Source organism: Wolffia australiana, chromosome 19 (genome assembly GCF_029677425.1).
Source record: "Wolffia australiana isolate 7733 chromosome 19, ASM2967742v1".
NCBI lineage: Eukaryota > Viridiplantae > Streptophyta > Magnoliopsida > Alismatales > Araceae > Wolffia > Wolffia australiana.
Window position 1 is genome coordinate 7,586,657 of NC_135853.1, and position 60,948 is coordinate 7,647,604.

Sequence of the window (60,948 nt, forward strand, 5' to 3'; positions counted from 1 at the left end):
GTACATTCTCATTCTATTAAGACAATCCATACTCTTTCCATTAATTCACATCATTAATAATACCCTTTCATCCCCATTTGTCTCTCTCTACTTCTTTTCTCTTATTAAAAACTAAATATGTCTTTTACCATCTGTCCACATCTCTATCCTTGTTATAATCATATAATATATATTTTATTCACGTATAACCCGTACCTATCACTTAAAAATAATATTAAAATATTTCATCAACTAATTGTTTGTCTTTATTATTATATTTCTCTCTTTTTGCTTCAAATGATTTTGTATCAATGAATAACCTTCGACCATCTCTTAAATATATAAACACATTACTATTATTATAATCATTATCATATCCTTATTACATGTATTATCACTATCTTTCTCAGTTCAGATTATTATATACCTATATGCCTATTATATTTTATATCATTATCTTGATATTTATTCTTCTTATTTTTTAACGTTAAACTATATTCACGTCTAAGCACCAGTCCCTGGAGAAAAAAATGGATTGACAAACACGGTATTAATTGTCCTCATAAATAATTGTACAAGTCCAGCTTGATATCACATTGAATTTTAAGGTTCAGTACCCCACTAGCTGCAACGTTGTATCTCTACCTCAACCACCATTTCACACCAGCTATATATAGTTGTTGAGTGACCCGCTTTGTTGCCTCACTTGCTTCTGAAAGCTCATGTCCCTCTCATTTGATGGAGTCCAATTGTTTTCACCCTATTGATGTTTGATGAGGTTCAGACACAATGTTGATAACAATCAATCACATCTGGGTAAGCGTGGGTGCCATTTCACTTTGGTCTTATCAAAATATTCTCCCTTTTTCATTTGTTTCCAACTTTAGATTACATATAAAAGGGGTGTTTTAATTTAAATATAAATGAAGTGTTTTCTTAATAAGGGTGTTTTTAATTTATTTCTTCTGCACCATCGACCTAGTGTATACTGCTTCTTGAAAGGACACCACTGGCCCTTTCATATTCCTCATCATCTACGCGCCTCTATTATCACTTTAATAATTAAAATCAATCCACCTTGTTCCCTGGTGTTATATCTTCTCCCTATGTTTGATTTTTTTATAACTATTACTTATGCCTTGAGTGTCTTGGATAAGCTGCTTGGCTTTGCATTCAAATGAATTAGCCTTCTGTTTTATCATGAAACTTGTGACCTAATGTAAGAAGGTTTTTTGTGATTTAGTAATGACAGGATGGCAGAAATAATGCAATATGTTAAATCCCAGGTAATACAAGATGGTTTTAAATTAAAAAATATAAATATTGATTGAAATTATGTATCTTTTAAAACAGCTGGAGGATTGCATTTATTCCTTTTTTTTCAAATATGGAAAACTCATTGCTGGATTATTTGGTATCAACATTAACTATAGTTTTATGTGATATCTACCCATGGATATGGCAACATAAATTAGATGAAATCCTTCATTTTGCTTGTCGTTTCCCAATTTTGGTTTTTTAAAAACACCCTTGGATGTGTTCTTGTTGTCTGGAATGAAAAATATGTTACTACCATAAGGCAGATTCTTTTAATGAAGCAGGTATTCATGGAATTAAATCCTTAGGGCTCAGTTTCACCCCTTGTTCAGGTGAAACTTCATTAATGTTTCATCCAAGTCTGATCTCCATTTGTATGTCCTCTTCCATACATATTTATGCTCACCTTAAGCCCTTGCCTTATAAGGTAAGTCTGATGTAAGAGTCATGGATGAAAGACTTACAAAGTTCAATCATCACATTTTATTTTCTGTATTTGTGATATAGTTTCACTTAATCAAACACAGTTTATAAATTTAATTACTCAAGTGTGTATCGTGTATCAAGAGTTGTTTCAGAGTAAGAGATATAGATAATAGTGCATAGTAAGCTTAATACATAATCATATGTATGAATATTAATACAATCATAGCCTGATATAATATAAATTATCGATATAATAATAATTTATTGAAGACTAGGGATTAATTATTCACAATAACAAGGTATACTATACTAATACAAGAGCAGGTCAGTATAACATTATATGATTATGAAATGTAAGATTTAGTACTAATGTGATATGATATGTATGTATAGTATAGTACAGTATAGTATAGTATAGTATAGTGTACTACAGTATAGTATAGTATAGTGTACTACAGTATAGTATAGTATAGTGTACTACAGTATAGTATAGTACAGTACAGTATAGTATAGTATAGTATAGTATAGTATAGTGTACTACAGTATAGTATAGTACAGTACAGTACAGTATAGTATAGTATAGTACAGTATAGGATAGTACAGTACAGTAAAGTACAGTACAGTATAGTACAGTACAGTATAGTATAGTATAGTACAGTACAGTATACTATAGTATAGTATAGTATAGTATAGTATAGTATAGTATAGTATAACATAGTGCATAGAAGTAGGTAGAAGAAAAAGATGCTAATATAATGCAATACGCAAGGCCAATGGAAAGGGATTTTGGAATATGATGCATTGATATCACAACTGCAAGAACAAGAATACGCAGGTAATAATATGAAAGATGGATTCTATTCTCACTTCCGGCGTCCTTATATGTCTGAAGGTTGTCATTTATTCAGAACAATGAAGTTCAGATGAATGACACATGTCAAACTTATTTTCCCTTCTCTGCTACTTTTACAGAAAAAACATTTTCTTTATTTGACACTCATTGTCTCATGATAGACCAAATATTTTCATTTGATCTGAAAAGTTGAATGTGAATTAAAAATTTACTACAGATAATCTCATGGGGTAATGAATCTTTCATATATTTATAAATTACTCTAATTTCTGGTATAAAATGAAGATTAACTATTTTGTGGTTTATGCATAAATTAAATTTCGAGAATAAAATGAAGACAATAGACTATTGATATGTGACAAATAAAATTTTAGTATTAGTTTAATGTCACAGAAAAAATGAATTCTCTAAATTATATAAAAATTTGTAGTTATCGATCTCACTTAAAAATATGGGAATGACCTCTAATGCTTGAGTTAGGATTAAAAAGAATAAAGGATAAATCATACAATGAGAGAAATAATTTATATGGTAGGATGAAAGGACTAAAGTAATATGAGGAGAAGATAGTGAATTACAATTAGAGTAAGGTGGAAATTAGGATTATATATTATAATAAGTATAAACTAGATTTGGAGATGGAATATATCTATAAGAAAGTATATTATTAATATTATTCTTATAATTATGAGTAATAGTTTTACAGATATCATAGGTAGTGAGTAAGTGGGATTGCGAAAAATATTTATAATATTATAATGAATGGAGAGTGAAAGATAAGAAGCGGAAGATATTTTTGTAAAGATTATTTATTTTAATAAATAGTTAGATTATATGTAAGATGGGAGATATAGATATGTGGATTGAAGAAGGATAAGATGTTGAGAGGTTATGGATAAGTGTATCTAATTTTAGTAAGATATTATTATATATAGGAAGAAGAGAGGAAAGGGGATTAAAATGATACTATGTAGAAAGATATTAATTTATTAGATCTATATTAATCAGGTGAGGTAGATTATTAATACAAGATATGAGTTTAAGATCTATAGAGATAGGGATATGATAGATACCAAGTCTTAGAAGAATTTAAGAAACTTGATAGAGAGAGGAAGTAGTAGAAGATAGTAGGTACAAGTAGAAGTAATTAAGAGATAATTATTTATATTAATATATAGTTAAGGGGAATATTATATTAGAAGAAGATGGTTTACATATATTAAATATTTAATACGTAAGTTTTAGAGTTTGATAACCTAAATTTGAAAGAAAATGGAATAAAATTAGATTAAATGTCAATTTTTGGTAAGTGTTCAATAAAATATTTCAAATAAGCCGATCAATGAAACACAAATCAAAATATGATTTATATAAATAGTTTTAATCAATAATATTTATAAATAGATATCAACCAGATTGAGTAACAAAAACATTAGATCATGAGCTGAAGATGCCCTCGTAACGTATATGTATGGCTGGCTCGGCTCATCTTCTTCCATTATAGCACATTTTTTGGGCATTCTGAACCTCCACCGGCACCTTTCAAAGCCATCCGAGCCATCCTGGAGCTGTCATAGGCTTCGATTCAGGTTACAAGCCTCAGATAAGTGTCTAGTTGCAGCTGTAAAATGCCATCAGAAGATGAAGAATTTTGGCAAGAATGGATCGCTTTAAGTGCCAAGGGCTTTGGTATCCTTCAAGACCTGTTGGATTGGCCAAGTGGCCGCCCCTTGCTGGAATATGAACTTTGAATGATGAAGAACAACGGCTAGTGATGAAGATGGAAGGCTCCTCCCTGCCCATCTGATCTCCAAAAGAGATGGACCAATGGCTGTAATTATATCACAACTTTGGTTCTCTCTTAAGTGGTCTTGCCATCCACCACATCAGCTGCCCCATCAGAAAATAGAGTTTTGATGTGCTGTCAGTGTGGCCCCAACCATTCTTGTCAGCATCTGTGACCAATCAAGAGCCAGAAAGAGGGAAACTATAATACAAATTTGAGATAAATCTGATCATTTGATCTTCTTTATGAAGATCATAAGGTTGAGATTGAAAGATCACTTATACTTTGGCCTGTTAAAATGCACCCTTTGCTGTACTGGGTCAAAACTGAGTCTTTTTTTCCCTTCTTTTATTAAAATTTTGGTCTTTTGAGTCGAGATGCTTCTCTTCTCTTTTTGGCCCAGCCTGACACAAAGCTGAAACAAACTTTTAGGTAGCTATCCATATTAAAAAACTTTGAAATTGTGGCTGTTGTATAAATGTTGAACCAACTAACATATTGAATTAAATTACCCATGTTTCCCACGTGCATGTTTTGGCTACCTTTGTATCTGGCCTCTTATGTCGGGATCATATGTGATCCTTGATGGGACTACATGATAGGCTCATTGCCTCGGGTATCATATTTCTGCTTGAGCTTCGACGCGTGCTAACCATTGCCTGGTGTGAGCTCTTTATGCTCACTAGCCTATGACTGGTGTGACCCATGATGTGCCCAGCAAGCTCGGCTACTGACGCACCATCCAAAACCATTAATTTCTTCTTCTCCTCTCTTTCTTAAATCTATCTAAATTTAAATATAGCCTTGAAAACTATGAAACAATGCACTTGAAAGAAGAATTCAGTCCAAAAATATGTTCCACTCCATTTAAACTCACAATTTTAAAACATATTTTTCTAGAGAAATTTATTGGAACTTTAGAAGATGCACAAATCTTAATAAAAAGTTTACTTTGAACGAAATGGCCCAACTAAAGTATGAAATATGAATTCTTATTAAAATGAGAATATTATCAATATAATTATGCCAAAAATGGCCTTAAATATGTATGATTTCATGCACAAAAAATAGATTTGTCAATATGATCTAATTGATGTAAAATTCAATTAGCAATGAGCATAATTTCATGCATCATATACAACTTATCAAGTACCCATATTAATTCATTTCTAGTCCATCAACAATGTGATGGGGAGTGGTTGGCATAATATCCAGGATAATGTGACAGAATGGTACATGTTAAATAATGGATATTTTGATTTTATTTTTAGAATATTTTTATTATAAATTCTTTCCAAACAAGAGTCACGGGGAAACATGTAAAATTCCCCTCACTTGATGTAGACAGCCGTGAATTTTGAATAGAGAATTTCTTTTCATTGTCCCTTGGGGAGTTGACTTTGGATCACTACTGCCGCTACCTATAGGCAGTGTCATCACTATGCCATGACATACACCTGGACACTGTGTGTTTATTTCCAGCTTGTATCTGTCATGTAGCCGCTGCTCACTTGTAGTCAGCACATCATCTCATTTCCCCTTGGACGCCTCCCGCATGTATCAAGTGTGATGTCCCACTTCCGCTCATTGCCACTAGCTCATAAAAATCATATCACCTGCCATCCACAATTGTGGCGTCATTATCCCATGGCCACTCTCATGGTTGCCTTTCCTACCCATTAACGCAACCACATTCTTTGCAGTCCACAATCATCGGAATCATCATCATTGTCATGACTATCATATCCATAATCACCATCAATGTCACCATCTTCATCTTCACTTTCCACATCGTACTGCCACCACCGTAACTATCACTGCATGCTTCCATCCCTCCAAGCCACAATGGTTAATTAATTTTTCTAATCACAATGAGGAGTACCGTTGGTCAATCCAATTGGTTAGCTTAATGATGATATTAGCGTTATTTTGACAATTTTTATTTTCTGCCACTTTGAAAATATGATAATATATGTTATTTTAGCTTGAGGCCTTTGCAGTGTTCTCCAAAACTTATCCAGCTTCTTCCTTATCTCTCATTTCTTAGTATAATAAGTTATCTTAAACCAAGTCCTGAAGCCAAGTCCGCCACCTTCTAGGCCACCCAATGTGTGTATGGGGTTAAATATGAACATAATTCATTCCTTTGACATGTTTCTCTCTGTTTATTTATTAAATTATATCATCGGGGTTACAACCTAAGGGCAACTTAATACTCCATCCTCTGGGCATTATCCTCCACTATCTCTTGATGATATTAACATTCTACGCTTTAATTTCATTATTTCCAATTTCATTTGTCATTTTTTTGCACATTTATAAGTGGCTTATGATGACCGTGAACATGGATAACTAAAGGCTAAGGCCTTAGATTATTTTACACCCTATTTCATATTTCGGTCAGCCATGACACTCCTATTTCCTCAAAAAAACCTAAAGCTTATTTCATGTTCCATAAGGATCAGATAGGAGAAATAATTCACCCATTTTTCTCTCAATGAGGTTCAATTTACTCATAAGGAGAGATTAACCCTTCAATTGACCGCCCAAAAAGGTTTACACTACATTAATTTTTACTATAAAAAATCCAACATATGCATTTAATAAAAAATTTAAATCAAGGCTAAATAATTATATCTTAGGAGATATATCTAGGTTCAATGAAATCATTTTCATCATTTTACACTACCTAAAGCCTGTGAACTTATATGTATTATTATGTTACTAATGGTATACTGATTTTTTGGATATTATTTCCTTAAACCTATCGTGGGATGTTAAATTAGTACTCTAGAGTGAAATATATTGAGAATAGTATAGGAATGATATCAAGGGGTAAAAAGGTAGACTCTGTCATGAATCTGGAAAATCTCGATATGAATTTTTCATGATACTACATTATTATATCTTTATAATCTGCAGAATTCTCTTATGATTTATTTGTGAGCTTTGAGTTCAGGATACTAAAGTAGATTTTGATGGTTCTTCCCTGCTTTCTTGCTTTGTCAGTATGGACGCCATGTTCAAGTTAAACAGTTAAATGTAAACATTTGCTGTAAATTAGCCAAAAATATGACATACCTCATAGGCTGGTGTTATATTACATTCCATATGCTCATATAGCACCAGCCAACTCTATGGACCAATTGGTTTTAAATTTTTTGCAAATCCTTCTTGACTTTGTGGTTACTATCCTTTAATTGTCCCCTGGCTTGTGGGTTATTTGACATTTTAAACATCTGATGAAATCCATACCTATTATCGTCTCAAATAAAAATTTTCATTTCATTCAATAATTTACTACTTTTCTGCATGTTCCAAATTTTTTGGGATGATTCCTATGGCTAAGTGCTACCTTCACTCTGAAGCCACACAAATCTTCAAATTCTATAGGCATATCAAAGAGATTAGTTTCCCACTTAGAATTAGTTATATTTAATGTAATCTAAAATAACAAACAAAATTTGGGAGTGGTGATGACATCTGATTCTGTAGTATAAGTAAGAGGACGAAGGGTTAAGGATTTACCCAGTGTGAGATATCACATTGTTCAAGGATCCCTAGATGTTGTCGGAGTAAAGGATCGTCAACAAGGGTGTCCTAGTCCATTGTAGATTCTTATCCAAGAAGTGTATCGTTTGATTATGCCATATAAATCGTAAGAATCATGTGAAGTGTATGGCTAAATCAACAATGAAAGTTTCGTAAGGGGACTAGGGCAGGCTACCATGAGGCAAAGGATCTTCTTTCTAAAGAGATTCAATTTGTTACTAATATATGTCTAAGGTCCAATATTGAAATCATTTTAAAGGTTTTCCTTTACTTTGTCCGTGTCAACAACTAACTCAAAATATCTTGACTTTTTCAGAACAGGTCCGAGTAAAAATAGAAATGATTCGAAGCACTTCTTTTTACATTACATGATTTCAGAACCCAAGGACTCGATTATATGGATATGTCAAATACAATATTTTCAATCCTAGCAGGAAAAGCAGGGATACTCAATTTAAAATGAGTAAACATAATTCCATACTCGATCTCGTGGATTCATACAGAATTCTGTTAAAAGCTATATTCGATGAAAGTCATACGTACGGCTTTGAGGGTGATCTTTCATATCTTCCAAGATCCACCCTAAAATATGGGGTCAAAATACCAAAATAAGTTATTCATTTTTAGCCCGATGGAGCGCGCCCAAGCGTCGTCATCGACATCAGCATCACCGCCGGTCCGTGTCCAGTCCAACCGACACCCCAAAGTGTTCGTGCAGAAGCCCGGGTTTAAATACCCCGGGTAGAGCACGCGCATTTCCGTATCTCTGCATTTTTCGTTATCTTTTTTTTGGTTTAATTTCTGTTCCGTGTTTGTCATGGCGAGTGCCCTACTCATCATGACACGTCCATATCGTTTTTAATTTCATATCGTTTTCTTTCTTAGTTTTCCTATTTATGTTATAAAATGGGGTCTTTATTGGGCCCCTTGTTGGACTCTTTGTAAAGGGGCCCATCATGGCCCAATATAAGGCCATGATGAGCCCCACACTCTATCTAGAACTGGATTTGTATTGGCAGTTAAACCACGCTGTTCAGATCTCATCAAGAAGAAGGAGAAAAGGAGAAGGGAAGAAGAGGAAGAAGAAGAGCACGAGAAGATCCTGGGAGAGAAGAAGATCGTCGCCTGAGATTACCGTCGTGTTATTCTCTAGCCCCAATCGTGTCCCTCCAGCGTTGACCTGCCAGACAGCCCGCCGCATCACCCCAAGACTGCCGTGCAGCCTCCGGTCATTGGAAACCCACACCTGTCTTGCGGTATTCACCGCCATCAGTGTCTATTTTCCTACGACAAGAGTCGTCTTGCCGAAACCGGGATGGTCAACCATCCCGGGTTGAGTCATGTAGTCAACTTGGGATGCCACCTTGCTTAGTGTGCCCCGGGCAGCCACGCTCGTTGTTTGTTTATTGATCTCTGCACAAAGCAGTGACATCTGCCCACAGAGAAGGAGCTACAATCGCCTTGTGCTATGCCACACTGCATTTGCGACCTTTCAACACAGACCTGCCCATCAAGCTTCGACTGATTGCCTATGTCCCTCTCCTCATCGACACATCTCTCTCCTCTACACATCTGCTTTGACTTCTGCTCCCCTGTCGTGACACCGACGCTGGTCGAGTCAAGCTGTGTTCTTCGACGGCTCGCTTTCGTCTACCCGCCCGTCGCGGGACCTGCATCGAAAAAGACTCTAACAACGAGCAATGCCACCAACGAGGTACGTCGTCCCCTTGCTTGTCCGTTATATTATCGTGTTCAGTATATCTTTCGACTGCGCTCCACCACGCTTGGGTTAGTTTAGGTGAGAGAAAATTATCGAGGAAAAAAAACTACGAAGTTGAGCATCTTCCTAGGTATGAGCCGAGCCCGTCCGTTATGTACGAGCCCCTACGGAAGTATTCCATTTGGCGTCGTAGGCACCGGCGTCGCTCCGACAAAGGTCAGACGGTCACCGTCATCGTCACCGGCTGTCGCCTCGGAGCTCGGAGCTCGGTGAATTCCCACTCGTCGGTCCTGCACATACACTCCAGTTAGGACATTCGCATCCACGTAGTTACATACACCTAGTGATTTTACCCATCGGACGACGCCATCGACAACGTCCAACATCATAGCCCTTATAAAAAAAATGATTCTTGAACCTCTTTCACGCTCATGTCACGTTGAGGTGCTGCAGAAAAAAAACTGCAAAATACGATCCAATTTATAGTTAACATGTTGGTTAACCGAATTCTGTAACACGGAAAAAAATCGTTGGCTTATCAAATTATCTATCGAGCCATGAAAAAAATATAACAAAAGACCAAAAAATGCACTATCTCTTTTACGTCAACCAGTACGTGGAGTAACTCTGGATATAGTAATAAAAGCAAGACATGTAGGCGGATCGACTCATCAAGTTCCTATTGAAATAGGATCTACACAAGAAAAGCACTTGCCATTAGTTGGCTATTAGCAGCATCTTGTATAAGTCCGGGTTGAAATATGGCTTCAAATTAAGTTATGAATTAGTAGATGCAGCAAAAGGGAGTGGTGATGACATACTGAAAAAGGAAGAGACTCATAAAATGGCAGAGGCAAATAGAGCTTTTGCACATTTTCGTTAATCCATGAACAGGGTGTATATAGACATATAGATCCATGGTCCATACATCTCAATCAAAAAACAATCAATAAAAAAAGAAAGAATTGGAGTCGATCGGTATCTTTCTCGAAACAAACAAAAATAAAAATGAAACATAAATCACAGATCAACTAATCCCTCTCGGGGGCTTCTTACGAATATTAAAGAGGAAGATTATGGATATATCATGGAATAAGATTTGATCCTATTAATGGGGATTCTGTAAGTAAAATATCCCATTCCAAAAAAATACAAATTTCGAAACAGTTGGGACTTTTTCGGTGATTGGATGTAGTTACTAATTCATGATCTGGCATGTACAGAATGAAGTTTCATTTATGAAATCGTTTCATTTGCTTCTCTTCAATGGAAGTTTCATTTTTCCAGAATGTATTCTCATTTTGGCCTAATTCTTCTGATGATGATCAAGTCAACCTCTGATAAAAAAGATAGACCTTTGTTCCAATTCATCTCTTCAACCAGTTAAGTAATGAGCATAATAGCCCTATCGTTCCGATGGAGAGAAGAACCTATGATTAGCTTTTCGGGAAATTTCCAAACGAACACTTTCAACAAAATCTTTCAATTTTTTATTTTGCTATCTTCAACTTTATGTATTCCTCTATCTGTAGTGTATATGGAATGTACAGAAATGGCTATAACAGAGTTTCTGTTATTTGTAATAACAGCAACTTTATGTATTCCTCTATCTGTAGGGATGTTTTTATGTGGTGCTAAAGATTCAATAACTATCTTTGTAGCTCTAGAATGTTTCAGTTTATTCTCCTACCTATTATCAGGATATGCCTAGAGATATGTACGGTCTAACAAGGCTACTACGATATATTTACTCATGGGCGGGATGAGCTCTTCTATTCTGGTTCATGGTTTTTCTTGGGAATATGGTTTACCTGGGGGGAGGGGGGGGGGGGAAATCGAGCTTCAACAGATAGTGAATGGTCTTATCAATACACAAATGTATAACTCCCCAGGAATTTCAATTGCACTTATATTCATCACAGGAGGAATTGGGTTCAAGCTTTCCCTAGCCCCTTTTCATCAATAGACTCCTGACGTATACGAAAGAGTGTGGTTCATGGTTTTTATGTGTCTTAGCTTACTAAAATGATATATTCTTATCTTTCTCTAAAGCACATTAAACCACCGGAAATGTGTGATTTTAAATTAAATGTATGACTGTTTTTAATTTATTTATTAATTTTCATATACAATTGATCATGCATTTAATCGTTCCCAACTTCCATTGTTGATGGCCTATTCACATTGAAATCTAATTTTACCTTGCAGTACAGATATAACAATCCCTAAAACTCTTGATTTTGGCCACATTCATGCACTGTCATCGTTTGATTTTGGCCAGTTTCAGCTTATTATAATATTATTTTCCTGGTATCTCATGATTGTGAAAGAAAATCACCATGATCTGAATAAAATTCATCATCTTGGTGTCTGACCTGAAATATCCCCTCTATCTCGGGGATTCTATACAATATAAATGAATATACTTTATGAAATTACACAGAAATACCATGAATTTGAAGTTCACCGAGTTTGTCACATCAGTGACTCAGCAAAACTCCCTATGAGTGGGCGATATGAATGGCTTATTTTATATGGAAGCATCGATGATAGTAGCAGATGTGAACAACTTTCGGTAGTTACTTGGGGAAAATTATAGTCAGAGAAAAACTGAATACTTTGGACAACCTGGCTGTGATACCATGTGTAGAGTAACATTATACAACTACTTTTCAAACTTGTCAAGTCCTTAAAAGTACATAATATGCCAATGGTGATAATCACTCCAATCCTACCGTCTCTCCTTTAGTATGTCTATCCAATTGCAAGAATGGACAGTTAGATCGATGGATCAGCAAGTATTATCGCCTGAGCTGAATAATTTTTCCCTCTGATGCTAGCTTCTCCCTTTCACAACCTTTTACCTCTTTTATCTTTCATAATATACCATCCGGATTGTTGTGACACAAAATTTGAACCTTTCTTCCAATTTATGGAAAAAATGTGAAGTAATTTGGGAGGAGATAGAGATAGTGATAGAGAGAGATAAAGGAAAGAGAAAAGGATCATGATAGATAAGAAGTGCTAAGAGCATAGTATTACATGAGATAAAATAGGAAACAGATTCTAAAAACATACCATCTTTAAGAAGATTTCAGCCCCCACACATAAATATTTTAAAGAGCACCATTATGATAAAATCCTTCACAAATGGAGACAGGGAGGGTTACCAACATATTCAAATAAGGAGAAGGGAAAACCAAAGAAATAATTTTATAGGTTCAAATACTTTGACGCCAGATCTTTAGCAATTGCAAGGGAATTGCCCACCGTGTTGACAGGATAAATTTCATCTCCAGCTTGCCACTTATTAGAATACGAGATCCATTCACTCCTCCATTTCTCCAGTGGAAACTCCACTTCTTCCTTCAAACTCTCTATCAGGTATTTGAAGTATGTGGAAGCTCGTGGTAGATAGTATTCTCTCAGCAAGCCACTCCAATACTTGTTTGCTATTTAAGATAGAAAATTATTGATGTAGCAATAAAAATTAAAAAAAATTGAGCCTATGGAGAAGTAAAGACAAGTACCATAGTCATGCAGTTTGCTCTGATTGGTCTCAGTGTTGTCAAACCACATTGTCACTTGGGTTCTCGCATTCCATTCATACTGTGGAGAAAAAAGGATAGGAGGCCCAGGTTATTGAGAGAGAAATTAGCGAGAAATTCTCAGAACATGGAAACATCACATAAATGGAAATATTATTAAAAGGAAAAAAATGAAAACTGCAATCTCCTGATTAATGATATCATTCATGTGGCTATTATTAATATTTGGATTTTACAAGTAAATAACATGGGGAAGGACTCAATAACAGGAAATAATGCAAAATTTTGGAAGTAAAAGAAGGTAATTGACTGACCTGTTTTCGTTCCTCTTGACTTGTGGCAAGAGATTTTGCATTTTCCAGCCAGGTTCCCAGAAGGAAATTATCATCCGAGGATAAAAGAGTGTCAAGATCTTCTATGAGTTCTATCAATCTTCCACTATGGCGAGAGAGTGAATCTGAATCACCCTGTTTATATGCCTTTATTGCATCTAAGTAGAGTTGATTCCCAATCTTTGATAAGACCTGTCTCGTAAGATCGACCAGGTCATACCTGAATAAGAAATTCGGAGCAAATCTTTCTGTAAGAGGCTGTCATGGTTGTAATTAACTTTCTATCTGAAAAAATAGATGCATCCTTTTCCTTCCTCTCTAAACTTTAACCCTAAAAACTTGAACTGTAACTCCTTAAACCTAGACCTCAAACTCTCTCAATTCAAAACCTGAAATCCTATAGCCTTAACTACCCTTAACCAGGATTGCCCACAATAATTCTCTAATCAAAATTCCAGGAGGGCTTTAATTTTGCATCAAGTTTTACCTGTAGGTATGGCTTTCCTCGATTTTCTCTCCAGCCAACAGAAACAGGCAAAGTGCATTGATCACCTCGTCAGTTGAGTACCACAAATGAGGTGAATGGCTGCTTGAAACAATTTCTCTGAAGGTGAGCCTATGATCCTCGTGTCCGTCAGAAATCTTTGTTCCACTTTCCTTGGAAATCACATATGGACTTCTGTCTGGAAATTCAAGTATAATGTCCCGATTATGATCCTGCACACGTGTGATTATTTGCTATAAATGTCATTGTCCCACGATAAATAAAGGGGTACTTAAATCTCATGCCTGCTAGCATATTTTCAAATGCACAGGAATAAGAAAAGGTGTCCACGGGAAATCATGTGTCAGTAAAAAGCCAAATTCTGAAAACAATTGCAGGGCTCAGTTAAAATGGAAATCAATAGCAGCATGAACACTTGACATGGAAACAGAAAAGTGAGTTGAATAAATTATTGGAACCTCCAAAAGAAGGTGTGATTTGAGGAGCAGAAGTTGCCAGTGAAGGCTCTCTAATTAGATCGCTAGCCCTCACCCCTACAGTTCAATGTTTCCATAGCATGTATAGTACCGCTCCTGCTGGTAAATTTACACTTAAATAACTTAAATTAAATTTGCATGGGATTCGTTCTCTTGCATTCCGGAAAGCACTACAAAAGCTCTGATCATCGGGCATAGATAAATTATTTCTAATTTATTTGAATTTTGTTTGACTTTGTAATGATTTACAACCTCAGAACCTAAGAATAAATGTCACCCATTCCCAGTTGTATCATCAGTATTTGATCAATAATCAATACGGATGTAAATTTCTTTGATATAAGAATCTTGATACTGGTTGGATCAGATCCAAAAAAACTGAATACTTGAATAAGATTACACGATCAGACATTAGTTTTGAGAGAGAGAGACAAACATTTAATAAAAATATCCATTGTATGGACCAATATTTTTAAAATATAATTACAAAGGGAACTGGAATAGAACAAACAGAAATAAATAGAATCACAAAAATTGAAAGATGAACATACTGCAATTCCATCCGTGCAATTGTAAATAGTCCGGTGAAGTATTTTCCATGCCATTTCAATCTCTGGAATAGATTTCCCATACCGCCTTTGGGAGTAGTTCTTCACCCATTTCTGGACTCATGTAAAACTACTAACGGATTAAAAAGTGATGACATAGATGCATGAGTACGAAAATAAACATCACTTACAACTCTCTGGTATCAATATCAAAAACAACAATGACAATGCAGATTAACTTCTGCGGTTTGACATTTTGTGGCCCCTGAATATTACTGGAGATGCAAACACTCTTGCCACTGGCCAACTCAGCGGTCAAAGATAAACCAAGTCGTATGCTTAATGTAGTTTCATTGACCAGAATCAGCCTATATCCCCCCTCTCTCTATCATATTCCCCTTATGTTTTGTTTATCCTAAGTTTGCAGATATTTTTCTCTCATTCAATTCAAAATTGTATGCAAGCAAAACAAAAAAACAAATCAAATTTCATACACCAAGAAATCTCACACAACTGCGCAAAAGATGCACACGAGAATGAATTTGTTTTCAAAAATAGAATTTAAAAGTAATAAATGAAAATAACTTGAAGATGTCAACTCATTCACAGTTTTCCTTCACCTACATTGGAGGCCATTTGAATATGAGGTGTAATGGGAAGAATGTTTAGACACAAAAATAAGTCTCTCTAAAATACTAAAATTTTCATAGTGACCCTCATGTCAAAGATTTCATATTCTAAGTGATGTTATAAACACGAGCGATAAAATAAATGAAGTCCAGAAAACTATATCAGCACTAAGTGGCAACATGGTTTCCAGTTGTCTGGTATTTCTCCAAGGATATGAAATAGGCGGATATACAAGAAATGGCAACCATGTAAAGGCCCACTAAAAGACAAACCCCTTAAAAGCCAAGGATGAGACTATAAAGAGGGGAATGTCTTAACTTTTTCAGGTATGAATTGAGCTATCACAGTATTCCTCTCACTCTCTTTTCTTCCTCTCTCACCCTCTGAACGCAGACTCCCTGCTGCAGACGTCCACCCATGCGCAAGGCAGATATCAAAGATCTCTGACAATAAAAATGCACTGATGCTCCTTTTCTCCTCCCCTCGATCCCTGTGACGTCCATTCAGCAGATCCTCCTCTCCTTTCCCATTTACCTCTCCCTTACTAAAAGAGACACTAAGATTCGCTCATTTGAAACTCACCTTAAGTGGTTCTAGCAAGAAATTTCTCCACATAAAGGTTACCTAAAGGGCCCAACCTATTGAATAAAGGAACCCATACTTAAATGGGTGTGACATATAATAAAAGAAAAGAGTCTTTTAGAAAGGGTACTGCCAATCTCCCCTGCTTTAGAGCACAAACCAGGGGCTGTCAGTGGAAGAAGAATACAATAGAGAATAAAATGGCAGTAATGTAGATCCCTCATTTTAATAGAAAAGGTCAATGTAAATAAACGTAAACTAAAAACAAAAATGTCACAAAGAAGAGACACTTAATTACACAAGAACCTGATCCAAGACCACATCCAGTAAATCTAACATCATCTGATCAATTGAGTTTACATGATGAAAGATAGTACCAAATATGATGCATCATTTAACTTCAACAGTGTGGAAATCTATATGATGAGTTTGCACCTCCAGCTGAACCTTTTCAGAGCGAAATGCCATTTCTGACATCAGGTCATAGACGACTGGATTTTGCTCAATACCTTCCATGCACATTCCAACACCAATCTGCATGATGGCGTGCCCCCAAATTAGCATATGGAACTCACCGACTTACTAGGAGCTTTATTCCTCATTTAATCATGTTTAAATAGATTAAAACATCTTAATAAAATTACCAATCATGCTTGAAATCATAGGTGCATGTTTCACAAAAAATACATTGGAATATGATGAAACACTTATTACAGTCCCAAATAAGATAATGGATGAGATAACCAAGTTGTGGATAGATTTTCATTTTTCTGAAAAGACCTCAGGTAGGTCTTGAACATGTTATGGCATTATATTCCTTTTGAAGCAAAAATAATCATGTGATATACCTTATAAGTTTTGTTAAATCATCTGGAGCTAAGAGTCATTGAGTCGTGATAAAGACCTAAACAAGGGGATAGCTCATTATTTGAGATTAGTTGGATGAATAGTCAACTCGAGGCATTTCAGGGGAGGAGCTTTGTTATTGTCTACCTTGGAGGGAAATCGATCGAACGACAAAGGAATAATAACGCGACTGATACGAGGTTTTCATAGAATACAAGAACATTCTAAACGTAGCAATTCTCCAAGAATGGCTAGAAACAGCAGGAGAGTTCAAATCCAACCGAATCTGTGGAGAATTGAGGAGAGAATCATGGAAGGGAGAGGGAGATGATAGGCCTTGGCAATCTCTGGTCTGAGGGGATCTCTCGACAACCAGCCTGAGCTCTGCACTTTCAACTTCAAGAAAAGAGTGTTCACTTCTATTTCAGGGTCCCCTTCTATTTATAGGTGGGCCACCGCCCATTCACTTTCTCACACTTGGCATGAGGAGTCCTGTGTGAGGACTTTCTTTTTTTCCTCCTCTCCATATATGTATAGAGAAATCCCATATCAAGTGTCCATGCCTATTCAACTTAGCATAGAACCCTCAATCTTATGTCAGACTAGAGTGGGTCTTTTGTTAAGCATGTAGTAGTTTTTATTACACTTGAGGCCTTTGAGTGGGACACAAAATGGCTGGGTGTGGAGAAGCACCTCTTTTTTGGTCCAGGTACATACAAGAAGATTGGAGATGAACAGATTGAGGAGTACATAACCAATCATACATCCATCCTAATATGGAAAATATAGGTCTCCTTAAAGGGGGGATTGTTGGATGGCTGTTCATTAGGCTGCCCCTTCTGACAAGATTCAACTGGAAGCAAATGTTTCTGGACACCTTCCCAGAGAGCACTACTTGCACAAGGGGCGAGGTAGATTGTTCTCAAATTTCCTTCGTTCATCTATTCTCACAAGCAATAATCTTGTAGAAACTCTAGGAATGGATATTGTTTCAGATGAGGCCCATCAGGGCTCTATTCAAGGAAGTGTGTCCACAAGAATGGAGTGGGTGTTATGGGCAACATGGCTACACTGCAATTAGGGTTTGACGGTCCCGGTCCGGTCCGTTTTTTAGCAAAGACCTAAAGCTTACCTAAACTTCGGTTCGCTGCGGTCTGTTCTTCTTCGGTCCCGGTCCAGTCCGGACCAGTTTGAATCTGGTTAGGTTGACTTGTCAATCTCAAAGTCAAAGTAGTAAATTTATGTTGATGGTTATATTGAATATCCACTTAATGAGCTTTATAACTGCACGTAATGAATTCCCTTTTTGCCTCCCTTCATTCTTTCCCCACTCTCTAGGTCTTTCTCCTTCCACACCTCCCTTTCTTCACAGAGAACTATTGGGGTGACGAGAGAAGGAAGAAACTTTCAATAGAAAAAAGAGGTTGTGATGGGTTCTTGCAGCCCACATTTGAAGAACTACTCTACATAAAGCGGGTGCACACAGATGCTCAAATATATGGTGGCTATGCTGCGTTCAAATGAAACCTATCCAGCGAGCTGGACTTAATATTTTTAGAATTTTTATAAATACTTTTAAAGAAATATTTAATAATACACTTCCAGTTCCGACCCGGTTTGATCCTTGGAGCAAAACCTGTTTGACAAACCGGTTCACCCTCAAATGGAGGTCCTAGAGTCCCGGTCCGGTCCCGTCGAACTGGTCCTCGATCCTGGATGTCCAACCCTAGTTGCAATGATGTGGAGAGTTTTGTTTCTACTGATTTAAGAGGGAGTGAGGGCGGTGGGAGAGCCAATCTGGTGATTTGTGTATTTTAAATTCAATTTATAGCATCGGGTTGGTCACCACCAATCTCGCATAATCATTCCTATTTTGTTCAAATTATTTTCACGAAGATCTCAATGTGATTTTTGACAGCTAACATTTAAAAAAAATTAAAAGGGCAATGGCAGCTGAGAGATTTTTGAAAACATATAATCAAGAAAGAAATTTTCAGCCATATTCGACCATAGGCCAAACTTTAAAATAGAAGCAGTGCCAAAAAAATAATCAAGATATACCATCGTTGAATTTTGGCTCTCACGAGAATCTATTGGATCTGAGGCTATGGTGTCTAGAATTCCATACATCTCAATATTTCCACCAAAGTTATGTAACATACACCTGGGCCATTAACTGGAAACAATTAGCTTAACAGATTTAATTGGACCATAAACTCGTAGAATGGTTTCGGACATCGTTTAGAAGAAACACAAACAAAGGCAGGAAAATCACCAGATATATGGAACCCCATAAAAGTGTGAAGATACTTTCCATATTGGCTTCACGTCTGCAAAAAGATCAAGGACAATCATTTTCCCCACTGGGACAGAATGCAGTAGTGCCTGAAATTTGTTGTGGGTGGAGAGACATTAGGAAAGGATGATAGCTTTCAAATTTTCTAATTATAAGTTAAAATGGGTCCACAAAATCCAGGCCTCCAAAACTGGTGGCAGGTTAATTAGAAAATAATTAAGGGCAAGGATTCAGCAGAGATTTCGAGGGTGCGATCAAAAGAGCCACTATGCTTTACAGAATAATCTACTACATATTCATACTTCTTCACTTGATTATGCACCAATCCTATAAATACAGGTAATCACAAAAAGGTGTTCTAAGATTATGAGTAAAAGTTATCATATGAGATTTCAACAAGTAGCTTGGAGAAAAGAGAAACAATAAAAAAATGCCAAACCTACAATGATCTTATAAATCCATCAACCTGATAATAACATTAAAACTGTTTGGTTTGCCTATGGCTGTTTGAAGAGCTCCAGCCCTAAATCAAAGAGATTCCTGAATATTTTACTATTTTACAAGATATATTCAAATACAAAAGTTAACGATCTTGTTTTTAATAAAACTAAAAATTTTGATCCCTGCCTCTTCACAATAAACAGAGGGAACTAAACTAATTTCAGTACAAATGAATCGCAGATTAACACCATGAGAAATAGTATTTTCTGTTTCATTTTGATTAGCCAGACAAAAGCGGGTGAAAGTATATAATTATTCAGAAAATGGCTGAGCCGCCAGGTAAGATCAGAGCACACTAACAGTAATCCACCAGATGAAAAATACCATAATCTGCATGCAAGTCTTTTTCCATCAAAATGTCAGTTGAAATCCTACAAGAAATTTGGAATAATGCATAATTCTTGCACCAATAAGTGATTACTGAATAGATGTCTCAAGTACCTTCATTTGTTGAGGCTTCCAAAACTCTGCATCTGATGAAAAGAGCCATCCCTATTCATAAAATTAAACTGATTAGATATTCTAGATGTTGATGAGATGGAGACATCACAGCTGGAGGATGCTGCCGCCCTGGGAGCAAAGAAATAGACACTTGAAAATAATAATAAAATACTAAAATTAAACATATTTTATTGCACTCTATCTGCCTTAAATATACTGCTACGGAGATAAGTTTATACACAAAAATGCCAATAAAAGTATGGAATGACAACTTAAACCTCCCATCAAACAGGTATTAACGAATGTAATATGACATTGACTTACAGGAGCAGAGGAATATGCTAATCAATGTCTTGAAGAAAAAATACCAACCATGGATGGACTGGGAGCCACACGCAGCTCCAGTCAAAGGGGCATATGCATTCTGGCAGGGGATAGAGAAAGGTAACTTTATGCATTTAAGAACTTTTTGCTGCCAAGCTGAATCATGGATCCACTTCCTGCTATTTGATAGACAACTAGTTAACTCAGGACCCCTTGCATGCAGAATTCTCAAGGCCATTAGACCTTGTGAGGATGCCTATCGGGACTGGAGGGATGGCATGTGGAATCATTTATTTGTCAGTAACTTGTGAGCACATAGAATCCTCTGTTTGCCACGTGGATTATGAGGGGATACAGCAGTCCTTAAAACATCTGTGACTTGCGACTACGGCACAAGATGGGTGGTTAATGTGAAACATACCCTTCGCATTAGGGGTGCATACATACGACCCAGACACAGAAAATTCGAGGAGGAACCATCAACCATCAATGCATGTCAAGTGGCATGGAAGTTACATATCCCCCTAAAAGCACAGTTGCTTGGGTTTCTGCTCCTCATACGAATATTGGTGCTGTGGGCCTTCAGGAAAAGATGGCTGTTAAAAGTCCCAGTAGAGTGCGCTATGTGCACGAGGGTGAAGAAGATTTCACCCATCTTTTCTTTGATTGCCCATTTGTTTAGGTATTGAGGGCCAGTCAGTCTACGACAAGGGTGGATGTCTCCTCAAAGAAGGCCTTCTGGGACTCTCTACAGGACAGGATATCCAGGAAGGGAGGAATAGATATGGTTGTTTTCTGTGGTTTGGGAAATGTGGCTGCACCGCAGCGAGGTCGTTCTCAAAGGTCGAGAGGCTTTCCCCACTCAATGTGAACCATTATGTCTATGTTTTGTTTTGAACGAGGTGAATTATAATTATATATTAATTAATCACAAAGGGGATAGCCAATCTTGGGTGACCTCCCCTCTTTTAAAAAAATCATTTTTGTGACATCCACTGTTCATCTTAATTTCACGGAAAAGGCTAAGTTATCAAATTATTCATCTTTATAGCGATCTGTGTGGCACTGATATGGTCCCACTTGGGACATATCAACTTCAATGTAAGTTCAATGATGAAAGAGGGTTCCCAGGTTGGCAAGGAGGACAGGAATGGTTGAGGAAGAGGCCGAATGGAGGGGAGATAGGGTCGACCAAGGACAAGTCACCTGAAGTCATGATGAAGAGGAGAATGATCATGAGGGAAGGGGATCGCAGGGGGAGAGACGAGGTTCAGATGTAGAAGAGAGAGGGGTGAATGCTTCCAATAACAAGATAGTTCTCTAGCTGCCCTCCTAAAGCTGCAAAAGGGAAAAGACACTATTACCCCTAAAAGTGGAAAAGGGATTGTATCAGCTACTTAAGTTTTGAACCTAAGGAATGATACATAAGGCTTTTGCTTCTTTTCAAGGACTGCTAGCACAGCGGGAGTTTATGGTATCATCTTCATAAGTAAAGCTTAAAGTGGGCTCCTATCCTACAAAGCATTTTTGACTCAGCCATAGTACATGAACAGTGTAAGAACTGTTCATGTACTACCTTCTACAACCCTACTTGAAGCAACTGAGTCGCAAATCCATAGAACTACCTTCTACAACCCTTCAGTCCACAAGAAGGTTATGTTTGAGTCAACAAGCACTGAAGTACTCTATAAAAAAGAGAACACTCAAGAGGGGAGAAACATGAGTTTGAACAAAACAATATACTTCAGTAATCCTGCATCAAGGGTACAAAGGGCCTTATATAGGTCACAAAAGGTGCAGGGTTTCCATACTGACAATACCATGAAAAGACAACTCTAAACATTGAGAGAAACAACTCTGACAAGATAAAACAGAAGATCAGCAGCTTGACAGCCCTGAGCAGAGATATTCAGCAGAATCTGTCAGAAGATATTGTGCGGCTCAGGAAGATATTGACAAAACAAAACGGAATATCTGCACATCTGACAAGTTATAGCAAAGATATGCTGCAGATTTTTGCAGAAGAAAAATCTGTCAAAAATCTGTCAGAGGATTTTGAGGGTCTCCAGGCACTTTTCTGCAGATCTTGTTAGTTTCCAGAAGGATCTCCTTTTGGGTCACCAGTTGCTACAAGGCCACAAGAAATGGGCTTCTAGGCTACAACAGTTTCCTTAGAGGAAGAGAGAACTAGAGGAGATAGAGGAAATATTGATCATAGATGGAGGGATTAATCTAGAGGAGAAGGCAACCGAAGATGCAATGAGGTGATCCATGGAGGCAAGGGATTGTTGAATGGCAAGAGATGGGGAGAACTGGGACAAGCAGAAGACAAGCACTGGTAACCCACGTAAGATAAGCTTCATTTCACTCTTTCATGGAAAAATAAAAAAAGTCTCCTTGGATGCTAAATTTACAGCAATATCCCTAACAAAGAATGGGGATCATATCACAGAGATTTATCACTGGTTCACTACACGCATTTGTGGTGGACTTAGTATTTGCATCTCCTCTCACCTTATTATCATCTTCACTTGTGCAACCATCTCATGAGGAAATCTTCACTTATGCTTTGGTCTTTGCCTTGGTCACATATCTGGCCTCGGAGAAATATGCAATAAAGCAGCTCCAACATTGCATCTAGAGTCATGGATGCTCTAGATCTCGTCACAACTTTGGGCTCTAGATCTATGAGACAAACCATGATTATTAAGGTGATACGTCTCTCGTGCACTCAAAAGAACCTTGAAGAACTTGTAACAATGTCTTGAAGTTGCAACAAGAAGGAGAGTGAAGAAAGAAGGAGATAGAGAAGGGAAGTAGAGAGGAGATGAGGAAGGCCCAGCGGGCTGGACGACACCGTCGAGTAGGTGGGATGGACAATGCCTGAACTCGGGGTGCTCCGAGCTCTGTCGCTGGTCTGGACGTCTGCAAAGGAGATCGGTTAGGAGAAGAAGGGATTAAGACAGGAAGTGTCCAAGCACTTACTAGGTCCAAAACCAGCTTCTCTATTCTGATAGCCGGCTTAAGTAAGCCCAGCTATTGGGCCTTCGTCTTGGGCTGGGGGTGACGCTCGTAGATGCGATGGTGGATCGCATCAGGTTAAGCAATTCAATCAGATGAGATTGAATCAGTCCTGATAAACAGATCCAAACAAAAATTGATTCAGAAAAAAATCATACTAAATTTTCTGATTCATCATTTAGGCCTGCTATATTGACCCCCATGGACCAACCAGATTCATTGGACTGTTCGTCGGTGCATAGACAATCGGACTGAACACGACGTTCCAATCAATCCGCTTGTGGATGAGTAGATGGTGTCTTTCATCCATCTTTAAGCTGCTACATGGCACACATAAAATACTGACTGACAGAAGAATGAGGTAAATATCCAATTGACTCCTCTTTATCAAATTTTCTACTATGAAGCTTTGTCTCGAGAGCCTTGCCACTGCCCCATCCTGTAGCTTCTATCCTGTCTTCCTTTGCTTGTGTGCCAGAGGATTTTGGTAAGTAGGAGATACCCAGATAAAAAGGTTGTGGCCAAAATGAGAGCTGCAGGAGGGGGAAAGAGCGACTTGGAATCAGAAGCACAAGGGGAAAGAGAGGAAGATAAGCTAGAAAAAAATAGGGGATCTTGATTATTCCTTGTCAGCCAGCGTTCCTTAGTTACTTTAGATGATGCGTTACATATTGGACCCTGGATATTGGGCTGGGCCAATATCGTTATTATTTTTTCTTCTGTTATGTCATTATCGGACATAAGTAAATAGATCCATGCTATTGGGTCCACAATAGCCTGGAACCCTTTTTCTTATGTTATGTCCTTATCAGACATAATTAAATGGATCCAGGCTATCGGGTCCACGATAGCCTGGACCCTCTCTTTTATGTAATCACCTAGATTAGTTAACCCTAGGGCCCCGCTGTATCAGAAAACATAAGACACCTTTTTATTCTTTCTCTCCTTGAGCTTCTTCTCCTGGAGTTTCTTCCTCCTAACCCTAGGATTAGGGTTCACAGGTGATTCACATTCCTCCCCTCTATGACTTTTTCTTCATTTTTTGGTATGGGCCATCAATCACTCAAGTTATGACATCACACGTGTACATGAGATGCAAAAATAAGGCTGGATACGCGGAGAAAACGCCTGCTCATTAGGCTAAGAGCCACTGGAGGGCACTACTTAAGTTGTAGGGACAGGAGAGGGACCGTTTTGATGTTGTGGCTCACTACTATTGGGATCACTTCTCTCTCCCCTTTCTCCCTATCTCACTCTTGCTAGAACCCTTCCAAAGTTATTGTGGTAGGCCAGTCTTCGCTTCGGGATTTATTATCCATCTGCTGTCATCTCTTTGGGGTTTGGGTTCATATCAACTGATTACTGATCGAATCAATTTTTGATTTACTAACTCGATCATTGTTATTGTACTGAGCTCGATTGAGATAGCCCATCAATCTAATGGGTATGGACGGTGGACCAGATCCATCATGGATCAGCAAGATCAAAGACTGGATTCGATCAATCATATGGGCCGTCTGCTGAATTTTCCTATCTCTAACAGTTCTTAAGAACTTAATAGACACTTGAAGCTCCCAAAAATGCTGAAAAGGTACAATTTCAATAAGATCAACCGATTACAACAGGGAAATCACATGGAGATGGTATTGATAGGTTGTCAAAACAATAGCCCTTCACTTTGACTGATACAAGTCCACTTGAGTTTCAATATGATCTCTATGGAGAAGAATATGCTAGCATCAAGAGCTGGCTACAAGAGAACACGGTCCCTTCATGAGTGATTATTTCCTACCATTCCAACTGTCAAGGTATGGGATAAGGCACACTGAGCAGATTCAAAGAGAAATAATGACAGACTACACTTACAATCTGTTGAAAATTGCTATGGACCTTCTGATAAGATCCTGATTGGGATCATTGCAAAATGGGTGTTGTGTAGAGAGGAGATACCCATGGTATGGATGTCATACCAGGGATGTAGGAGAACAGCTCATGACCTCAATATACTTCTTCCCAAAACGGCGTCATGGTTAAATCCTCTTGCCTGCTCCACATTTGGGGCACTAAATATATCTGTAAAGAAATAATGTACCGACAAAAGCCAAAAATACCCCTGAAGGTCTCAAGGATTATATCAGTCTTCTTGACAGACCACTCAAGGGTTGGACTTCAGGTCTTGAAGGAAAAGTACTGTAAAGACATCAGATGGAAATATACTTCATAGGGGTTGAAAAAAGAAACAAAAACTAACACATGCCTGCATTAACCATATAGCATTCTTGTTAGCAGCATACATTGCTCTATAGATAGAGGCTCCAAGGCTTGCGATGTAAGCTGGATCATCTGAGGGAGGAGAGTTTTCATTGAAAGTATCACTGAAAAATATGACGGATGACAATTAAATTGCAAACAATAAAATTACAGAAATTATCTTTATAACAGAAAATGAAGGAATAAAGGTTTTTTTTAAATATGATTGAATAAAATTGGTCAATGTTGAAATGGTAACCACCCAACATACAGGTGTCCACTCCTAACACTCTAACCGTACATGATCATTCCCTTGCCTTTACCTGTACAGCTCGAGAAAACAATGATGCCATGAGGCCCTCGGCCTCGTGGACGAGCCCGTCCATAAAAACCTTCCTTTCCCTAAGCTTCACCACAATTCAGTGGAGCCATATTGTCCAAAGTACTGCCATTGCTCGGCTCCCCTCTTCCCTCCTAGGGCTGCTGCTCCAGATGGACTGCTAGGAGGCCACCTCCGAAGACACATCCATCGTGAGCTGCACTTATGTGGCCCAGATTGAGCTGGTGAAGGGGCACTCATCGCCTCTTCTACAAAATGTGAATGTCCCCGATGTATTTTGGTACATCCTTGGTGAAAGACCCAAGTCCCAAGTTTCTTTAGCACTATAAGCCATCGGATAATATTTAACTTCAACGGAACCTTTAATCACCATAAGCCCAACATGATTAGATAAGCAATTGCTCCTCTTCAAGTCCCTCTCAGATCTTTGTGTGCCCCCTTTGGACTGAAAATGAAGCTCTGAGACATAGGCTGCTCTCATTTAAAGCTTGTTGCATGACCAAGAACTCCTCCAAGCTCTGGTCTTCCAGATCACAGCATTCCCAGCATGTGTTCTCCCAGCATTCCAGATCATCGGACGATGACAATTTTAAATATTGATCCATCTCCTAACCTGCTGGAAAAGAAATTTCTGACTCAGGGGGAAAATCTGTCTCAAACCCATGCCAATATGATGATGCCCCTCTGACTAGGGTCACTTTCTTATGCCACTTCAAACCCCGACTATACCTGTCATGCAATAATTGGATGATCCTTGTCATCTCAGGGGTTCATGATCCTTGTCACCCACTTTGTTGGTAGCACCACATTCATACTCTGTATACACAACTCCCAATCCTCCCAGTTTGGTGGGCTTACAAATGATAGCCCATGCCACCAGAGCCAGCCCGCGAATCTGATCAGATCCTAAGCCTTTCCACAAGAATTGTCCCATTAGGCATTCTAGTCTTTTTCCTATTCCTACTGGCATCTTGAACACTGAGAGGTAAAAGATTGGAATTGATGACAATACTGACTGCAATGGCGTCAACCAACTCAATAACTTCTCAACAACCAGCAGCCAATCAGCCTTAGTCAACCTCCCCTGGGGTCAATTTCAGACCCAAATATCGCATAGGTAGCCTTCCAGTAAGAGTACCCAATGCCTTTGTGAGTTGCATCTCCTCTTCTTGAGAAAGACCACTACTTACAAATGCTAACTTAGCTCGATTGATTTGAAGATCAGGTAACTCGGAATAAATCAAGTAAGGTGGACAAGTTCCGCACTTCCTCAACTAAGCAATTTATAAAAAAGGCGGTGTCCTCTGCGAACTGCAATAACAGAATGCCCTTAGGGAAGCTTTATGCCTGATAGCGCCTCAAAAGTCCGTGAGCTTTATGCATGGTCCACGTGGCGAGTGCATCCACCACAAGGATGAACAGTATTGGGGCAAGGGGAGATCCTTGCCTCAACCCCCTTTGCAGCTGTAATCGCCCACCTTCCAATCATCCATTAACCAACACTGAAAAGGAGTGTGAGGTTATGCATCTCTTTACCCACGTGATCTATTCCTTGGGGAAATCTCTCCATTTCATCAATGCACACAGGAAGTTTCAGTCTAATGTGTCATAAGCCTTGGTGACGTCGACATTCCGCATGGATCCCCTGGTTTCATGCCTTTTCCATATAGCTAATCTCTCCCGCCACAACTGTGCTATCGACCAAAAATCTTCCCAGTAAATATGCTGATTGGGAGAGTTCTAACTGTTCGCTTATACCCTTGCAATAATAATATTAATGGAATTGGACAACAAAACTGGTCTGAAATCCTCACTTCTGTTAGCTCCGTGATGCTTCAGTAGAAGAAACAGGTATGCCTCATTAATGCTCTCTGTACTGCCAATCCCTTGACAAAATTCTTCCAGCGTGGCTATTACATTTGGCCCCACCAGCTCTCAGAACTCTTTTTAGAAGAATATCAGCAGGCTGTCCGGTCTTGGCGCCCTTTTGGAGATTAGTCCTTCGATTGCCCCCTTAACCTCTTCCTGAAAAAGGTCTGATCAGCCATGCTACGTGATCCGGAGCCAAATTTTCTGCTCCTTTGCACACCACTTCCACCAGTTTCATTTTCCCTTCTTAAAAGAAGTCCAGAGTGCTCTGCAATAGCTCGATCCACCGATTGTGTTCCAGCATGTTCCTGGCCCCCTCCATCAATCTCCAAATATTTTTTGTCCATCTACTCCCATTTGCTGAAAGATAGAAGAATCTTGTGTTCACGACCCCAACCTGTAGCCACAACCACTTGGAACTTTGCCTTCTGTCCATCTCTACCTTTTTGTATTCCTATGCTATTACACCCCTCCATTTCCTCTGTTCTTTTGCTTCTTCTTCTTCCAAGCACCATGTAACATCCAGGTCATCATGTTGTTTGATCCTACTCAGGGCTTCGCATAGTGTATCTTCCTGTCCTCATGTATGTCCATCCAAAGCCCCGCCAGTTGGTGCCACAGCTTTTGGATTCAAGCAGCCAACGTCTTTGCCTTGAATGTGAGCTGGGTTTGTGATGACCACATTTTTTTCACCTCCTTGAAGCAGCCTCCCCTATATCCATGAACTGTCCACTTTGAAGTAGGTAGGCCTTCTGATATTGGGAGTGGAAGCAATCTCATGTCCGCTGATGGGAACTGCACCGCCAGCTCTATTGAGCATAAAAACCGATCCAATATCGACAACCTGTTATGTCCCATTGTGCCCCTCCATATATACACACAATCGATGAGTCTCATTTCATGGAGTGCTGCCTCTAATATGAATGCTCAAAATTCCTTCGAATCAGCATCTCCCTTTATTGTTGTTTGGCGAGTCCCTTGCTTCTAACTTCAGATTGAAATCTCCCCCTAGCAGCAAAGGGCACCATGGAACGTGCCCACCTGAGTATCTAACTCCCTCCATAGGCCGTTTCTCCGCATGCCATTCACTGAACCATATATCGGGGCTAGGACCATTTCAAAATTGTCATTCAAACGTTTCAGCTTGGGTGCTGCAGCTAACTGGCCCGTCCATCAAGCCATTTATGAGAACACTTATTTCTTCCAAGCTACTACCACTCCCCCAGACCACCCAACTGCATCAACCGCGAGGAAACCCTCAAGAAAACCTCTTCTCACTGCATTCCATTCCCTTGTCTCTGACCTTTCTAACATGCTTTCCAGTAGACACGCCATTGTTGCTCCCCATTCTCTCCAGTATCTTCCCACTTCTCTATGCCTATTTTTGTTACAGAGGCTGCAAATATTCCATGAGATGCATTTCATAGGTGACTATCAGCTCCTTCACTGCATTGTGCCAGCTTCAGTCCCACCTATGGCGCGATTTCTTTTGCTCAATGACTGAAAATGGGATCCTCTTCCATGACATTCCATTCACCAACTGGCTCAACTTCTGGCTCATGACATTCTGTGACATTCTGTTCATCAATTAGCTTGGCTACTACTTGGTTGTGAAGAATCTTCATGCACTTTCCTCAAAAGTCAGCAGGTCCTTTCTGCCAATGATCTACAATGATGTTGCCTCTTGTCCTGCTCTCGGCCGCTAATATCAGATGTCTGCTTTTCCCCACCTTCTCGCACGTGACTATTCTCTGCTCATGTTTAATGTCCGGCTACTTTCTTTTGTACACAAACCCTTTCCCGCATTGAGTTCCCTTTTTGCATTGACACGAGCGATGGTCTGCTACTCAGCTGCTTCCTTCAGTATTGGATTCCCTTCCTACAGTTATGTCTCCCAGGAGGTGCAAAGTCTCTGATACGATGCCGCTCCGACGTCCCCAATATAGAGCAAAAGTTTTATAATCGAGAGGCTTGTAAAATAGCGCCAAAAACCCGGTAGAACTTACTTCTTAAAAACCAGACAACCAGTTCGTGACAGCGTAGGGAGAATGATGGGAACTAACAAGAAAAGGTAACTATCAGAGGAAAATAGATGCCAGCAAAGTTGCATTAGCAAGGCGCCCGAAGGAGAAGAACCGGATCGGTCCTCTTCTCAGTCTCAGAGGATCTACTCGACCGTCGCCTGTACTCCTCGTCTACAAAACTCCACCCGACGTCCCTCTTGAGGATGCTCCCTCTTATTTAATATATCACGAGCTTCTTTATTTTCATAACGTATTCTAAACATGCCTTTCCACCTCCCTCTTACATTTATATTTCTGGATTGGGTTCGTATCAGTCTCCAGACTCGATAAACCTCCCTCCGTTTATGTGCCTCCTCCTGGACAAAAGTCAAGTTGCTCCATTTTCCTAGGAATGTCCTCTTTTGTCGATAACACACTGGGGACCTCTCTCATCACGGTGTTTTCCGCCTTTGAGGTGGTGTCCTGATAGGGTCCCATCCAAGGATCGTATCAGGAAGGGCTGGCCTTGGTCAGGTAGAGGACCCCAAGGGGACGAGGGCGAGGGAGGAACAGCGGAGTGGGCTTCATCGAGGGAACTGGGGCTCGATGAAGTGGGTGTCATCGAGGGAAAGAGAAGCTATAGAGAGGGAATAACTTCTTGCAAATTCATGTCCTGCCCTCCAATGAGGAGGGCTACATACTTAAAGGGAACTGCAAAGGGAATTCAAAAAGGCTTAGTAGATCATAACATGTCCCACTGTTGTCCCCCAATGTTTAAGGCAATCTTATTCATTCCTGATGTTGACACTCCCCCTAACAATGTTAATTTCTCTTTAGCTTTGCTCGGCCCGCCGGCTGCCTTCTTGTTGGTTGTGGCAGCGGTGGTGGCAATCGTGCAGCAAGTCGGATCTCAAAATTTCCATCTGGGCCCCAGAAGTATGGGTCGTGGCATCTGCCAAGATCCCCTCTACCTCCAGCAGCACTATATTTAGGTTCCCCGAATCCAGCCCAAATGAGAGGATATGCCTAAGAGTGCCAAAAGGTCTGACCAGAGCCACCAGCCCCATTCTGATCCTAAAGCCCATGGGTTCACCCCGTACTTCTATGAAGAGTGTGTTTCTCTGTCCCCTAGATGATCCATCACTTGGTAGAACCCAACACCACCTCTGACATGCTCCCCAGTTGACATCCTGCTCACATCTGTCTACTGCAATGTATGTTGGCATAGAGGCCCTACGGATGAAGCAATGTCCATTCTCGAGGGACCATATTTCTGATTTGTCTAGGGCAGGAATTTTTTTCTGAGTGCCTGTCAAACCTCCTCCACTGCAGGGGTTCCTTGTGTAATCTCCCCAATTAGGCAGCCAATGTAAACCCCCTGGTGACTCCTGTCTCTCCATTCCATATGCTGGTCTTCTTTCTGCTGGGGTTCCCCAGGCCTTCACAGTGCACACATAATCACTCCATAAAAGATTTGTCTTCTACAACAAGTGGAGCCGCCTTGACTGCCAATCCATAAACTAGCATGGCTGTCTGCTTTTCCCACAGTTGTTTTGGAACTGGTTCCACTGCTCTTCAACCAAGTCCATATGAACAAGAGCTTCGTATACATTTCCATTGCCATGCAAGTCAGCAGCCACCCATGAATAAATGACTCTTCTGTCTTTCATTTCTTGTATCAAAGACGAGATATATCAGACATTTCATCAGTTAAGTGGTCAGCAAGATCTCTTCCGACAACATTAGGAACACAAAGCGATTCCATTAACAAAGAAACTCAACTAACAGTTGAGTTTCTTGGGTATACCTTGCAGGGTAATGAAGGCATGCTCTTTATCTTCAGAGAAAATGTGAAGAGGTAACATGGGATGAGTGCTGGTCTCTTAACTCACTACTAACTTTTCCACCGCAGTTGACTAGTGACTCTTCTAGAATAGGACCACTTGTGCAGCAAACAGAGGAGAAGGGTCGTCAGAGTAGAATATAGGGAAATTATCAGGTAGCCAAATGACACCTGAACTCTGATACCATGTAAGCGAAACAACAATCCTGCCCTGACAAGCATCGCCACACTTTGGATTTAACCAGGAGATCCCCTTAATGATAACAGTATAAATACAGGTCATTGTTGACATTGAGCCTGCCCATTAGGGGGAATGCCCTAAAGTAGGTCTGCCGACATAGTGGGTCACTATAAGGAGATACTTACAAATATGAAAGTAGAGAGATTTTAATAAACATTGCAGCAAATTTGAGAGAGAAAAAAGAAAGAAAAGACAAGGAACTCTGTCTAAAATCAATGCATAGCACAAACAATTGATAGAAACACTAACCAGTTATATATGTTTGTTATGTCTCCATACTCTGAAATTGAAAGAGGAAAATATTTCATCACATGCTTTCATCTTTAAAATTTTGAAAGAATCAAAGCGTCTCTATAGATGTATAGATGTAGATAAAATCGTAAAATTAAAGAAACAAAAACTCATGTACTTGCAAAGCTTTAGTTGACAGCAGAAATATTCATGATAAATATAGGGGATAAGGTAATAAAAAAAGGATCTGACTCGTTCTAGAAGCTATTAATCAGTAATGAAAAAAAGCACTGTTGATCTCCCCTGTCTGCAATTTTTGTAAGAAATTCCCACAAAGACTTTTCTTTGCCAGTGACTTCTTAAATAATGATTTTTGAAATATACCATCACCACTCACTCAACAGCATTAGGTGATTGAAAGCCCTATTCTTCCCCTATTCCAGAGTTGAGCATTTTTTTCACACACCATTAGAATGAAGACCCCTGCAGACACAGGACAGCCCATACTCTTTAGGCTAAAAGGGAGAGAAGATTTGAAGTATTTTCAGAAAGAGTATGACCATTAACATATGGTAATTGTACCATGATTATTGCATGAACAACCAAATACGTAGGATTGGACCCAATTAATAATTACCAACTCTCAATCCATCAACCACACTTTAATTAAAATACAAGTAAACTGTCAAAGCTCTACAAGAAAATCAGGATCCAATGAGAAAAATAATAAGGGAAGAAAGAATGAAAACAATTGACATGGGAGCATCAATCCACCATATTTTATTCTAGAGAATATCCAAACATTCGAGTGAAAAGTCCCCCCTTGTCATCAACCTAAGGAACGCCCTAATTTAGACAGTCATCACATCGCTGTGACATATTTGAGCGCTCTCTTCTTTCAGAAATAACAGTGGCCTAAATGTGTAACAGAAATGTAGAAAAGATGTTTAAATGTAATATACTTGAAGATCGTTTTTTAAGAAAAAAAGGGAAAATCACCAGGAATTGATGATCAACCCAAAATCAATAATAATATATGACCAAGTTCATAATAATATAACAGAAATGAAGATTTAAAACTATGATCAGCACCTAATTCTTTAAATCTAATATACTTGATCATATGGGTCTGCACGAGTTTTATGTTACATCAGAAACATTATAAAAAGGCAACTGAAAGAAGAATACTTCAAGCTTGACAAAACAGAAATACCTTTAGTTTGTTGGTCGATAAATGACTTCCCTATTCTAACAAACAATGGGTCTGATGGATCAAGGAGATATGTGCAACACCAACGAGAATCTCCACCAATGGTATTCCTGTACGAGCCACGTAAAGAAGCAAAAGGAGAGCTTATAATTTGGTTTTGAGCATGGCAAAGAGATATAGGAACAGATATACGCAAAAGTCAAAACATTATCTAATCAGTAAACAAATATACAACGAAAGAACAAGTAATTTTGAAATTTTCCTTCAGTTAAAGATTCACAGGAAAAAAATATGAAAATCATGGGTCATACACATTCCCTTAAAATTTTCAATCCACTTACCAAGGAAACATAAAATACAAGAGGTTGACAAAAGATACAATTTGATTGAGGGAACACACAGTAACAATTTCTATGCAATATAATATAAAATAAGTAATATTGGAAGAAAGACGTGTACATTTCAGGGGTTTATCTGATAATAATGAGGCCTCTCAACATTGCTTCATTCCAGTTAAGGTTCCCTCCCTACCTTTACAGCAAAATATCATTATGATTTATAATGAGAAATTTCTTCTTAGGGATGGGAAAATCTTTTTTCGGCGTCGAACGAACAATACTCATTTTGAAAAATAGTAAAAAAATGTATTATCAGAGAGATAGAGAGAGAGAGAGAGAGGAGAGAGGGAGCGAGGGGTAGGGTAGCACGGGAGAGGGGGGGGGGAGAAGGGGGGGGACGGCTGCAGGGGAGAGATCAGTGAGGGAGAGAGAGAGAGAGAGAGCATGGGAGAGGGGGGCGGGAAGAGAGAGATGGGGGCACGGTCGCATGGGAGAGGGGACACGGGAGGATGGGCGGGGAGAGAGAGAGAGATCCTGCTCTCTCTCCCTGAGAGGGGAGGGACCAGGGGGACGAGAGAAAGATTATTATTTATTTATTTTTTTTTATTTTTTTATTTTTGTTATTATTATTATTATATTGTAAAAAATCCTCAGGGATCCTACCTGTTCGCGAACAGTTCGTCTCTTCACGAACTGTTCGCGAACATGTTTGTGTCGGATTTTCCCTGTTCGTGTTTGTGTTCGTTCGCATGTTCGCAAACGAACAATACAGTTTTTCCCATCCCTATTTCTTCTCTTTCATTTTCTCATAGTCATGTCTTATGTAGATAATGACTACTTCAAATGAAGGGAAAAAATTTCGAGAGACATTCTTCTGAACTTGGGATATTCTTACGTTTGCAAAAATTTCTGAACCAGGATACAACAACATCCTTAAGGTAATACTTTACGTACTATCCATTCAGTTTTCTAGAAAAAGAGAAAAAAAATAAAATGAATAAACTATCTAATAAAGAAATTATTAAAAATTCGAAATGGAAAAAACTATAAAACTTCAAATACCAGTTTCCTAATCTCGATATATTTGCTGATGGAAATATCTTCCCTATTACGCCAGGCACATTACCCGAGAATGCGGGTAGCACTGCATATTTAACAAATTTATATCAGACAAAACAAACACTTTCAAAAGAACTAAATTTAAAGTTGTGGCTGAGAGGAGAGGAACACCCATAGAGGAGTTGAGATGAGAGAACATGTTTATTTAATAAACTAAGGATGATCACCCAAAATCGGATGTGATAAATAGATATAAGCATCAAGCACACACAAGGCCTAAAGGGCCACTGCGTCCTCTGGTTACAGTCCTGCCACTGCTTGCCACTGCTTTTACAACACCACCCAGTAATATCTCATTTCCATTGCAGCCATATTCCCACAGTTCAAAGAAGTGTCAAACATGCCCCTCTCACCCTCTAAGAGCATCTCCCTGTGTGGAATCCCAGAAGTCCTCTGACATGTACCCCTTTGAAAATGTATCTATTTACCGTCATAGGGGCAAATATTAAAAAGAATTGTGGCTTCATTCGAATCCAAGAATTTTACAAAATTGGCAAGAGTTTCAAGAATCGCAGGGTAGAGATAATAGAGTGAGCAGCTGGGAGAAAAGATAAAAGGAATGGAGAAGAAATCAGGTAGGGAAAGAGGGACAGATAGAATGAGTGGCAAGCTGTATCAGCCTTGCCACTCTCTGGATCATGAGGGTCACTGAATTGATGATCAGCCTTGATTTCCACATCAGCAGACATCAACAATTCCCTTCTTCCTTCTGTCCAGCAGGTGCCTTTTATTTATGCAGAGTCTCCACCCATCCCATCTCACTTCTGGCTCAAAGACCCAGAGGTTGGACAATTCCTCTTCCTCCTTTCAGATATGTATGAGCAAGTCCATAATCAGTACTTCCCTCTATGAAGGCCATATTGTCTCCAATTTTGAAACTGTTTTTCTATTATTCGCATGGCTTCCAAGTGGCTTCATAAATTTGAGAGGTTCTTCCACTTGATGGGAACTTACATAAAGTGGCGTATGAACCAGGGTTAATGGAAGAAATGAAGGAATGGTAGATATCACAGCAGGTCCAAGGGACAGCCACCGCAAGATTAGCTATAAAGCTGGAAGCACTTCAACATCACCTTCTTGGAGTTAGGAAGCGCATTTGGGAGGAAAGGCACAGACGTTAATCACAAGCATTGGCGGCATAAAACAGCCAATCATCTTTGGTTGGTGATTGGAGAGCTCATTGGTCCATATCAATCAACTTTCATCCCGGGCTGACTACTAGTCAATGGTGCAATAGTGGCAGTCGAAATTTTAACTGTATGGTAGAGAGAAGGGACTAAAGGCTTCATGTGGAAAGTTGATTTTGCGAAGTCATATGACTCTCTTCACTGGGAATTCCTATGGGCCTTGATACAGAAGAGAGGGTTCACAAGGAAATAGATGCAGTGGGTGAGGAGATATGTGATCGGAATCTGGACTTATTTCCATTGTTCTCGCGAGTCTTCTCGGGAACATCTCGAGGGCATTCCCACTTCTTTTTCAGTGTGAGTGAATGGGAAACCAGAGGAAGGTTGGATTCATCCACAAAGCAGAGTCGCACAGGGATGTCCATTGGCACTACTACTATTCGTTATCATGGTTAATATCTGCGCACGAGGACTATTAAAGGGTTTTCAAACTACAAGCTACACAACGGGCATCAAAAAAAGGTTCGATGGCAAAAGGCCAAAACCTTTTGACGTTACTGGACTTATTTGCAGCTATCTCAGGCCTGAAGATTAACTGAGATAAATCAGTTTCATGGGGTTTCGACAATTGCAGTTGGAAGATATGTAGTGCTCTGATGTTTTGAGGATGCCCATTGGGACGCTGCCCATGAGCTAACTGGTGCCCCTAACAAAGGGGAAACTTTCAAGCACATATACTCAGTGATCAAAAAGGTGGAGAGGAGAATGGCAAATGCAAAGGAGCCATATGCTATCGAGAACAGGCTGCCTGATATTGTGATGATCGTGGATATCTGCAATTCCGATCTTTTACCTCCTGGTTTTTCAATTGCCCAAGAGAGTCGGGCGGCATCTAGAAACTTTGATGAGGCGTTTCATTCAGAATGACCCGATGGAAGGGGCTGGTAGGGGATTGGCTATGGTCTCATGGGAGGTGGTTTGTTAGTCAGCAGAACAGGGCGAGCAGGGGGTGATACATTTGCAAGACAGGAACAAAACATTGTTGATTATGTGGTCAGCAGAAGACATGGTCACTGAAGTCTTGAGGGAAAATTATGGCCTGGAGAGGACATGGTCACTGAGGTCAGCAGACGACTGGGAACGTTGGACAGTCACATGTAGAGAGGCATCCATTTCCTGGCAGGACAGGAGACCGATCTATCCCAAAAATCCAAAGGTTTTTTGAGGCCAGACTTGGGAATGGAGTGCAATTCAGTTATTGAAGGGATGACTGGTCTGCCTGAGGTTCATTGCGTAAGGATCTCCCATGTCTATTCTCCCGAACCAGAAATCCTCAACAAGTGGTTTGAGACAGTTGGGATGGCTCATGGAACCCAATTTTTGAGGGGGGGTTCCATCAGACCAGGGGGTAGAGGAATCGATGAGCATGCAGCAGGTGATATTTAACTTGAGTCCAACAGAACGGACAAGGGAAAAATGTGTATGGAGTGGCCCATGTTTCTCAGTTAGGGAAGTGTACAAGAAGTTCAGAGCTTGTGGAAGCTCTTGTGGAAGAGTACATTGGAGGAGGGACCAATCAATAGTGTGTGCAGAAGCTTGTGGAAGCTGAAGGTTCCATTAAAAGTGAAGATATTTGGATGGTTACTTCTAAGGAAGCTATTTATAACATGGTCCCTTTGGAAGCACATGTACCCAAACGCATTTGTATTGTCCCATGTGCACGCAAGGAGAGTTGCTCTCATCTATTCTTTGAGTGTTCACTCCCTCAGGCAATTTGGAGGTCGCAGAAGCTCACCGGAGAGGATGTGGCATTCAACGAAGCATGCTAGAGATCGATGGGGGAGGAGCTAGCAGGAGATGCTTGGCATGGGGCAGGCTTCTCGCGCTCCTTAAGGCATTGTGGCCACACCACAACGAAGTTGTGTTCAAGGGAAAGCTTACCTCATTGGATGCTGTCTTACACAATGTAGATGGTTTTCTCTGTTACTGGTTTTGAAGGGATAAAAGAATGGGAAGAGGACAAGTTTGGTCAGTCATGTATTTTATTGCTTATATAATGTTAATAGGGTTGATCACCATTGGCATGTGATCTCTCCCCGCCCGTTCTTCAGAAAAAAATTTAATCACTTCTTGAGAGTCACTGACTCGTCGGGTGATTGTCCCTTTTAATGTTTCAGAAAAAAAATACTTTTTGAGAGATTTATTCTCTTTCAGATTTTCTTCCATGTCGGAGAGTTTTCTTGTGCTTGTGGATTGAGGCACTTCCTCTGTGGACTCTGAACACAGTTTATTCGTGCAAGGCCAGGCTTTCTAGATTCCAGGCCAATCTTTGTAACTGTTCCTGTGCTGCGGCTGCATCACAAAGCCAGGATTTGAGCATTCAATGCTAACCTTTTTAACTGTTGTTGGGCAACAGCTATATCCGGGGACGTGTTAAAGATAACAGAATAACTATCATCTGTATTTGGGGATTCCGACTCCTATTTATTTATTTATTTATTTTGAAAACATATTCCTACTCCTATTTAAGAGAGGGAATTCCATTGTTGAATTTGAGTAGGTACTTTTACTCTTCCATCAAGCAAGCTCCCAGGGTGGCAGGAGAGACCCTGTTACCTTCTCTCTGTCTCTCTCTCTCTTTCTTCCACTCTCAGCTTCTTTTATCTCTGACTTCCGCTATCTATCCACCTTGAGTGGATTAATACAAACTAAAAAACTATAGTGTGAGCTCTAAATAGACTCACCAAAGATAGGTACCTAAATTAAATACAAAACAAACCACGAGTTGAGTCAATCCAGGACAACATACTAAGAAAACAACCACGAAATCCTCTGATGACACATAAATCATGGCATATTATCCCAATCAAACTAGCTACCTAGGTCCCACAATCTAAGAACATTCTTATACCAAACCAGATTCTCAAAAAGATGCAGTTCTCTTGAATGTGCAATGAAGGTGGCCAAAATACCCTCATAAGATTTTTGCTAATTAGAGATTTAGATCTTAGAACTGTTAATGTGGAATCCTAACCTAGGTTAGGTTTGGAGAAGGAGAGGAGTGATGAGAACAAGAAGAAGAATCTCATACCAACAGGTTACAAGAGAGAGGGTATATATGCCCTAGGAGAGAGAATGTGGATAAAGGGCTAATGGGCTAATAGAACAAGGCCCATTAGCCATATAAGGCCTATCTCACTCACAGCCCCCCGCAAGCGAGGTATGGATGTCGTCCATGCCAAGCTTGGATACAGCACGCACCAAGACATCGACAGGCCTTTGGTCAAGACATCGGCGGCCTGGTCGGAGGAAGACACAAAAGTGAGGTCGAAGATGCCCTCGTCCATCCTCTCCTTGAAGAAGTAGCGGTCACACTCCATGTGCGTGATCCAGCCGGTCTGGCCAGGATTTTTGGCCAGGGCGATAGCCGACTTGTTGTCGCAGTAGAAGTGAATCGAGCCAGAATACTTGACTCGAAGTTCGCGCAAGATCCCGTAGATCCACTGGCCTTCCGAAGCCCCATCAGCGAGAGCCCGGAATTCCGCCTCGGCACTGGAGCGGGATACCTTGTCCTGCTTACTGCTCTTCCTGCTGACAAGGCCACCGAACACGAAGGCGCAGTATCCGGTGGTGGAACGGTAGTCGACGACGGACCCGGCAAAGACAGCGTCCGTATAAACCTTCACCGTCGTGTCAGAGCTCCGTGGGAAGAGGAGGCCCTTCCCGTGGCAGCCTTTCAGGTATGCAAGGACCCGATTGGCGGCCTGGCGATGGATCTCATGCGGAGCATGCATGAACTGGCTGAGAAGGTTGACGACGAAGCTGATGTCGGGGCGAGTGTGGGTCAAATACAGGAGCTTCCCCACCAGCTGCTGATACTGATAGTGGTTGACCGGCGGAGAGTCGCCCCCGTCACCCAACTTTACGTTGGGATCAATGGGCGTCCGGAGTGGGGAGCAATCGGTCATACCAGTCAGTGTCAGCGCGTCAACGGTGTACTTTTGCTGGGAGACGAAGATGCCGCGAGACGAGTAGGCGACCTCAAGACCCAAAAAATAACGGAGGGGGCCGAGTGCCTTAATCTCAAACTCCCGAGCAAGAGCAAGTCCGAGGCGAGAGGCTTCAACAGTATCCGAGCCAGTAATCAGAATGTCATCGACGTAGACCACCAGGATAGCAACCCCGGTCGGGCCATGACGGAAGAAGATGGTAGCATCGTCGTTGCTCTGGGTGTAACCTTCACCACGCATGACGGAGGAGAAGCGACGAAACCACATCCTCGGAGACTGCTTCAGTCCGTACAGGGACTTCCGCAATCGACAGACGGTTCCCGGAGGACCTAGAGGGTACCCGGGAGGGTGGCTCATGTAGACTTCTTCCTCAAGATCGCTGTGGAGAAAGGCGTTCTTGACATCAAATTGCCGAATCAGCCACCCATGATGAGCAGCGAGAGCCAAGAGTAGGCGGACTGATTCCATCTTCGCCACGGGAGAAAAGGTCTCAAAGTAATCGAACCCGTAGGACTGCGTGAAGTCCCGAGCAACAAGACGAGACTTGCGACGCTCAAGGGACCCATCAGCACGGTGCTTGGGGGTGTGAACCCACTTGCACCCCACGGCCTTCTTACCAGGCGGAAGAGGAACCACATCCCACGTGTGGTTTTTGACCAAGGCATGCATTTCTTCGTCCATGGCCGCCTTCCAATGAGGACAAGCAAGAGCATCGGCAAGGCGGTGAGGGACGGATACGGACGCAAGGCGGGTCAAAAACAGACGGTAGGGAGGACTCAAGCGGTCGTAGGAAAGGTAGTGAGAAAGAGGATAAAGAGGTGTGCGAGTGCACTGGTGGACCCCTTCGCGAAGAGCAATTGGCCAACCAAGGGAGGCATCCTCAGCTCCAGGGGAAGCCGACGGAGAGGGATGGCCAGAGGAGGAGGGAGCGGAAGCGGTTGAGGGAGAGGATATTGCAGCAGGGGCGGATGACTCGGAGGGAGGTGAGAGCGGAGTAGAGGAAAACTGAGGAGACTCCGTGGAAGGGCATGGGTCAGAGGCCACCACAGGAGAGGAGTCAGGAGGAGGTAGAGGAGCACGGGCGACATCCGTGGGAGACGGAGGAGCCGTGGGCTCGACGACAGGAAAGGGGTCCAAAGTGGGGGACGATGAGGCCTCACCCGGCGAAAGGCCAGACGAGGAGGAGGAGCCAAAGAAGGGTTGAAATTCAGAAAAGGTGACGTTCGCAGAAATAAAGAACCGTCGAGTAGAGGGGTGATAGCATTTGTACCCTTTTTGGAGAGAGGAATAGCCAACGAAGATGCACTTGAGAGCCCTGGCATCGAGCTTCGTCAAGGTGGGTGTGGTGTCATGGACATATGCGGTGCACCCGAAGACACGGGGAATGAGGTTGGTACGCAACGTGACGGCAGGAAATGCAGTGGAGGAGACGGCCCTTCAGCGTAGACTCAACAAACTTAATCCAGGGCAAGAGTTGCGGAGCACTCAGCCGACAGCAGTCCGGGGCAGGCGGGAGAGGAAGACCAATCTTGGGGGAGGGTAGATCTCGCCCGAAGTCGGCAGCCGTGAACACGGGGGATGGTGCCGGGTGGGGCTCAGGGATAGAAGACCCTGAGTGGACGGTAGAGTCAGTAGTCATGACTAGCTGCGACGATTACAGCAGCGGGTCCGACTACGGCGGACGGCGGCTTGCGGCCTGCGGCTGGCTGCGGCGGTGGCTAGCTGCGGGCTGCAGCGTGCAGCCTGCGGCTGGCTGCGGCTGCGGCTGCGGCTTACTGCAGGCTGCGGCTGGCGGCCGGCGGCGGGCTGCGGCTGCGGCTTGCTGCGGGCTGTGGCGTGCGGCCTGCTGCGGGCTGCGGCTGGCGGCCTGCGGCGGGCTGCGGCTGCGGCTTGCTGCAGGCTGCGGCGGGCTGCAGCTGTGGCTTGCTGCAGGCTGCGGCTGGCGGCCTGCGGCGGGCTGCAGCTGGCGGCTGGCGCGGCTGCGGCTTGCTGCAGGCTGCGGCGTCGCGGCCTGCGGCAGGCTGCGGCGTGCGGCCTGCGGCAGGCTGCGGCGTGCGGCCTGCGGCAGGCTGCGGCTGCGGCTTACTGCGGACTGCGGCGTGCGGCCTGCTGTGGGCTGCGGCTGCGGTTGCTGCGGGCTGCTGCGTGGGAGGGGTTTGAGAAGAATCTGCTGGCTGGCTGGTGAGTCTGGCTAGCAGACAGTGGCAGCAAGGGGCCAGGGACGAGAAACGGATCAAGAGCAAGGCTCTGATACCATGTGGAATCCTAACCTAGGTTAGGTTAGGAGAAGGAGAGGAGTGATGAGAACAAGAAGAAGAATCTCATACCAACTGGTTACAAGAGAGAGGGTATATATGCCCTAGGAGAGAGAATGTGGATAAAGGGCTAATGGGCTAATAGAACAAGGCCCATTAGCCATATAAGGCCTATCTCACTAACAGTTAATTATATATTTATATAACTACTGCTTGAAAAAGCTTCCGTAGAATCAAATGAGCTCAACAAAACACAATAAATATGCAACATAACTATTAGTACCTGGAGACATTCCAAGATCTCTCATTCGTGATAATATGGACTTCTGTAAGTGTAACTGTGAATTAAGCCAGTTTTGTGGAAGAGGACCGCCCCAGCTGTACAATGTCTAATTTGATTAGATTGATATCTCTAGGAACAATAAATAGGAGTAAGGAACATCAAAATAGCAATAAAAATAGAGTCTTAGATGCGACAACAGTTTTACTACAGAGAAAAATCAAACCTCTGTAATTATAAAACTTTATAAATACACCAGAGCATAATGTGGGATGCTGAGGAATCCTCAAAGGTCTTGATAATATATGGTGAGTACCACCTCAAATTTTCTCCTAAACAACTTCAAGCCCTGACTCTAGGATGACCTGTAAATAGATTACAGCCTTAGTTGGCTGATTGTGGGTAAGCTCCAAAGATAATGCCATTAGCAAAGAAAGCACGAGGAAGAGAGCTACAAGAGTGTTTATCTTAACTGTTAAAATCAATGGGGAGAAGATAATCTGGGGAAGCAAGAGAGGGGAGAGGAAGAGAGACGACAGCAGGGCAGCAGGAGGAACCCACTGCCCTTGGAGTCTGGCACCAATAGAAGAATACAAACTCTACAAAACCACACTCAATTAAAACTAGAGGATTCACTTTTGTTGGGAAAAAAATGTTTAGAAAGGGTAACCAAAAAAAAAACCTACGCCCAAGATTAACATATGCCTGCATTTTATGCTTAACCCAGGTTCCTGCAATCTTGGCACAGTCCAGAGGGTTTTAGTACCTCCCTCTCTCCCCCCTTCTCCCAATCTCTCTCTCCCTCCCATGAGACAATGGTGCACCAAATGCATTTAATGTTGCGTCACTTATCGCGGCCTCATTAACAACCAACCAAAAATCCTCATCTTTATAGAAACTTTCTGCTTCCACAACCAGCCACATGTGGTGATGGTTGTTGGATACTCCAATACTCCCCTTCTGATCTTCTTATAGGCATCTCTAACAGAAAGTCACGCCACTCCCAGCCATCTTGTATCTCATTCAAAGGTTGAAGATGTATGAGCACCAGTTGCATACCCATCAATTCTTCAACCCCCTGGTCTAACAAAGCCCCTACCAAGATTGGCTTCCATGCTCCATCCCAACATTCTTTTTCAGTGGCATGCGGATTCCGTGCAAGGGTGTAAAGTATTGGAAACTCCACTGGTAGCATACCTTCAGCCAACTAACCGTCCAGTCAATATCTCAAAATGGAGCCATTTCCAAGTTTGGCAAAGAAAAATTCTTGGGTGCAAGGAAGATTTGTCTCATGCCACGACAAAAAGGAGATTCCCCTAGAACTCTAACCACATGCCTCTCCTGATCCAGCTCTAAGCCATAACTGTTCTTCTAGACATTCATAACTAGAACCTCTATGACCGCAAAATTCTTTCAACCAATTTCGTCATAACTACCAAATTCATGGATTATGATGGAGAACTGACAGGATCCTAGGGGTAGTTTCGTTATGTTAGCCCACAGTGGCATTTCAGTCATTTAGCTATCATTGTATTTTCTTTAAATAGGGATGTCCTCCTGTCATGCGGTCAAGTCCCAAGCTACGTCAATTGCTCGAATCTGGCGCGTGCTGGCCTCAATGCTTGGAGCAGAACACTGAGCAGCCTCGATCTCTTGCAGCGGAAGTCTTTTGCAATAGCTTAAGATCGCATAGAAGGGGTTAGAGGAGAGTGTGGGGACGCAGCCCCATTGAGGAATAGGGTTATTGCATTGATATCATAAAGGGTTACATCGTAGTCATGATCATTACATGGGGGAAGACCAGGGATGATACAAAGTAACGAGACGAGGCGCTTCGCGCCAAGGTAGTGTCGACTCTCCGCCTCGAGGGCCTGTGCTCCGCGGGCGCCCGCCAGACCTGCCGCTACACATGTGCCCCTAGGTTGGGCGCCGCGCGCCCGCGCGCATGGCGATCACACACGCCACCCCTGCCTTGACGATCACACACATCACCAGCACCCACTCTAACACCTATCGCGCGCAGACTGCGCGACGCCGCTGCATTCGGAGCCTTAAGCTGGGTACTGTGCGCCCGACACTATCCGCATGGGCAAAACGCCCCCATGCTGCCTCGGTGCTCACTGTGCGCCACCGCCTTAGTCTCCTGGCGGAATGTCTCCCACCCCGCGCCCCGCACACCCAATGCACGCGATGCCCGCGTGGCATCCTGCACAACTCCGTGCACTGCACTCGCGACATGCCCCCCAACCTGCGCGTCCCATGCCCACCCGCCGCGCTTGGCACCCGCGCGAAACGTTGGCGCCGCGCGTGGCGCTTGGCGCCCGCGCACTCACGCCTGTTGGCCCGCATGACCAGCGCGCACGGACTTCACCTGATTCGCTGCGCCAAGGCGCGGACGGGCATGCGTACCATCCACCGTGTATCACCACATACGGGGCCGATGGCCGGAGGCGCCCGCGCACTCACGCTTGTTGGCCCGCACGACCAGCACGCACGGACTTCAACTGATCCGCTGTGCCAAGACGCGAACGGGCATGCGCACCGTCCACCGTGTACCACCACATACGGGGCCGATGGCCAGAAAGATCAGGTTGGGCGTCACCACCCTTAGTGCATCGTAACACTTAATTGGACTTAATCATTAAAAATTGTGAGTCTCACGCGAACACGCCCTCCTAATTAGCACGCAGGCCTCTAGGCAGGGAATGCCGCCTAGTTAGGGGCCTAACACCTCCCTTTAGGAGGACAGCCAAGAAGAAGAAAGTAGTGTTCTTGTCTCATGTCTCCTCGTCTAGGTCTGGTCTCCCTCTATACCTCAACGATAGCCGACCCTCGTGATCATCTTTACCTCACCGCATCTTCATGCGGCTCGTCCTCGCCGATCCCTACCCTCTCTGCTCGTCCTCCTCTCAGATCCTTCCCATTTCACCTCTTTACCCCGGGAAATTCTACCTTGCCTTGTCCTCTACCCTCCTTCCGATACGAGCGTAGATCCAGGTTCATATCAAGTACCCCCAACCTCCTTTGACTTGTGGGTCTACACACGACATCACATGATACCAAAGATATCCCCCTATTATTTCCTGACTTGGATCTTCTTCGAAAAAAAATGCCCATGAATCTTTCCAAACGCGTTCCTACCCTCATTGTCATCTTAAAGACCAAGAGGAAGAAAATTAAAATTACTGAAAGAACCGACCGCAGCAGCACTAAGTGACCTCCCTTTGACAGTTTTTTTTAAAGAAACTATCAAAGGGAGGTCCCTTTGATAGTAATCTGTTCTGCCATTCCTCAAGTCTCCTTTCCACCAATGGATGTCCCCCTAGGGCTATAGAGCATTACCCTCCTCCTCCAGAAATATCCCAAACCTACAATTGCAGATTTGTCTCGATTCATCTGCATGCCCAAAAATTTTGCAATTAGGTCTTGTACAAATCGAGAATCAAAAGCCTTAACTCTCACTAGGGTTAATTACAGAGTCTTTATCGAGAAGCCGAGAGAGATTCTAGAATGTGCTTGTTAACATGGGCCATTACAATGATATAAAAGAAATAATAGGAGAAGCCCATTCCAACACTCCCCCTGAAGCTGGTGAGTGGATATTATCCATTCCCAACGTGACACCCAGCTCTTGAAATCATGCAGTAGACAATCTTTTGGTGAAGATACCTACCCGCTGTTGAGCCGAAGGGATGTACGATGTGCAGAATTGTCCCGACAATATCTAGTCCTTGATGAAGTGACGGTCAACCTCGACATGTTTAGTGCAGCCATGTTGCACTGGATCATGGGCAATGCGAATAGCATATTGATTGTCACAGAAAATTCGAGTAGGCTGATCACAGGACAATTTAAGTTCTGCAAGAAGACTGGTGAGCTACAATGCCTCTTAGATGACTTGAGCAAGAGCACGAAACTCTGCTTCAACACTATAACGAGAACCACTAACTGTTTTTTGATGCACTATGTAATAAGATTGCCGCCAAAAAAAGTACAATATCTAGTCCTTGATGAAGTGACAATCAACCTCGACATGTTTAGTGCAGCCATGTTGCACTGGATCATGGGCAATGCGAATAGCATATTGATTGTCACAGAAAATTTGAGTAGGCTGATCACAGGACAATTTAAGTTCTGCAAGAAGACTGGTGAGCTACAATGCCTTGTAGATGTCTTGAGCAAGAGCACGAAACTCTGCTTCAACACTATAACGAGAGCCACTAACTGTTTTTTGATGCACTATGTAATAAGATTGCCACCAAAAAAAGTACAATATCTAGTCGTTGATCTTCAATCAACATGGGAACCAGCATAATCAGCATCTATATAAACATCTTAATGAAGGACACCCTGGTGCTTAAATTGAAGGCCAAGTCCAAAGGTTCCCTTGAGATATCGGAGTACATGATTGGCTGCATGCATGTGGCACATCTTCAGATCGTGCATGAATTGGCTCAAAGTACCCACGGCATATGCAATACAGGGCGAGTGAGTGAGATAAATCAGCTTACCAACCAATCTTTGGTACTGTCCCTGATCAATAGACTCATCATGCTTCGCTGTAGATAGACGTTGATTGACTTGAATAGGAGTGGGAATAGGTTGTCAATTTTCTTTCCCAAGCTCCTAAAGAAGCTCATTAATATACTTCTTCCCACCCCTATATTATACAACAGGTATTTTTTGGTGGAAAAGAAACATACTAGTTTTAGAATATGTCACCTCAATACCAAGGAAGAAGCGATGTGGTCCAAGATGTTTGATGTCAAATTCACCGGCAAGATGTGTAGCCAACTGCGCTGTTGCATGAGAGTCATTCCTTGTAATAGTAATGTCATCCACGTAAACAAGGAGGGTTATTCCCCTCAACGTGGAGTGATGATAAAAAAGGGTATGGTCACCGTGGCATTGAGAGTATCCAAATAACTCCATAGACCGTGTGAAGCGACCAAACCAAGCCAAAGGAGATTACTTTTTACCGTAGAGGGACTTCTTAACACGGCAGACCTGAGGAGATGCCGAAGGAGAAGTATAACCATGAGACAAGGACATATAGATCTCCTTGTGAAGATCACCATGTAGAAAGGCATTCTTGACATCAAATTGTTGTAAAGGCCAATCATGATGAGCGGCAAGGGCAATGAGCAAGCGTACAGCGTTCATACTTAGCTACAGGTGCAAAAGTTGGAAGGAGACATAGTTGGCCAAAGGATAAAAGGGTGTGGAGGTACAAGATCTAGTGGCTTTGCAAAGAGCAATGAGAAGGTTATCATGAGGGGGAGGAGGTGGTTCATCATGAGCAGGAGAGGCAGGAGAGGGATTAGGTGCAGATTCAGGTGATGGGACAGCAATAACCAAAGGAGGGCATGGACGCCGACTATACGTGGTCCCATTGAATTTTTGAGGAGCGGGTCAAAAGCAATGGAAACATGAGCAGGGGACAAGGAAGTCAAGGGACTCGTCAAATATCAGAGGAGAAGAAGTGGAGGAAGAAGATGAGGAAGAATAGGTGTGGACTCATCAAAGATGGCATCCTTACTCACAAAGAAGCGATGAGTAGATGGATGATAGCATATATAGCCCTTTTGATGAGCGGAATAGCCCACAAAGACACACCGGAGCGCTTTAGCATCGATTTTGTCTCGGGAAGGGTGATGCTTGGTGACATAGCAAATGCATCCAAATATGCATGGGGTAAGGTTAGTTTCCAACGACACAGATGGGTAGGCTTGCTGCAAGGCATCAAGGGGAGAGAGAAGAGGAAGGACATGAGAAGGAGGACGATTGATGAGATGAGTGCCGTGAGAGAAGCGTCACCTCAAAAATACTTCGTCATGTTCATGTTAAGAAGAAGGGTTCAGGTGGTATCAAAGATGTGGCGAAACTTTCGTTCAGCAAGGTCATTTTGTTGTGGAGTGTATGCAAAAGATGTTTCATGAACAATGCCATGGGAGCTAAAGAAAGTAGAAAGAGTGGAATCAAGGTAATCACGGGCATTATCGGAGTGGAAGCGTTTAAGACATGTGGAAAACTGATTTTGGATGAAGGTATGGAAGGAAATGACAATTTGGTAAGGTCTGATTTGCTTTTTCAGAGATAAGCCCATGTCAACCGAGTGTAGTCATCAATAAATATCACTAACCATCGTGCGCCCAAAGTGCAAGAGATAGGGACAGGACGCCATATGTCACTATGAATGAGAGAGAAAGGAGAAAAATAGCATGAAGATAAATTAGGAGGGTACATTGTCTGAGTCTGTTTTGTCAAACGACACGGTTCACAAAAAAACTTGTCCACAGGACGTTCATGAAAAAAAAGAAGGAGCATTAACTTCAAAGTAGAGGAGGAAGGATGGCTCCAGCAATAGTGAAGAAGCCAAAGATGGTCGTGCGTCGTAGAGGAGAGAACCGCTCCTCTAGTAGAGGTCTAAGGACAACGAGAATGGATGTAGAGACCCCCGTGTTCCTCAGCAAGTGTAGTCGTCTACCCCGACACCTTATCAAGGTAGAAACATGTATCAGGTGTAAAAGATAATACCTGACCCAAGTCTCGAGCAAGGTGACGAAGAGAAAGAAGGTTAACAGTGAGACATGGCACATGGAGGACATGGGTGAGAGTGAGGCGGGATGAGAGTTAGACATGCCCCACTCCGGCAACAGTAAGAAGATCACCCAACGCAATACGTACTTTAGGGAAGCTGGGAGTGGGTTTGTAGGTGAGGAAACAACTAGGATCAGGGGACATATGGGTTGTGGCATCCGAGTCAATGATCCATTGCATCCAATAAATTAGGGAAGAGTAAGTGGCAGGTCTCATACCTCCATGAGCCAGACATGTAGATTCCACCACATTTGACTGAAGTAAGCAGCGGAGTCAATCAATTTCCTCTTGCTTCAGCTGATCTCTGATAGAAGATGATGCATCAGCAATTGTTGGAGGTATCCCTGGAAGTAGACGAAGTGGCATTGGAGGAGAAGCCACAGCTGAAACTGATGCCGCAGTAAAGAGATAGGAGGATCCGGAATGGTCACCAAATCACTTTGATGAGCATTCTCGCACTGCAGCTTGTAGCAAGTGTCCTTTGTATGACCACGTTTCTTACAATAATTGCAGAAAGGGAAGAATCTCCTTGAGTCCCTTGAACAGGCTGCACCGACTTAGGGACTAAGGGAGTTTGATGCGATTGCGTCAATGCGGGAGATGGAATGTTGGACTGCCCTCCCTGAACAAGCGCAGGGCCAGAACCCTGAAATTGTTGAATAACCATAGCAGAGGCTGGCTCAGAGTGAACAAGACGAAGCTGAGTCTCCTCAGTTCGAACAATATGCAGGGCTTCATTATAATTCAGAATTTTCTCCAGATGGATGAGCTGGTTGCGAAGAGACTCATACTCTAGATTTAATCCCATGAGGAATTTGAATACCCTGAGTTTAAGAACATAACCACGATCAACAGAGTGTGGATCACGAGGCATGTAGTAATATAACTTGGCCCGTAGAGAGGACAGTTCGGTGCTATAATCAAGAATAGAATGCAGTTCCTACACCAAATTTGTGGAGCGAGTGACAAGATCATATAGTTGTTCTTCTTCAAAGGAGACTCTTGAACAGCATCCCAAATATCTTTGGAGGAGTTGAGGAATAAGAATTCAACAGTAACGGATGGACTGATGCTGTCAAGAATCCAACGGTGAACAATACCCTCAACATCAATCCAATGATCATAACCAGGATCAGTAGGAAGTGGTGGATCTTCCAAAAGGTGTTTCATAAGCCAGTCTTTCAAGGAGATTTTAACATACTTGTGCCATCGAAGAAGATTCAATCCTGTAAAGCAAAATTCAAGAGGAATACGAGGCAGAAGATGGTGCCAATTACTCAATTCAGGCGTCAATAGAGTAAACGGCACTGGAGGCAGGTTGGCAGTAGATGTGGTTGAGTCGTCGGTGGCCATGGTAGATACTCCTGCAACACTTGATGATGATCAGATGTGTAGGAGGAGCAATGGTAGACTGAACGACGATCGTGCCGGAGCGAGGGCCGGTGAAGCCGAAACGAGCGACGGCCAAGCCACAGCAAAGGGCCGGGGCAACCGGAGCAAGTGGCAGCAGAGTCGGAGCGCGCAGAGGTGACGCCGGCGCGAGCGGAGGTGGAGCCGAACTGAGCGGAGGCGCCAAAATTTTTCAGATGGCAGTGACGGCCTGACCGAAAAAGGAGCCAAATGTGCCGCTGAATCAGTCTGAGGTGAAGCCAAAGGCGCCGCCAAAGAAGCCGCAGTAAACTGATGTAAGCCCACGAGACCGTAGGCGGAGCCGGAGAGAGTGTTGGCGGAGCTGACGTGATCGAGCAGCAAGCCAACGCGATAGACCGGCAGAGCCGACGCCGAGGTGAAAATCGACAATCAAATGCCTTAACTTTCATTATGGTTAATCACAGCCTTTACAGGGAAGAGGAGAGAGATTCTAGAATGGGCCTGTTAACATGGGCCATTACAATGACATAAAAGACAATAATAGGATAAGCCCATTTCAACAGGTCTAATAATGTGGAGAGATTCCTAGCTTCCTTCGCAAAGCCTTTTATGTTAATGTAGTGTTATTTGTGTACTGGAGTTGCGGAATGCCATTTGGATAGCTCATGGTCAGAGAACCGCCTCAACAAGTTACGTACACACACTTTAATTGTATATCAAATCCTAGGATGAACAATAGTGGTGACACCTCGTAGCAGATAGATCCATCCCCCTCTGGATGCCCGTCAACCAGGATCTAAAAGAACTGATAGGGACTTCAATGTAGAGAAGAACTGAATACCGAAAACCAAGTAAATTACTGATCATCAAATTGGAATCACAGAGTTCCAATATATGGTGCAATATGTGCTTTGGAATCTTGTTGTCTATAACAATATGGAAAGGGAAAGAGAGGAACTGAGAGTGATAAAGAGAAAGAATTGGCCAGATCAGACGCAAGCTCCTCCTCCCTAGAGCTGGAGGATCTCTGCTCCAACCTCAATGCCAAGGACTTCTTGATTTCAGAAAAAGTGTACCCCATGAGTCCTCTGCTGCTTTATTTATAGTTTCTCGACGGAGCCATTAGTTTGGCATCACACGTGCTGCTCCAGCGGCACGTGTGGAGTCTCTTGACTGTCAGCTTCTCTTCGTTCTCTGATAGGTCTGAGTTGGGACCCTATCAGTAACACATTGCAGCAATCATGCCACCCATTCAATGGGAAAGCATCTCTTCCTCATAGAAAACCACAAAAAAAATTCCAATCAAGGGAATCATTTTTTCTTTGAAAGAAAGTAGGGCAGGCCACCCGGAAACCGGTGGTCCACCTGTTCCATTAAAAAGATGCAAACATTATGTACATAGCATATACAGACATGGCCACGTAAGGCCGGCCCTCTACCCCCCAAACCTCTAGAAAGATCCTAAAATCGTAATGCCCGAGATGACGCTGTCCACCGATGTCGTCCCTCCTTTGAACACCACATCATTTCGATGCATCCATATCGCCCAGAGTACCGCCAGTATTTTCCCCCAGTCTGCTCTGCTCCGGTGTCTACCGATCATGAATGAAGCCCAAAACGCCGTGTCGGAGGAAAAATTCACCCCGTGAACCTGCTGCGATGCCCATACTCCCCTGGCAGACAGACATGTGAAAAAAAGGTGTGAGCAGACTTCCTCACCCCCGCTACACAGAGGGCACGAGATGGGCTCCGTGGGCGCCCATCGCCTGCGATATACCCGTGTGACCAGACGTCGTCTCCTCAGCAGCCACCCGAACAGCCGCACCTTTAAGGGGATTTTTTGCATCATTATGATATGACATGTAGCACCTGTAGAAATGCCGTCCCTCACTTCCCCTTGAATTTTCAGATATGCCTCCTTTTCTGAGAAATGCCGTCCCTCACTTCCCCTTGAATTTTCAGATATGCCTCCTTTACTGAGAAAGGCGGCCCCCACCATATCCACCCGCCATATCCCCTCCAATCAAGGGAATCATATGTCTTTGGAAATTCAACTTTCCACATGAAGCCCTTTGTCCCATTTTTCTTCCATGTTGTTGGTACGTCTCCTGCCACAATTGCACCATCCACTTCATATCTGCCCTGATGTTCCCCCCTTCCCCTTCAGCTTTGTTTGTCTTCCCTCGTGTAGATTTCACTGTCTCCGACCCAACGTGGACCTCTGATCTCTGCCTTTTGTGACTCTCATTCTCTAGCATCAACAACAATTGACTTGGTCTGGCTTGCCCTGTCTGCTCTGCTGCCTCCGGCATTGTCATTGACGTCAGCAGTATTGCTAATAAAGTAGAATCCCGACTACCAAGTTGTGTGGTATCACCCCCTTTCATTGACCCTGACTTTGTTTGAGCGTGGTCCATCTTTAGAGACCCATTGTCTATTGATCGATCGAAGGTGAGGGCCCAGAAATGCTTCTGCCGGCGACCCCTTTCCCACTCATCTCCTTGATGGACAAAATGTCTTGAGGTAGATGGAATGTCTCAAGGTGTCCCCCCCCCCAGGGAGAGTCTCATAACTTCACCATGTTGTACCCCAAGTGTCTGAGATGACTGTGGCACAGGTGGAAGAAGTCATAACTGTGGCCATACCTTGAAAGTGCCTTCAGGACCTTAATCTGAACCATCTCAGAAAGTTGGTATCCTTCCATCATTGTCACATCCAATATCATCACGTTGTTGGATTCCCAAACACCAATCTCGTCGAGATTATGGCGTGGAGTCTCCCCGGGTTTGATCATAACCTCCATTGTTGGCCATCTTCAATATCCCATTGGAATCCTTCGGACTTCCACAACAACCATCGCTGGTTCTCTCCCTTCAGTGCCAAATAACCATCAAGGGCCATTTGGGCTATTATTACCTGATTGGGTGTAGCAGGCTGGAGTGGCAGAGATTGTCCAAGATCTAGCGAAGGGCAGCCGATTTGGCAAGCTCCCCAACGAGAACACAGACCATCCAATACGTCTGAGTCATCCTTTTATCATTCCTCTACCGTCGTGTGAACGATTCTCTTCTCAATTCTTAGAATTTGTCTCAGTGCATAGACTCAGTCCTACTGTATTTCTGGGCGCATAAGAGAAGGGTCATTTTTCTCTCATATCTCTGTGTTTCTTGATCGGATTTTTTTTTCCTTGATTGGATCTTGAGGTTCTATCAGAGGGAAGAGGGATTTCTGGTCAGGAAGGGAGGGAGGCAGATGATGGTGTGGCAATCCCCATTTAGGGGGCTGAGGTTGGCAAGTGTGGGGATTGGCATGTGAAGCAACTTTGGATTCTGGGGGTTCATAATATGGTTGTTCCTCAATCATATCATAAAAGGAAGAGAGTCAGGCGCTCCGGCACACGGGTGACCATCCTGGCACGTGACGGTTTGAATTAGAAGCTTGGCTGGAAGTCCAGCCTATAAATAAGACTGACAGGAGAAGGATGAGTACGAAGTTTTTCATGAGATATTCCCACCCTCACACTACCAGAGGGGAGTCAATAAGATCTCACCCCATTCTCACCTACTCTCAGATCTCATTCTTTCTTCTTCTCTCTTTATCCTCCATATTGTTCTTGGATTTCTTCTAATTGAGTGACTTTACTACATATGACAGTTTCTTGGTTTCTAATTCGATATTACATCTCAATCTTGGATCTTCAACAAGAGTGTTAGAGGTCAGCACTGGGGACATAGTTTCCATCAAGCATGCAAAGCTGTGTACTGTTGACGGAGTCGAGAGCTTAGATTCATTAGGCCTAGCAGCAACTGTGCGATTCAACTGTGAGACAGAATGATTCAGCACAGCTATAGTATGCATACTAGGCTGGATAAGTTGCATGAGAGTCATTTTTTGTACAAGGAAGTCACTGTTTCAGGGGGAGGGTGATCTGGGTTTGCAAGTCATGGGCAGGGCATCCAGATCTGATCCAGGGACATGGATAGGTATGGCCAGAGAGAGAGAGACACAAGACAAGGAAGAGTTGAGAGAGGAGAGCAATCAATGAAGGGAACTCCAATAAAGTATTTCTAACAGATGATGTTCACAACACAGGAACTGTTCCCAAAAACAAAACAAGTCTTAGAGATGAAATATTATTTTCACTCTCTCTCACACGCCTATTAGAATATTACCCTCAATTGGGCATAGATGACAGGTCAGTCCGTTATAAAATGATTCAGTCTCCTCTCCCTATAGAAGGCCACATGAATTAAATAAACCACTCTGAGTTAAAATGCCAGAAATACCCCTGACTAGGGATGGGGATCTTCACTCATTCTGTCCCAATTATTTTCAGAAAATAATTGCACATGAGAAGAGTTAAAGAACAAAAAAGTTATCACAGAAGAGTTCACCTATGCAAATTGCCCATTCGCGCCCATGCAAGAAAGGCAGGTCCACCAAAAAAAGTACTCATATCTTCTTCACTTACATTAAATCCCTGCTTTACACACCGCAAACATTTGAGTAAAATATCATAAGAAAAAATCTGTGTTAGACTCAATATCCATGAAAGACATCTGATAGACAAAACCATACATAAAAATATTTTCAGAGAATAATATCTACAAAATGCTGTTATCCTCAGGTCCGTCCACACAAGGTAAGGGTATAAGATAAGGTCAGCCAACATAGTCAACTGACAACAGGTGATACGTATCTGCACAGTTATCTGCATGGATGATTTATTTTTCCCATTAATTGATTTCTGCAACAGAAATTAATTACATTCCTCTATGTAACATGCAAATTAGGGTTTGGGGGATAGTTGACAGGTACTGTAAAGGAACGAACCGAACAGGACAGGATTAAACAGGAAACCTTATTGGTCCCATCCCAATGCCCTCTCTCTCCAGATGGTAAACATCCAGAAACTGTTTCTGTTTCCAGACCTTCCTTCATCTCTACCCTCAGTTAGGACAGAGGATGACAACTGGAACAGACGAACCTGTTGGGGAAGAACTTCCTGCTCGCCCCCCACCACACCACCACCCCGTCCCCCCTCCTACCTGGCTTACTGGACGAACCTGTTGGGGAAGAACTTCCTCTCTTGTCCTGCCTACAAGGCAAGTCCTACTTTCCTGCCCACTGCCACAGCGTAATGATGCTCTTTCCTCTCCCGGAACTAGTATGGGATGAATGGGATAGTGGGAAATTTGTCACATGCCTGTTCGGTCCCAAGGACTACAATCCCAGATAACCACCACTGTCCACGGCTTTGACAGATGTTGGATGACGGTAGGGTGCCAGACAGATGACAATGTGTCATTTGTCCACAAACCCTAATACAACTACTTAAGGGAAATTATAAGGAAATGAATCCAACCTTAAAATAACTGCGTGTTGTATTAAAAGTCATAGTTTAAAAGATATGATTGGGATGGTATCGGGGAAGGCTAAATGTAAGAGCCAATGATTATTTGAAACCAAAAAACATGTATAGGTTATTCAACGCTATATTTGATCACCTTAAAAACCTTCTGCCAGATAGCTTCTTGTCCTGTAAACGCTAATGGTAAATTGATTCCTTGCAAAGCCATCCAATCGATTTCTTTTTCCCATCTTCTCCAGTCCCACCAAACAAATGAATCTGCTCCGAGTAAAAGTAAATTTTCTCAGATGCATAAATTAAGCAAAGATGCCCCCGCAAAAGTGATGACACTTCAATATGAAAGACCATAAGGGTGTTATGGAGCGGTAAATAACCAAGTCACACAAAAAAAGAGGTTGTTTGAGGCCAGAGTTCATCATTTAAAAACAATTTTTTTCTTAAAGAATGTTTATAAATAATGAACTCCAGCCTCAACCAACCTCTTTTGTTCGTGTGACTCGGTTATTTGTAAAAAATAAATAACCAATATTTTAAGATGCATTTCTTCGTCATGGCATGAAAAGCTTAACAAATTGAGATAGCTATCAATTTGTTAAAGTTGCGGGAAGGCATGAGAATTAGAATAAAATATATCAAGTTAAGAATCTTAAGACTGACTTCTTTTGAAATGAAACTAATATGTCTGGATATTGCATTTGATCGTGAAATGTATCCACATCGTACAAAATAGGATTGAATTGGAAAAAGAAGACACTTACAACTTGAGGTTACAACATTTTGGTAGTAGCTCCATGGAACAGGACGCTTCAGCATCAACCCTCCTCCTTGAACAGGAGGAAGAAAGTCTGGGGGTGGAACAGAGGATAATTGAACCCCTCCAGTCTTGTCCCATGAAATGTGAGCACCACACCAGTACTTCAGATACCAGTGCAGGCCAGATGCGATTTCTACACCAGTAGTTCCCTCAATCCTATAAGGAATAATAGTCATAGGTTTCAAACTTATGACAAGAAAAGGAAAAGCTTCACTTGGAGAATGGGAAACATTCATTGCATATTACAATGTCCTGATTCTTTCAAAATTAATAATTATAATACTACATCCTGGTACATGTCAACAGAATCGATTTAAGGTAAATGAAAAAAAAACAGTGCATCTACATTTACTCGTGAACGAAATGCAATAAAACACAACGCCATGCAATTGTCTCTCTAAGGAGGGTGTAAGGGAATCAATAGGAAGAACGTTCCTAGAAAAAATCATGTTCTAGGGTTTGGTCCATCCTCACCACTCTTTACCCTGAAATAATCCATCTTCTCCTGCATTATTATAAAATGATGCCAAGGAGAATTTACCCAACTCATGCAGAGAGGTAAAGAGGCGGACAGAGTGAGACTTCCAAGCAGTCTGAAGTTAATCTTGGGACCTATTCAATTGGAAAACATCGCTACTTACCTCAATTATGTTTTGGATTCCAATATTGACTGAGCCCCCTTGTATACATGGAATTTTGAACCCAATGGTTTTTCACACTCTTCCTTATTGAAGTGTTCTTCAGAGGGCCATATAAGTTTCTCCTGGCTACTCTTATGTTGAGAGACGACTTTCATTCTTTAATTTTTTTTTCAATTGCCAATATTTCAGAGGACATAAAAGATAAAACTGTGAAAATAAAGTTCAAATCTTTAATATCAGCCTATTTAAATGCCCTGAAATATGTTCACAGGGTGACGATCATGTGCACTCCTCATATCACTTTGCCCTTTCAAAATAAAGTTAATTAAGATTTGGTTAACAACGAAATGGGAAGAAAATAAAAAATGAAAACTCAGAAAAAGTGAGGGCAGCATTTGGTCGTTTAGGTCAAGTCAATGGAATACATTCGAGCAGCTGAGAGCTTTTGTGGTGCAATATATGCGTATGCATTTTAAACATCACTAAGCTAATTTAAGGCAATTTAGTAAATCACATGCCTGATTTTGGAACCATTCTCCGATGGATTCCCATTTTTTATCCAAAAGCATCGACTCCCGCCACATGATCCCTGAAATGTTTCAAATTAATTTTTGATTGAACCCAATCTTTGACAAACTCAAGGAAGCACGGCATCAAAGTTACTTTGATGAGCATAAAACATTGATGGCCTTATTTTTTCCCACACTTTTTCCATGCTGGCACATCAGCCATTCTGTGAGTATCTTCAAAAAAAAATTGTTTAATGGTGAGAAGAAGAGAAAACCAATAGTGTTCCTTATTCCCTTGATTTATCAATGCTAGCAACGGTATTTAAGTAATTTACCACTCCCCTAATCGTCCAAGATACAGAATCACCAGGTTAAGACTTTCTATTAATACAGGAATCTAATTCTTTAAATAGACATTAATTGCCCCATATTTCTATTGAAAAAAATTCAATTGCCCCATAACGAGTTGAATCAATGTGAAACTTTCATAGATCATCCGAATTCTCACAACCAATGGAAAAACATGTACAGGTTAAGTTTCCACGTCGGATTATACCGCTGAAAATAATCTAGGAGTTTTTTCTTGCGGCCACCGACTTATCTCTGATTACTTTCAGAAATATAATTGCGACGGTCTCTATAGTTCTGACAGTGAAAGAGTTCAATGGAGCATCATTTATTGTTGGATTTCTCCTCTTTTTCTATACATTACCGTCAGAATCATGCCTCTGTTGGTAATCAAATACAAGCAAACACTCACATCCATCGAAATTACAATTACCATCGGATTTCTACATCAAACTGTAATCAAACAGCGGTCAAAGATAAGAAAGAGGCCTCAAGCGAAGTAATACCTCGGAAATTATGCTCAACTGGAAAGCGGAAACGTGAGAATGAAGCAGCCGCTTCAGAACGCCACTTGCTGCGGCCTCCTGAAGAGCAGGCGACTTCCGCTCCGATCCGTAATCGAAAAACTGTGATGATGATGACAAAGACGGCATGCAGAGAGACAGAAACATGAGAAATCGCGATACCGCTCCGATCGCCATGATCTTTCCTGCCTTCTCTTCCGCTTTCGGCATGATCGTTCTGGCCTTTGCTTGCCAAGAACTGGTGGGGTCTTATACATGGCCATCAGCAGAGCCTATTAAAGTAGTCTCTAAGAGTGCAAACGGATAACTAACCCAAAAGAGTATAGTGTAGGGACGTGGACGGGACGGTTTTTTCATCCCAGGACAACAAATAGTCCCATCATAAGATTGGACTAAAACTTGGATAGAGATTCGTCTCGGGACGAACAGACGGGATGGTTTTTTCGTCCCAGGATGAAAAAGCAGTCCCGTCACAAGATTGGACTAAAACTGGGATGGAGATTCATCTCGGGACAAACAGACAGGACGGTTTTTTCGTCCCAGGACGAACAAATAGTCCCGTCACAAGATTGGAAAAAAACCAGGATGGAGATTCGTCTCGGGACGAACAGAGGGGATGGTTTTTTCATCCCATGACGAACAAATAGTCCCCTCACAAGATTGGACAAAAACCGGGATGGAGATTCGTCTCGGGACAAACAGACGAGATGGTTTTTTCGTCCCGCGACGAACAAATAGTCCCCTCACAAGATTGGACAAAAACCGGGATGGAGATTCGCCTCAGGACGAACAGACGGGATGGTTTTTTCCTCCTATGACGAACAAATAGTCCCCTAACAAGATTGGACTAAATCCGGGATGGAGATTCGTCTCGAGACGAATAGACAAGAAGGTTTTTTCGTCTCAGGACGAACAAATAGTCCCCTCACAAGATTGGACAAAAACCGGGATGGAGATTCGTCTCGGGACAAACAGACGAGATGGTTTTTTCGTCCCGTGACGAACAAATAGTCCCCTCACAAGATTGGACAAAAACCGGGATGGAGATTCGCCTCAGGACGAACAGACCGGGATGGTTTTTTCCTCCCATGACGAACAAATAATCCCCTCACAAGATTGGACTAAATCCAGGATGGAGATTCGTCTCGAGACGAATAGACGAGATGGTTTTTTCGTCCCAGGACGAACAAATAGTCCCCTCACAAGATTGGACAAAAACCGGGATGGAGATTCGTCTCCGGACGAACAGACAGGATGGTTTTTTCGTCCCAGGATGAACAAATAGTTCCGTCACAAGATTGGACTAAAACCGGGATGGAGATTCGTCCCGGGAGGAACAGACATGACGGTTTTTTCGTCCCAGGACAAACAAATAGTCCCGTCACAAGATTGGAAGAAAACCAGGATGGAGATTCGTCTCGAGACGAACAGACGGGATGGTTTTTTCGTACCAGGATGAACAAATAGTCCCCTCACAAGATTGAATGGAAACTGGGATGGAAATTCTCAAGACAAACGGATGGTACGGTTTTTTCGTCCCAAGATGAACAAATAATCCCGTTGCGAGATTGGGTGAACACCGAGATGGAGATTCGTCTCAGAAAAAACGGATGGGACGGTTATACTATCGTCAGACGAAAAAACCGTACCATCTGGAGGTCTCAAACGATGGAAGGTACGGGATGGACAAAAATCCATCAGATTTGTTTCCAACGGTCGATATCTTGCCATGTGGGATCCTTACTCAATTCCTTGACATTTTGCGTCAAAGTCCCTGCATTGATTGTGGACGTCGGACGGGAGGATCTTCGTCCTGTCCTCTCCGTCCTTCACGTCCCGAACGATACGGAACTATACAAAAGAGGAAGCTAGTTAGTCAACTCATATGACTCAAAAGAGTCCAGCCTAAAACCTCACAAGTATACAAGAATGTTAGCCCACTATATTTCATCTCTTAAATATGTAATATTG

The 60,948-nt window shown here is 42.0% G+C and overlaps 1 protein-coding gene across 1 annotated transcript; it reads right to left on the reverse strand.

The window, feature by feature from the left end:
* Window positions 1-12,646: 12,646 nt before the first annotated feature.
* CYL1 (alpha-N-acetylglucosaminidase family / NAGLU family) lies at window positions 12,647-59,213 on the reverse strand. The gene is made up of 19 exons (XM_078590365.1): window positions 58,960-59,213; window positions 58,115-58,185; window positions 56,900-57,111; window positions 56,278-56,399; window positions 55,165-55,250; window positions 42,803-42,897; window positions 35,071-35,152; window positions 33,674-33,780; window positions 32,479-32,509; window positions 25,941-26,058; window positions 20,339-20,389; window positions 19,376-19,485; window positions 19,162-19,264; window positions 16,690-16,788; window positions 15,046-15,156; window positions 14,001-14,230; window positions 13,496-13,733; window positions 13,164-13,242; window positions 12,647-13,085 (listed from the first exon to the last, which is right to left on the reverse strand). Exons 1-19 carry the CDS (start codon window positions 59,185-59,187, stop codon window positions 12,847-12,849), a joined length of 2,412 nt encoding a protein of 803 aa, XP_078446491.1. The 5' UTR covers window positions 59,188-59,213; the 3' UTR covers window positions 12,647-12,846.
* Window positions 59,214-60,948: the final 1,735 nt, after the last annotated feature.

Bases quoted from the DNA above. Each gene is read 5' to 3' on its own strand.
- CYL1 (XM_078590365.1), bottom strand. From the start codon at position 59,187: ATGCCGAAAGCGGAAGAGAAGGCAGGAAAGATCATGGCGATCGGAGCG. The intron at 19,486-20,338 runs GTACTTGAGACA...AACAAATTTCAG, and splicing joins GGAAGCCTCAACAAATGAAG to GCACTACTGCATTCTGTCCC. The intron at 13,243-13,495 runs GTCAGTCAATTA...TTTTCTCCACAG, and splicing joins GTCAAGAGGAACGAAAACAG to TATGAATGGAATGCGAGAAC.